The sequence below is a fragment of the Silene latifolia genome, chromosome 2, assembly GCF_048544455.1.
Source record: "Silene latifolia isolate original U9 population chromosome 2, ASM4854445v1, whole genome shotgun sequence".
NCBI classification, from domain to species: Eukaryota; Viridiplantae; Streptophyta; class Magnoliopsida; order Caryophyllales; family Caryophyllaceae; genus Silene; species Silene latifolia.
In genome coordinates, this window is record NC_133527.1 from 2,714,030 (window position 1) to 2,786,118 (window position 72,089).

The 72,089-nt window shown below is 37.6% G+C and overlaps 5 protein-coding genes and 1 long non-coding RNA gene across 10 annotated transcripts; 3 read left to right on the forward strand and 3 right to left on the reverse strand.

Moving 5' to 3' along the window:
- Nucleotides 1-5,493: 5,493 nt before the first annotated feature.
- LOC141642016 (uncharacterized) lies at nucleotides 5,494-8,318 on the forward strand. 2 transcript variants are annotated; one of them, XM_074450674.1, is made up of 3 exons: nucleotides 5,494-5,655; nucleotides 7,752-7,962; nucleotides 8,066-8,318. In XM_074450674.1, the coding sequence occupies exons 2-3, from the start codon at nucleotides 7,768-7,770 to the stop codon at nucleotides 8,156-8,158; spliced, it is 288 nt and encodes a 95-aa protein (XP_074306775.1). In that variant the 5' UTR covers nucleotides 5,494-5,655; nucleotides 7,752-7,767; the 3' UTR covers nucleotides 8,159-8,318. The 2 variants fall into 2 exon arrangements, with proteins under 2 accessions (XP_074306775.1, XP_074306774.1); XM_074450673.1 differs by having other exon boundaries at nucleotides 5,499-5,655; nucleotides 7,744-7,962.
- Nucleotides 8,319-8,694: 376 nt separating this feature from the next.
- Nucleotides 8,695-11,279, forward strand: LOC141642017 (uncharacterized). The gene is made up of 2 exons (XR_012543154.1): nucleotides 8,695-9,020; nucleotides 10,714-11,279. It is a non-coding gene; the product is annotated as an uncharacterized LOC141642017 (long non-coding RNA).
- A 1,399-nt stretch (nucleotides 11,280-12,678) lies between these two features.
- On the forward strand, nucleotides 12,679-14,577 carry LOC141627189 (putative nucleoredoxin 1-2). The gene has a single exon (XM_074440602.1). It carries the CDS (start codon nucleotides 12,679-12,681, stop codon nucleotides 14,575-14,577), a length of 1,899 nt encoding a protein of 632 aa, XP_074296703.1.
- Nucleotides 14,578-14,982: 405 nt separating this feature from the next.
- Nucleotides 14,983-17,407, reverse strand: LOC141642018 (putative nucleoredoxin 1-2). The gene is made up of 2 exons (XM_074450676.1): nucleotides 17,278-17,407; nucleotides 14,983-17,009 (listed from the first exon to the last, which is right to left on the reverse strand). The coding sequence occupies exon 2, from the start codon at nucleotides 17,006-17,008 to the stop codon at nucleotides 15,122-15,124; it is 1,887 nt and encodes a 628-aa protein (XP_074306777.1). The 5' UTR covers nucleotide 17,009; nucleotides 17,278-17,407; the 3' UTR covers nucleotides 14,983-15,121.
- A 1,453-nt stretch (nucleotides 17,408-18,860) lies between these two features.
- On the reverse strand, nucleotides 18,861-21,839 carry LOC141642019 (putative nucleoredoxin 1-2). 4 transcript variants are annotated; one of them, XM_074450680.1, is made up of 3 exons: nucleotides 21,332-21,839; nucleotides 20,633-20,908; nucleotides 18,861-19,999 (listed from the first exon to the last, which is right to left on the reverse strand). In XM_074450680.1, exons 2-3 carry the CDS (start codon nucleotides 20,904-20,906, stop codon nucleotides 19,023-19,025), a joined length of 1,251 nt encoding a protein of 416 aa, XP_074306781.1. In that variant the 5' UTR covers nucleotides 20,907-20,908; nucleotides 21,332-21,839; the 3' UTR covers nucleotides 18,861-19,022. The 4 variants fall into 4 exon arrangements, with proteins under 4 accessions (XP_074306781.1, XP_074306780.1, XP_074306779.1 ...); XM_074450679.1 differs by having other exon boundaries at nucleotides 18,861-20,177; nucleotides 20,616-20,908; XM_074450678.1 differs by having other exon boundaries at nucleotides 18,861-20,899.
- Nucleotides 21,840-57,941: 36,102 nt separating this feature from the next.
- Nucleotides 57,942-59,771, reverse strand: LOC141627864 (mitotic-spindle organizing protein 1A-like). The gene is made up of 2 exons (XM_074441073.1): nucleotides 59,666-59,771; nucleotides 57,942-58,485 (listed from the first exon to the last, which is right to left on the reverse strand). The coding sequence occupies exon 2, from the start codon at nucleotides 58,437-58,439 to the stop codon at nucleotides 58,218-58,220; it is 222 nt and encodes a 73-aa protein (XP_074297174.1). The 5' UTR covers nucleotides 58,440-58,485; nucleotides 59,666-59,771; the 3' UTR covers nucleotides 57,942-58,217.
- Nucleotides 59,772-72,089: the final 12,318 nt, after the last annotated feature.

Here is a 72,089-nt window from a genome sequence, read left to right on the forward strand (position 1 = left end):
GAATAATATGATACTCGTCAGGTTATTATACGGTTCATACCTTTCTTCCAGCAACTCTCCTATAGGACCGTCCTATAACATAGGACTGACCCAAAAGGAGAGAAGCCCAAAAATAACACATCTAAGTTAATTAGTATTCTATTTTTATTTTAACAACACGACATTTTATGATAAAAACTAACATATTTAAATATACAATTTATTAATATAAAATTTTAGGTTATCAAAATAAGATATTTTTTTTACAAGTATACTAAGGACTTTTGGTTATTTGATTAAAAAAAGGAGCTTTAAATAATTGTTTGGGCTTTTAGATTATGGGCTGGTCTTATGCTATAAGACAGTCCCATACAATAATTTGTGCCTTTCTTCACACACTTTTTGTTTCCCCTTAAATTTGCCTTAAAAATTCATCACAAAGCACTCTAACATGGATTAATAGTCCATAAGAAAAAGGCCCGGCCCTACGAAATGAATGGTTTCTAAACATAAAAAGCCCAAAAACAAAAGAAGAAAATCCAATTTAGTGGTTTTGTTAGCCCGTTTAAGATCCCCAATCAACTAATTCTATACTCCCTCAGCCTCCATCCCAGTTATTTATTTAACTTTTTATTCATAGTGATGCCCCATCTAAACCTCCATCACATCCCGTTATTGCCTTCTCCTTGTCCGCCTCAGTTTTGTCATAACAACCACCCCTGCCTAACGGGCCGAGGGTATAACTTCGCCGGTTTCGACCCGCACAGCCAACCACCACCGTCACAGGATCGAAGTGTGTGCTTCTTTGATGTGTGTTTTGCTATTTGGTTAGTATTATTGTTTTTATTTTGTTTGTACGGTTGATCAGTTTGCTTCGACCCTCACCATACCAGTGTTTTACGAGTTTGCTGCGGCGCTCGTGCACCATTTGATTTTTTTATTATTATTATTATATCGTCAGTGTTTCTCGAGTTTGCTTCGGCTCTCGTGCACCTCGACGTTTTAGTATTGTGTCTCACGAGTTGTTTCGACTCTCGTGCACAATTCGTTTTATTAATGTTATTAAGTGTGACTCTTTTAATGGCATGATCAAGACAAGCACAAGGCTTTACATCCGGTTCAAGCGTCGCCAACGATAACTTGGCTCATCTACGTGGCATCATCAACTGCTCGTTTTAGTCCAGTCAAAGTGTTCGTTTACTGCCGCTTTGACTGAAGGGGCGTATTAGAGAATATTATATTAGGAAAAATATATCATCGTTAAGATAATATATTTGTTAGGATATTATCTTGTGGAATATCCTTGGATTGTTCTCTAAGGCATTTTGCTATATATTGTAATCGTCTCAGTCAATAATGATCACATGATTATATTGTCTTACACCGTCTGACAGTAAACAAATGACGTGATGGTGGAAATATCTTTTACTCAATTTTGGGGGGTTTGATATATACAACTCACTTGCATAAAACATTGCAAATCCTTAGTATATTAATGCTAATTTACTTCTCGAAAGGGATCTAGAGTTTGTATTGTAAATAATTAACGAGTTTTTTGATAAATACAACTCAGTGGGTTGTGCACTTGTGCATAAAAAATTGCAAATGCTTAGAATTAATGCTAATTTAATTCTCCAAAGGAATCTAGTGTTTGACAGCCTATTGAATGCTATTAAAACTTACCCCGCCTAACATACATACGTATATATATCAAACCGTAAAAAAAACAAGCAAAATAATTATAAATTGATAACTAGTTATGACTTAACCAGTCTCTGTTAAAAAGACAAAGCTAAAATAAGAAGAAAAAAATACTCCCGTAACATATTTTGACTTCTTTTGTCAAAATTATTGGAATTTGAGATTCTCCTTTTATTTTTGAGATCATAAACTTCTTATATACGGAGTACTTCCTCCATTTAACTCCATTCTACCAATTTCATTTTTGTACAATATTCACAAGTGAGTATTCAATTTCAATTTTCTCTCGATACATAAATGAAAATATATTAAATATCTCAACTTACAAGGTGGAAGGATAAGGTGAGCAATCCTCTAATCCAAGCTTGAATCCCATTGAAAGGTGTTTAGGAGGGTTTTAGAGAGAAGGGAGAAGATTTAGAGTGATAAGAAGAAAGGATGAAATGATTTAGGTTTAGTTAGGATAAGAACACGACTTAGGTTATATCACGTACTGGGAAGCTGTACTCGACCGAGTGTCGGGTCCACTTGACCAAGTGCCTCTGACTTGGTCGAGTACTCGCCGTACTCGACAGAGTGTCAGCCACACGATCCACTGGCACTCCATTCGGTCCATTGCAGTTCCACTAGGTCTAGTTTAGGTCATACTTGGTCTAGTGTATGGCTATCATTTACTCCTGAGTAGTCTCTTGCCAAGTCTGAGGGTTTCGTCACGCATCTCGAGGTTCATTTCCAGGTCCCACAATATCCGGTATTATAGTTTTCCTAATCAGTACAGTTGTTTGATTGATTGTGAGATGAATTGTATCTATGTGATTGTTAACATTGTGGTGATTGATTATTGTCGAATTATTGTTGATGGTGATGGAGTAGTGGTTGAGATTGTGAAGCCATGTCGGGAGATGGACTTCACCCCATGTATCGCCTCTTGTGATTCACGTCAAAAGGGGTGTGTGCACATTACGGATCGGATATGGGTTTGCTCGTTGCGATGAGCGATGATTTTGATGACCCGTGTTGCGGTCTAACATCGATAGGGGTTGGTTACCTGTTGTGATGGCAACCATTGGTGTCTGCGCTGCAGTTTAGACACAAGTTAATATGGAGTACATGGTGATGGAGGATTGTGACGATATTGTGTGTGTATTGTTGTTGTGATTATATCTTGTGTAATCGTGGTTAAATCTCTTCACTGTTACGGACCTTGTGTGATGTTTGTGTTGTTTCTTGTTTTCTCTTACTTGTCTGCGGTGATCCATTTGATATTGCCGGTAAAATGGTGAGCAGTGAGTATTGACAGGTGATCTTGTGGTTACTACGAACTGTTGCTGGGGTTATTGGAGGACGTGTGACATCAATGGGTTTTACTTAGTTCAGATGATAGTTAGTTTGATTAGTTTGTACTCCGCTGCTAGATAGTTGGATTTGTATTGAGTTGTAAACAGTATTTTATAATTGAGTTATTAAAGTTGTTAAATTGTTCTTTTATTGTCTATTTGATATGACTACATCAGGCAAGCGAGATGGTGACGCCCGTGTTTGCTAGGGAAGGCTTGTTAGAGGCTCCTTGGTAAATGAGGGTGTTACATATACGACTTGAAAATACGACACGAACTCTACACAAAGTTAGCGGGCACTGTGACTCATTTAGGTAACTGGGTTAACAAGGACACGACACAAAACTTAAATGGGTCGGGTTATGGTTAAGCTCTTTTGACACGAACCAGACACGAACAACTCATTTATTTAAAAGTGTCATAATATATTTGGGTTGAATCAATATTCCAACCAAACAACTTAAAAATAAGCATATTAAGTCATCCTTTTTGGGATGATAGGGCTATAAAGTTTTGTTTATTTTATAGTATAATGGGTCAAACGGGTTATAGAAAAAATAAATAGGTTAGGTTAGGATTGAGACAAATGACCCGTTTATGTAATTGAGTTGGGTTATAGTTAGGATAGTGGTGACTGGTGACCCATTTAAAGTTGACACGAACACGATACGACCCGATCTGTTTACCATGTCTAAATTCGTAATCAAAAGTAAATAAATGATCGTCTGATGGTGGGAGTATGTTTTACTCAATTTTTTTAACGGTTTTTTCCCATGGTACCCTCGAACTTTGGCAGATTACACATGGTACCCCTCATTTTAAGTTTCTACATATGGTACCCCTGTGTTTACCTTTTTCATTCCCAGAATGCCCTTTACCAAACTTCCGTCATCACTCCGTTAGTCCTTTCACTAACGAGCCTTTATTTTTGTTATTAATACACTAATTAATACATAAAAACCTTATTTTATACAATTAACTAACATTAATATCTAAATATCAAACCACCAATTATCATCACCCATAAATCATCATCTTCTTGGGATGATTTTGAAGATTATTGAAGAAGATGATGATTTATTTTTTACCCTCAAAAATAAATCATCATCTTCTTCAATAATCTTCAAAATCATCCCAAAAAGCCCCCACTTTCACCCACCACCACCATCATCTTCGATCACCACTGGCCACACCAACAACAACCACCAGTCCACCACCAACCGCCAACAGTAACAACATCAACTCAACAACAATAACCACCACCACCACTAAAAAAAATCGATCTGAAAAAAACGCGGCGACATCCCCCTTTCTCCACCAGCCCCACCGTCAACCACCACCTTGACTCCTCCAACCACCAATAATCGTTAGATCAGATCTGTATTTGTTTTAATAAAGGAATGTCAACCGTCGTCGGTGATGGGGTGCCTGTCGACCACAGGTGGGAGAATAAAGAATAAGAGGAAGAAGAAATGTGAAAAGGAGGAGGTTGTGCGGTAGTGCAGTGGTGCGGTGGATGTCGATTTTGGTGGTGGCGACATGATGGTCACGGTGTTGTCGTGTGGAAGGAGTGCGGAATGAGAGAGGAGAGAGAGGTTGCAGTGGTGTGGGTTGTGGATTGGTTTGGCAAAGTCGGTTAGGTGGTGTTGGTGTGGTGGCGTCGGCGTCGGCGTGATGTTGGCATGGTGGAACGAGGGCGGGGGAGGTGGCGGTAGTTAAGAAGGTGATGATGGTGACTCGTATGGTGGTGGGTGAAAAAAAAGTATTTTTGGGGTGATTTTGAAGAAGAAGATGAAGATGGATGGTTTAGGTATTTAAAAGTTGGTTTATTATATAAAATAAGGATTTATGTATTATTAATGTATTAAATAACAAAAATATAGGGTCATTAGTGAGAGGACTAACGGAGTGATGACAGAAGTTTGATTAAGGGCATTTTGGGAAAGAAAAAGGTAAATACAGGGGTACCATATGTAGAAACTTAAAATGAGGGGTACCATGTGTAATCTGCCAAAATTCGAGGGTACCATGGGAAATATCCATTTTTTTAACTACGCCGTCCTAAGTTAAGCCGGCATTCGAGACTGTTTTAAATAAGGTAACTTATGAGTCAAGACGGTTTTAAGTAACATCTATAATTTGTAATTAGTTTTTCAAATTTTTTCATTTTGAGTAAAATGATAACCAAACACCTATGATTTTTTCAATCATTTGTGTAATTTTTTTTTTTTTTTAAGTAAAATAGTAGTCAAACAACAAATATAATTTAAATCACAAAATCACAATATAGACGGCACATATCCGTCTATTACTAAAGACGAGTCAAATACAATACAACATTCCTAATAGGACAAACAATAAACAAGTGGGGTGATGGGGGCAAAAAATATAACCACTTCAAAGCTATTTAACCCGTCTTTAGCTATAGACGGACAAGACTAGCTCAACTTAAATAAGGTAACTTAGAGATCAAGACGGTTTAAATAAGGTAACTTACGGGGCAAGACGGTTTTAAGCAAGTATAAAGCTGCAATATCAACATTCGCGAATATTCACGAATAGAGAGGAAAACCCCAGAAAATTAGAACACCTCAATTGTTAGGAAGTTATCATCATAGTCTAATTTCTTTTAAGCCAGGTAATTCTTTTTTCACAATCATCAGAATTTTAATTAGTTTTTCAATTACTCATAATTTTTCTGTTTTGGGAAACATAATTATTAGCTAATTATGCGATTATGTGGGGTGTTTGATTTTTGAGCTCTTATCCATGAAAGTTTGCATCTTTTTTGTTCTCAGACTGAATTTTGATCATTTGAAGAAATAATCTTTAAATTGTGATTCTGGACTTTGATACTCTTTCTGTTCCGTTTGTTTGTTTACCTTTTTATTTTATGTGAGGCGTATTTTAATTAAAGGTAAACAAATGATTGGGGCGGGGGAGTATTTGATCGGTAGTAATAATATTAATAAAAAAGCGGGTAATTTTGGCGGGAAGGTTGGTTTTGCTGACGATAATTTCATGGTACAAATCAGCCATGTTAGTTCAACTGTTGTTGTACCGAACAACAGGATGCACACCAAGTGTTTGATTAAATGCCTGAGAGAAAAATGAGAGCGAAACAGATGGAGCAATAACAGAGTGTAGGACTAGTTTTAGATAGTGAGGAATGTGGATATCATGACAATGGTGCTGAGGAGACGAATAAGAACCGGAATATGGGTAGCGGTGGGGGGCCGGTGATAGTGGATGGGGAGACGGATATGGAGGCGGAGAGGAGACACTGTTGAAGGTGTTATTGTATATATTGGGAGCAAGTGGGTATAGTATAGTGAAGGGTTACTTTGAGTGAGTAATACATTATCCAACCAACAAGATTGGTTTGTCACCATACCATCCTTTAATCCTAAATTCTCGTCGTACTTTTATCGATCCTCTCCACAATTTCTCAAAGACGCCGTCGCTCTGGCATCCCTTTTCCCAGCGTTTTGCCATTTTCTGCAACTCGGAATGTTGATTTTACTCTCTTACATCCAGGTGTGGTGTCTCGAGTTTAGGGCACTGACTAAAGACTTGAACAATGAAATATCATTGTGTGAAGTGTGGTCATGACTCATGAGGTTGAAAGACCCTACATTCAGTACTTGCCGGGGCACCTCAGTTGGTGATGAGTACACAGAGTGAACTAATGATCCTTCTTATTGATTTGATTTTACATAGGCCCAAACCTTACATACACCTACTCTTCAGCCTTCTTGACCACAAGACGGTGGCAATTAATGCCTTGTTGTTGAAATCATCTCTTATTTCTTCTTACTTATGCTTGCAAGTTATGAATTTGAATGCTAACTCATAAGCATTTTAAATTTAGGGTGTGTTTGGATTGAGTGATTTGGAGGGAAAAGAAAGGGAGTGGAAATAGGGGATTTAAAATCCCTTGTTTGGATAGGAAATGAGGGTGGAGGGAAATGGAGGGGGAGAGATTTGGAGGGATCCAATTTCCCTCCTCCAAGCCTAATCAAAATCTCTCCACAATAGGCAAGATTTGGAAGGAAATTGTATCCAAACACCTACACCCCATTCCCCCTCCCCTTCCATTCTCTCCCTTTCCCTTCCCTCCTTCACCCTCCCCTCCATTTTCCTCCATTTTTGATATCCAAACATACCCTTAATGTTTGGACTTGCGTATTTTTAGCCGTGCCCTTCTTTGGAATTTAGCACGTCTTTCCTGTCCTTTCTTTTATCAACGAAAGTTGGAATTTGTGGAGGGGTTTTCTTCCTACAAAGAGTTTTTACTTACAGAGTTACTGTAATTGTTTTCTGTTACTTAAAAGGTTTATATGCTGGCCAATTGGCCATGTTGGTATGGGACTTCCCTACTTTAGCTGTTTACACTGCGGATTTGTTCGTTATATCATCAAATCCATTTGCTTTAAGGGTTATCATTAAATCATCATTTAGAAGTTGTGTTGGGGTATATATCAGCTGCCACGTTCTCAAATTTTTCGTGTACTGGGTGCTCAGAGGATTGTGATTTCCTTTTCATTCTCCCCCTTCTTCGAGAACAATTATCTACTAGACAGTAGGATGGATCTGTAGGAATAATTAGAGATTCTTGAGTGAACTTTATTTGTTGCATTAAGTTTTATTTTACTATCTTCATCGAAGGTTTTATCTTCCACGTATATAGTATGAGCATCAAACTAACTCACTCCATATCATCAAGCTCTCTAGAAGCAGGTCGCTGACAATGGAATCCAAGAGGGACCAAACAGAAGTTAAACCGGCATCATCAACTGTTACTCCGTCTCCAACGCCAACTTCATGTCGAAAAAAGAAGAAGGATGATGCAACTTTCCTAGAGGATGTAAAGGACCATATCGACGAGTTCATACACGCTTCCATGGATGAACACAAGTCCTGCTTTACTAAGACCATTCAGAAGGTTGATATTCTATGTTTATATACTCCATCTTGCTTATTTCGTTTTCGATGTTCATGTATTTATACATTCTGATCCTTTATTTTCTTTTTATTTTTCTGAGCAGATGTTTAGAATGTCGAAAGTAGTGGAGCAGAGGACTTCTGAGCAGCAGGAAGTAGAGAGTATTCTGCCTCTTCAGACAACAATCTCAAAATAAATCATCTGATCATTTCATGCTATAAGACTAGTAGTGTAATGCATGGTTTCATACAAGACTTACGAGTAGTGATGAGTTTATGACTTGTGAGTTACGAAATATTTGTCGTTGAAGTATCTTGAAAGCGAACATCAAATGGAAAGCAGTGTTATTGATGTCAGTTATGTTTGCCCATAAGGTTTCCCCTATTTGTATTTTATTCCATCATGAACGCGTGATCGAATCACAATGGCCATTAGCTATTTAGCTGATCACACCTTTTCACAGGACAACGTTGAGAAGTTGAGAACGACTACTCGAGGTAGTTTCCCTTTATTTTAGATCCGGCAATTCCCCCAGTTGGTTAAAATCGGGTAACGATGGAATTTATAAAAGCCATATATATGTCGTTGCATCTTTTTATCTTTGATCTCGGATTAAATATAATACATATGAAACAATCTCACATGAAATAGTATTAGATTATATTAAAATGACATTGCTTAATACATAGAATCATATACTCCCTCCATTTTTCTATTTTTACCCCATTTCATTAAAATATACTTCACATATATTTGGGTCGAGTCATATTAATTCCAATCAATGCTAATTAGAAGTCATGCTCAGGTCCTCAATTTAGGTTCGAACCGTATATAAGTTGGGTCATTTGAATTGAGTCAATTTTCCCGGGTCCAAGCCAAATCAATTAGAAATGGCTTCTGATTAATTAATCGTTACAAATTTTTCCCTCTTTCCTCACAGAAAAGATCAAAATCGCAGCAATATTACCAAACCCTAGAAAATCGAAGATCAAAAGCTACAAATTGCGAGAAACAGCAGATTAAATTCCATACTTCTGTAAATCACTTCCTACAACAAGGTCAATAATTTAACATCTTCTCTTTTTCCTTTTTTTTTTTTGGTTTTTTTAAGTAATTTGGGATGTAATTGTATGTTATATGAACAATTGAATTGCATTTGTATTGATTGCGTTAGAAAATGCTTCTGATTTGATCGGTAATGTAGTTCCTTCGTTGTATCGAAAATCGCCATTGTTAATTATACCTATGGAGCTGAAGCTTAATGTAGTTTTGAAAAATAGGCTTTTAGGAAGTAATTGTAACTTACATGAACAATTGAATTGCATTTTAATTGATTGCTTAGAAAATGCTTTTGATTTGATCGTAAATTTAATTCATTTTATTGATTGTATGTAAAATCGCCATAGTTAATTACATTTGTAGAGCTGAAGCTTACTGTAGTTGTAGAAATTGCTCTAAAGTTTTAGAGATTGCGCTGAAATTTATACACATAACGCCACTCCGGAAATGCTTGTGTCACTCTATTATTTCCTCGGAAATTTAAGTTATTTTGATCAGTCACTCACATAGATTCAGTGGCGCGGTTGATTTTAGATTGGTATTGTCGCTCCTTGGAGTTTTAGTTGGTGTTGTAAGACGATTGACATTGGATCCATTATTGCAGTAGAGTGTCACTTAGACGGAATAGTGTAATAACAATAACGATAACTACATTACCTCAATGTATCATGGAGCGAGGTAATGCTACCTACATGTATGGTAGAAAACAGTCTTGTCATCTTCAGTCGTCTTTACACGTTTTATAGGCATGTTATATTGTACAAAAACTTATATTAGACAGTCTTACGAGTGTGAATGACTCGTTAATCCTTTTATTGAATAACTAGGATGCCTGTGTTACCTAGTGAAGCACGTATCTTGCTGTCTTTGCAAAATTAACACGGATTTCCCCCAAAACAATAATAGTGTCATTATTATCATGTCAACTCAGATACAGGGCAACTATTAGTGGTATAATCTCGATGAACAAGCTCACTAATCTCACTGGTGTGAGTGTCGAAGTTATGTTTGTTTGGCTTAATATTGTTGAGAGTAGAAGGAATAATCTTGAGTTTTCTGTTGAGATCAAGGAAGGCTGGTAATTTGGCAAAGACGGGTAAGATATGTGCTTCACTAGGTAACATTAACTCAGTGTGTCAATGGAGCAAGGTAATGCTACACGTATGTTGGAAAACAGTCTTATGGTTTCTGATCTTCATGCTGTCTTTACACGTTTCATAGGCGTATTATACTGTACGAAAATTTATATTAGACAGTCTTACTAGTGTGAATGACTCGTTAATCCTTATATTGAATAAGAATGCACAAGTCTGCTAAATTGGATGCGCTTCATTTTATCGTGAAATAGTAGCATTCAGTGGGCAATTGTCGGTTAAGGTTAAGACTGCATATGTTTGATTCCCTATCCCTACCATTTTCAGGAGCCTTGTTTTGTTGTTATTCACTAGGATACGCTTGAGACGGTCTCTCGCAAGATACTCTGATTTTATCTATATCCAACCAGATGATTCATTTTCCACCTGGCTGCTTGTGATTTTCTATTACCTAGACTCATAGTGACTGGTGTATGTATTTTCAGTTGCATTACATTTATGCACTTGATTTCAAGCCAATTAAATTATTATGCTTCATGGCTTACTTCACTATCATAGTTTCTGTGGCCATGAAATACATTTCGACATTGGTATGCAGAGTTTGGCTGAAAGAGTAGCGAGCAGTTCTATCTGATTGGAGATATGGATTCTGAAGCTGCACGCACGGCTAGGGAGTCTCTGGACTTGGCATTTCGCATATCCAACATACTTGACACGGGATTAGATCGTCACACTCTTTCGGTCCTTGTTGCACTTTGTGACGTTGGCATGGATCCTGAATCACTTGCTGCTCTTGTCAAGGAGCTTCGAGAGAACCCACTTCCTGTTTAACCAAGCCGGCTGATTCCCCCATCTAACTCCTGAATCAACTTGCTCATGATGTGCCCTTTTTTGTTGCATTCAGTTCTAGGGGTTTTTGTTGAGTGATTGTTCAGCTGTTTAATACTCTGCTTGGGTGTTTGATTTCTCAGTAGTGACTACAACAAACTTGGGTGATGTTTTCAAACCTGGAAAAGAAGAGTCATTTGTATTAGGTTTAGGCTGGTTTCAGGTACCTTGGACACGCGCACAGGCCGCACACCCACTCAGTCACTCATTTGTATGCTGATCAGACAAGAAAGCATTTGTAACTTATTGGTTTGCGAGGTGCTGTTATTGACTGAATGTGTTGGCTTCTGCAAGTAAAATGCTTGTTGATCAAACTTGAGAAAAAATGTTGGGATGGACACATAAAAGTAATGCATAGTCTCATCGTGTTACCGATAGAGTAACCGATGGAAGTGGAGGCCATGCTCAAACCCCGAGGCGGGATGTCACAAACACTTGATTTTACATTGTTCCGGATTCATTCAACAAAGTAGGATGAATGCATGGCCGAGGCGGGATTCATTGTTCCGTTAGATGAGAAAGATATTTATTTACATGAGCAGCATGCTGCTGTTGATGAGATGCCGTGGCCAATTATTCCTGTCCAAGCTGTTATTGATGCTTCTGTGTTCGGGGAAGATGGCAAAATGTTATTGCCAAACTATGATGACAGATACGAGTCACACTGTCTACTGATTGTGTTCGGGGAAGATGGCAAAATGATTTCGAAAGAGGCTTACCACAAACTAGAGGAGGAAGGTGTCACTGAATCTCTGTTTGCTGATACTCTTTACCAAGAAGTTGTTAATGACCTAACTCACCTTAACCATCATGATCCCTACTATGATTGAAGCGCGCGTCAGTATTTATCGAAATTTCATAGCAGTATAAGTAAATTTTGTGTGCTTTCAGTTTTCAGAAAATTGCATCGAATGCTACTATTTCACAATAAAACGAAGCTCTTCATATTTAATGAAGTTACGCGTTCTCATCTAATTAAACGATTTATGAGTCTGTCTTCAACATACAATAAATTGTAGCATTACGTCTCTCCATTAATATGCAGTTAATGTATTATAGAACTGGTTGTATATACAATTTATTCAATGTAGTTGAGCTTTGTTATAAAGATATCGAGTTCTACTAACAAAACTATCGAGTTATGATACAAAGTTATTGAACTTAACCGAATAATTAATTATTAAGCTAAATTACTTTGTAAAATAGCTCAATAATTATTAATATGTGGAGTCCAAATTTCTTTGTTTTATTTGAAATATGCTTAATTGTTACGAGTAATTCTTTTTTCGATGAAATTATTGTGTTGATTTCCATTTTCAAACTTCAGTTCTATGCGCATTTTCATTACTTAGATGTTTTTACATCGGAATTTCCGTGTATTAGTTCATCAAAATAAAAGCGATTTAGTGTTTAATTAGATTGATGCGTCTGACTTAAGAACGTAGCAACGAAAGCAATTAATGATTGAAAACTAAACTTAAGGTAAAGTTAATTTATATTGCGAGATATTCGATCTTCAATTTGTTAAGTTTTCTAGTCTATGTCAAGTATCCTAGGGTTTATGTTAAACTAGTTTTTATGGAAATCGTATTAGTATAAATAGCGACCTTGTTAGCAATGAAAGCTAGATTGATTTTTCCGGAAAATATTTTATTTTACGGTAAAATAAAATCCAATGAGTAAGTTTTCCAAATGGTTTCCTTCTCCTTGTGGCATTCTTTTGGAAGCCATAGACGATAAGAAGGAACAATTGAGATTCAAACACGAATCTTCAGACGAGGAATTTTCAGCAGAGGAATCTTCAGACGAGGAATTTTCAGCAGATGAATCTTCAGACGAGGAATTTTCAGCAGACGAGGAATCTTCTTCAGATGAATCGTTGCCACTCATCGAGAATTTAACAGAAATTGATGAATCAGACGACGGAAAACTGAAAGGCACGAATTTAGATGTCGTACCCTTTTTGTCAAATAATGGTAAAACGACTCACTTGGTACGAAATAATGATCAAACTGTTAAAATCGAAGTAGTTCGTGGTAAATACCTACTAATCTGCTGTGTTAACCTTCCTGTCAAGTGTTATTCCAACGATTACGACATTTGTCGTTCCCTGATAGATTCATACCCTAAATTACATGGAAATTTATTCGAGATTGTTTTAGTCGCTAATATGAAACCTAGTTTTAATCTTCGCAAAGACGTTTTTGACGCGTTCTTTTCAGCATTCCAGTGTCTTGCAGTACCCTTCTCTGAATTTGACACTCGTAATTCTATAAGCTCTTTTATCGGCCTCAACCCTGGTCGTGATATTATTGAAACCGTTTTGGTTGATCCCACGGGATGTATTCTGCAGCATCGTAAAGCGTCTGATTATTTTCTTACCTTTGGGTCTGAATGGTATCCCTTTACTGACGATTTTGTGGAGCTCCTCGAAACACAAGACGATATCTTGAGAATGAGGTTGGATCCTTTTTATCAGAAAAGGGAAAGCGTGTCTCCCAAAGCTGAAGCTATTGTGGACTCGTATAATCAACAACCACCGCCTCTGTCCCTCCACGCTGACATTCTTCTGTGCGACTGTTGTCTCGTTCTCCACAGAGTCGATCCTGATGCCGGTCCATCCATGACCGTGTCACAGCTCAGCGAGAAGTACATCGGGTTGTACCTATGCTATGACGGGGAATACATACACACATTAAACAAGGTTCATAAGGAATGCGTCGCATTGAATCAAGAGCTCGAGGTTCTGATAATAGGCCTACCTCTTGACGATGACCCAATATCGTACCATAAAAACCTCCTTGAACTCCTAAAGCTTAACGAAATTACGTCGTGGTTTCTATTTCCCTTGGAAGAAAACAGAATGGTCTACCGCAGACTGTCGCGAGTATTTGGTAGTGAAGAGGAAGATAGGCTAATTATTTTGCCACCTTATAATAGCGGACAGCCTGGTGAGATCGAGGCAAGAGCCTTGATCGCTCAATTTGGAAGGAATACGTATCCTTTCACCGCAACCAAAGTTGTTGAGCAAAGGTACAATGCGCTCAAGTCGCTCAACCCAATTTTGTGGTTTAGAGATAGCAGGAAAAAGAAGCGGACTTGTTTGATCCGCAATGACAGTAACTCTTATGTACGTAAGTCTACGCTTGTTGACAAGAAGTTGCTCCTATACCTCGACTCGCTTCGACTACCTGACGATGGTGAGTTCTGCTATCTGCTAATGAAGAATTACGATGAAATAAAGGCGAGTGGGTGTGAAGTTGTGTTTGTTCCGTTAGATGAGGAAGATGTTTATTTACATGAGCAGAATGATGCTATTCCTGAGATGCCATGGCCGATTATGCCCGTCCAAGCTGCTGTTGATGCTAGTGTGATTAAGCAACTGTTACCGCGAGGCCATGATGACAGGTCAAACCGTCTACTGATTGCGTTTGATGAAGATGGCAAAATTCTTTCGAAACAGGCTTCCTGCAAACTAAAGGAGGAAGGGGTCACTGAATCTCTATTTGCTGATACTCTCTACCAAGAATTAGTTGACGACCTAATTCACCTTCAACCTCATGAATATGAATGATTTCTAACCGTCTTTTGTTAAAAATGTCGCTTCCCAGCTTTAACATGCACTCTACTAAAAACACAACCTGAGTTCTACAAATATTGTTCTACTTATTATTACTGAAATATAAAATGACAACAATTCAATCGTATACAAATATTATCAGTCTCAGTGACAAGAACTGTATCCAAATTCATAAAGTTTGTAATTTCTTGTAATTTAATTTTCAGATCAGATTCGTTTTAAATAATATAATTCGCACGCATTGATAAACTGTAAGGTGTGAAGGAAGATATTGCAATTAAGCGAAACATGAAATTTTTGTGGTCCGGTTTATCTCTCAGCTAAACGATCTACCGCAATACATTCTAATCAAGCTTACAACCCGTAAACCAGGAAACAGTAATATTAAGGATGTTACCATTAGAATCAGTAATAATAATGAATCATCAGAAATTGTCACACAGGATACTAGAATAAGACCGTCTCATATGTAAGACGGTTCTTTTGCGTAATAACTAACATAACTTACCTAAGTTAGTTGATAACGTTAGTAATAAAACTAGCGGTAAACATGAGGGTTAAGGAGGGTTAGGTCGTCAACTACTTCTTGGTAGAGAGTATCAGCAAAAAGAGATTCAGTGACCCCTTCTTCCATTAGTTTGGCGTTAGCCCGTTTCGAAAGAATTTTGCCATCTTCCCCAACCGCAACGAGTCGACTGGTTATACCGTCTCTATCATCGTCGCCTGGCAAGATCAGTTGCGCAACCACACAAGCTTTAACAGCATCTTCGACGGGCATAATCGGCCATGGCATCGCATCAATGCCAGGATGCTGCTCATGTACAGGTATATATTTTGAATTTAACGGAACAAACACAACCTCACAGCCACTAGCCTTAATTTCAGGGTAATGCGCCATGAGCAGCCAGCAGAACTCACCCTTGTCGATATGAAACTGAAGCCAGTCAAGATATAGGAGCAACTTCTTGCCATCAACCTTAGACTTGCGTACATAAGATTCACTGTCATTACGGACCAAACAAGTGCGCTTCTTTTGCCTACAGTCTATAAACCATGAACCTGGGTTGAGTGACCTGAGCGCATTGTACCTTTGCTCAATGATTTTGGTAGCGGTGAAGGGATATGTATTCATTCCAAATTGATCGATAATACCTCTTGCCTCGATCTCACCAGGCTGGCTGATATTACAAGGTGGCAGAATTACTAGCTTATCATGCTGCAGGTACTGGACAAATAATCTCCACAGCCTGCGGCAGACCTTCCTGTTGTCTTCGTAGGGAAAAAGAAACCAAGATGTGATATTGAAAAGCTTCAGGGCTTCAAGGAGGTCTCGACGATACGCTATTGGGTCCTCGAAAATAGGTAGGCATACCAGCACTATCTCCAGCTCTTGCTTCATTGCTAGGCATTGCTTATGGACCTCGTTTAGAATATCCATGAAATCCCCGTCACAACACAGGTACAACCCAATGTGCTTGTTGCATAGCTGTGACACTGTCATGGGTGGACCGGCAGCAGGATCGACTCTTTTCAGAACGAGGGACGGGTCACAGAGAAGAATATCAGCGTAGAGGGATGGAGGCTGCAGCAGTTGATCATGAGACGAGTCTATTATAGACTCAGCTCGGGGAGACACTCTTTCCCTCTTCCCATATAAAGGATCCACCCTAATTCTCAAGATAACATCAGATGTTTCAAGGCTCTCTACACAGGAGTCAGTAAAGGGATACCATCCAGACCCATAGGAATAAAAATGCTTATAAGCGTCGTGATGCTGCAAAATATCCCCTTCTGGACCAACCAAAATGGTCCCAATAGTAGACTTGAAGCCGATAGAGGAGCATATAAAATGACGAGTGTCAAAGTCAGAGAAAGGTACTGCTAGGCACTCGAATGCAGAAAAGAAAGCGTCAAAAACGCCTTCCCTGAGATGAAAATCAGATTCCATATCAGCCACCAAAACAATCTCAAATAAATCTCGACGTAACTCAGTATATGCATCTATCAGAGAACGGCAAAACCAAGAGCCAAAGGAACAATAATTGACAGGCAGCTTAAGACAGCAGATTAGTACGTGTTTATTACGAACAACGTCCAATCCAACAGTTTCGCCATTAGAGCGTACCAAGTGAGTTGTTTTACCATTATTTGACAAAAAGGATACCACATCCAAATGCCCGCCTTTCATAATCTCGACAATTTCACTTTTATCACGTGCTGATATTTCTGTTGACAAATATTTCTGTTTTTTGTATTTTGAGGATTCCTCTGGATTCTGATAAATAGATTGTTTGATTATGATATTCATTTCTTGCTTCTTCTTGAGGATGACATGAGATAGAATGCCAGTTGGGTAAGGAAACCACGGGCAAAACTTCACCCTTGGCTTTCGATTCAAATGTTGAACAATTCTTTTACTTGGCATCCTAAAATATAAATAATCCACATATTATTAATACTACAACAAACAATTGTGATTTCTATATAACTAAATAAATGGGATTAATTGTCATCATTAATTATAAATAATAATTGAAATTAGGGTTTCTTATGAAACCCTAACTCCAATTAACAATTGGGGATTTGAAAATCGTTATTTCAGCTGCTTCAATTTAAATCATAATTTTGAAATGAAAATCAAGTACAGTATTAGATTGTAATTCAAAAACTAGAGTTTAAGATTCAAATCATTACCTGATCAGATCTGGTTACAAATTTCAATTCAATGATCTCTCGGTACAGCGGAGTCGTTCTCGATTTTTGATTATAATCGAAATTATTTCTAGGATTTATTAGATTTTTGATTACGTAAGTCGTAAGTAAAGTAAAGAGGGAAAGAGAGACTGAGAGTGTGCGTGTGTAATTGGATTTGGAGGTAATTTGATAGGAATTTGGGTCGGGTTAGTTCGGTATTGGGTTGTTTAAAGTTTCACCTCATACATGACATGAGTATGTATTTGGGCCGGATCATTTTGTTATGAGGTTATATACTATGTATTGATGCTTAGTTTGAGAAGGGGCAAGGCAGAATGAGGCAATGGGGTCGTAAGGGAAAGAGGCGCAACTCGCGAGTCGCGAGGCGAAGGCAAATGATTTTTAAAACGAACATCCATATTTTATAACCAAATATTGTGTGAGAATAGTCCCGTCCTGTCCCTTCTTGATTTAATAAGTGCTAGCACGTATTTACCAGGTAGCTGAAATTTTGGTCAAATAAGCTACTTTGATAAAAAAAAAAAAAAAATCACCGTTTGGCAAGGCATTTCAAGTACCTGATTTGGTCAAAGTAGCTTATTTGACCAAAATTTTAGGTACCTTATTTTTTTTGTAAGCGTTTGACAAGTAGCTTATTTAACCAAATAAGCTACCTGAAATGGATTTCGGGTACCTGATTTGATTTGATTTTCCGTTTTTACCCTTAAAATCTATCCTATTAAATAATTATCATATCTTTTTAGTCTATTTCAAATAATCCAGCATGGTAACTAGATCTGCCAAATGGGTTATTCAGGTCGCATCATTTTCGAATCAATAACTATCGAGTCATTTATCGAGTTTGGTCATTTTTGGAGGGAGTTACTCTCGGTCGATTCAATTGGGGTCAAGTCATTATAGGTCATTTCGGGTCAGGATTTTGTTTAAAATAAGTCATCTCGGGTCATTTCGGGTCTATATTTCAGATCATTTTCCAATCTCGGGTCAACCATATCGGGTAGGACTATTCGGGTTGGGCAGTAAGTGGATTATACATACGATGTATTACCATCAATTGCTTAGTTTTTGAGCATTACAATAAAGTTTTCGAGTTTTGTTTTAAAGTTTCTGAGTTTTACTATAAAGTTTCTGAGTTCATTCAATTAGACATTAAGCTCAAAAAATTACAATGTAACTCAAAAACATTACATATAAGCTCAGTTAAATTTGAGTTTTGTTGGCAAAAAATTAAAATGTAACTTATAAACTTTAAAAAGCTAAGAAGAGAAACACAAGCTCAAAAACTAATGAAGTTTGAGGTAATACATCCAATGTATGTATGAAGTTCATATTTCTCTTTAATAGACTCGATTCCAGAGCCAATTAGAAACCATCCAAAATAAAGAACTACACACTAGACTAAGACGGTCATGCATGTAAGACAATTCTTTTGCGCAATAACTAACATACAACGTTAGTAATACTACAAGTCTGATAATCTAAATCACATAAAAGCTACTTATACTACATACTCCCTCTGTCCCGGGCATTTATTGTCCTTTTCCATTTTGGGCTGTCTCAGTCATTTGTTGTTCTTTCTATTTTAAGAATGAACTTGATGAGTAATTTGATCATTCTCATTCAATTTGTTTCACTTGTCATTTAGTTATTGGCCTTTTCCTCATTCCTTGGTCTTTGTGCCAAAACGAAAAGACAACAATTAACCGGGACGGAGGGAGTATAAGTTAGCTTTCCCGGTAAGCATGAGGCTTGAGGCAAGTTAGGTCATGAACCACTTCTTGGTACAGAGTATCAGCAAACAGAGATTCAGTGACCCCTTCTTCCATTAGTTTGACGTTAGCCCGTTTCGATAGAATTTTGCCATCTTCCCCAACCGCAATGAGTCGACTGCTTAAACCGTCCTTATCATCGTCACCTCTCAAGATCAGTTGCGCAACCACAGAAGCCTTAACAGCAGTTTGTACAGGCATAATCGGCCATGGCATCTCGGCAATATCAGGATGCTGCTCACGTATAGGTACATATTCCTTATCTAAGGGAACAAACACAACTTCACAGCCACTCGCCTTAATTTCATGGTAATGTTCCATGAGCAGACAACAGAACTCACCATCGTCAACATCAAACTGAAACGAGTCAAGATATAGGAGCAACTTCTTGCCATCAAGCTTAGACGTACATACATAAGCGTCAATATAATTGCTGACCAAACAAGTGCGCTTCTTTTGCCTACTGTCTATAAACCATGAAACTGGGTTGAGTGACTTGAGCGCATTGTACCTTTGCTCAATGAGTTTGCTTGCGGTGAAGGGATATGTATTCATTCCAAAATTATAGATAATACCTCTTGCCTCGATCTCACCAGGCTGGCTACTATTACAAGGTGGCAGAATTACTAGCTTATCATACTCCATGTGCTGACCAAAAACTCGCCACAGCCTGCGGCAGACCATCCTGTTGCCTTCAAAGGGAAAAAGAAACCACGACGTAATATTGAAAAGCTTTAAGGCTTCAAGGAGATTTCGATTAAACGTTATTGGGTCATCGGACATAGGTAGGCTTACTAGCACTATCTCTAGCTCCTGCTTCATTGCTAGGCATTTCTTATGGACCTCGTTTAGTCTCTCCATGAAATCCCCGTCATAGCATAGGTACAACCCAATGTGTTTGTTGCAGAGCTGTGACACTGTCATGGGTGGACCTGCAGCAGGATCGACTCTTTTTAGAACGAGGGATGGCTCACAGAGAAGAATATCAGCGTAGAGGGATGGAGGCTGCGGCAGTTGATCATGAGACGAGTCTATTATAGACTCAGCTTGAGGAGACACTCTATTTCTCTTTCGATACAGAGGATCCAACCTAATTCCCAAGATATCGTCCTGTGTTTTAAGGCGGTTCAGATAAGCATCAGTAAAGGAATACCATTCCGACCCATAGGAATAAAAATAATCACAAGCGTCATGATGCTGCAAAATATTCCCTTCCGGACCAACCAAAATGGCTCCAAGACTGAAATCGAAACCGATAGAGGAGCATATAAAATGACGAGTGTCAAATTCAGAGAAGGGCACTGCCAGACACTTGAATGCAGAAAAGAAAAAATCAAAAACATCTTTACGAAGATGAAAACGAGGTGCCATGTCAGCCACTAAAACAATTTCAAATAAATCTCGACGTAACTCAGAATATGCATCTATCAAGGAACGGCAAACTGAATAGTCATAGGAAGCAAGGTGGACAGGCAGCTTAAGACAGCAGATTAGTACATATTTACCACGAACAACGTCAATTTTAGCAGTTTCGCCATTAGAGCGTACCAAGTGAGTTGTTTTACCATTATTCGACAAAAAGGATACCACATCCAAATGCCCGCCTTTCATAACATCTGTTGTTGATGACAAAGGTTTCTTTTTTTTGAACTTCGGAGGCGATTCTTCCTCTGAACTTTCATCTGAAGAATCATCTAAAGAATCATCTGACAAAGGCTTCTCCATCTCTATGAAATACGTTAGACGGCCAGAAGAAGAAGGAAACCAGTGCGAAAACTTCTTGTTCCTTGGACATGACATCTTTCGATTCGAATGTTCAACAATTCTTGTACCTGACATCCCTAAAATAATACGAGTAAATAATTGATCTATTTAATTATTATTAATACTACAATAAACAATTGAGATATCTAAATAACTAAATAAATGGGATTTGAAAACCATGAAACCTTAATTAGTACTGTAGTTGGTTTTCAGTTAAACATGAAACCCTAATCTAATTAACAATTGGGGATTTGAATATCATCATTACAGCTGCTTCAATTAAAATCATAATTTTGAAATGAAAATCAAGTACAGTATTAGATTGTAATTCAAAACTAGAGTTTCAGATTCAAGGACATTGGTAAAACAATTGGGGATTTATAAATCAACATTTAGAAATTATTAATCATAATTGAAGTTAGGGTTCCATATGAAACCCTAACTCCAATTAACAATTAGATTATAATTCAAAAACTAGAGTTTAAGATTCAAACCATTACCTGATCAGAACTGGCTACAAACTTCAATTCAATGATCTCTCGGTACAGCGGAGTTGTTCTCTGTTTTTTATTATAATCGAAATTATTTCTAGGGTTTATGTGATTTACTGTTGAACATTACGTAAGTCGCAAGTAAAGTAAAGAGGGAAAGAGAGACTGAGAGGGTGTGTAATTGGATTTGGAGGTAATTTGATAGGAATTCGAGTCGAGTTAGATCGGTGTCGGGTTGTTTTAACTCATACATCACATGGGCTAGGTAGCACCAAAACGGACACTGACACGACACGGACACGCAACACGGCACTCCATGAAATTTAGGACACGGGACACGTTATTTAAATTTTAAAAAATATATATTTTATAGTTATTTATGTGTGATTTTATTTTTGAAAAAATATTGAATATTAAATTTAAATAAGTGAAGTTAAAAATTAACGTTATTTATAACACACTCTCTTTTCCAAAACCAAAAACCAGTACTGAAGTCAAAGCCGATAGAGGAGCATATAAAATGACGAGTATCAAAGTCAGAGAAAGGTACAGGCACTGGAATGCAGAAAAGAAAGCGTCAAAAACACCTTCCCTGAGATGAAAATCAGATTCCATATCAGCCAGACAGCCACCAAAACAATCTCAAATAAATCTGGACGTAATTCAGTATATGCATCTATCAGAGAACGGCAAAGCCAAGAGCCAAAGGAACAATATTGGACAGGCAGCTTAAGACAACAGATTAGTAGGTGTTTACCACGAACAACGTCAATTTTAACAGTGTCGCCATTAGAGCGTACCAAGTGAGTTGTTTTACCATTATTTGACAAAAAGGATACCACATCCAAATGCCCGCCTTTCATAATCTCGACTATTTCACTTTTATCACGTGTTGATGGATGGAGACCGACGACACCAAAGTTGGACGAGCCCAAATTACTTAAATCCATTGACAAATATTTCTGTTTTTTGTATTCTGAGGATTCCTCTGGATTCTGATAAGGGTTTTTTGTCAAACACAACCTTTAAAAAACTTTTTTTTCCAAACACCACCTTTAAAAAAAAAGTTTGTCAAACACAACCTTTAATAATTTATTTTTTGTCAAACACGACCTTTTGGTCGGGGGGGTTTATGTGAGATTTTTATTAGGGTTATGATGCTTTATTTGGTCTGAATTTTGGTATGTAGGTAGAGGGGAGTGCAAGGTAGGTCGTAGTTGTGGTGGTTGCGGTGGTTGTTGCTTGCAAGTGGTGGTTCGAGAGGAGTAAATTGACTCACGAATAAGTCATACTTTAACTTTTTTTTATTTGTATTTACCTCCACTTCGCTCCTCCATCCCTACTTTACACACCGATAGACCCCATATAAAGCCACCTATTGCCACCATATTGATAACCCCTGGAAAGCTTACACTCCCACCTTTCCAACGAGTCTAAAAACACCTCAAACCGACCACGTTTGCTATTTCAAACATCGACTGAAAATCACCGCATTACAAGTGATCAAACTTTCACAAAAAGGTTGTGTTTGACAAAAAAAAATTATTAAAGGTTGTGTTTGACAAACTTTTTTTTTAAAGGTGGTGTTTGGAAAAAAAAAAATTTTAAAGGTTGTGTTTGAAAAAAAACTCTTCTGATAAATAGATTGTTTGATTATGATATTCATTCCTCGCTTCTTCTTGAGGATGACATGAGATAGAAAGCCAGTAGGGTAAGGAAACCACGGGCAAAAGTTCACTCTTGGCTTTCGATTCGAATGTTGAACAATTCTTGTAATTGGCATCCTAAAATATAAATAATCCACATATTATTAATACTACAACAAACAATTGTGATTTCTATATAACTAAATAAATGGGATCAATTGTCATCATTAATTTTAAATAATAATTGAAGTTAGGGTTCCACATGAAACCCTAACTCCGATTAACAATTGGGGATTTGAAAATTGTCATTTCAGCTGCTTCAATTTAAATCATAATTTTGAAATGGAAATCAAGTACTGTTAGATTCTAATTCGAAAACTAGTTTAAGATTCAAATCATTACCTGATCAGATCTGGTTACAAATTTCAATTCAATGATCTCTCAGTACAGCGGAGTCGTTCTCGATTTTTGATTATAATCGAAATTATTTATAGGGTTTATGTGATTTACGTCGTTCTCGATTTTTGATTATAATCGAAATTATAAGTCGCAAGTATAGTAAAGAGGGAAAGAGAGACTGAGAGTGTCTAATTGGATTTGGAGGTAAATTGATAGGAATTGGGTCGGGTTAGTTCGGGATCGGGTTGTTTCTACTCATACATGACACTAGTATTGGTATAATGGTATCCGGCTTCGTCCGGGCTACCTCTATTTACTTTTTCTGTGTTAATTAATGGATCACCCACGGAGGAAATTCGGCCATCTAGAGGATTTAGACAGGGGATCCGCTCTTTCCATATTTATTTATTCTTTGTGCGGAAGCTTTGTCTAATTTAATGCGAAGGGCGGTGGAGAGAAATGCTATACATGGTCTTCGTGTGGCTAGTAGTGCGCCCTCTGTTTCTCATTTATTATTCGCGGATGACAGCATTTTCTTTGTCCGGGCAACGTTGGGAAAAGCAGATGTAATTAATGGTATTAAGTTGGAGGTCCAAAAACTAACTAATCAACCCACTTACAACTCCATATATTTTTAGTCCGTCTTGCTTAAGACCGTCACTATCCGTCTTAAGCTTAAGACGGATAGTGGTCTCTCACACAAATGCAAGTGGGAGGTAAGTGGATATATCCATTTCCCACCCACTTGCCTCCCACTTGCATTTGTGTGAGAGGCCACTATCCGTCTTAAGCTTAAGACGGATAGTGACGGTCTGAAACAAGAATTTGTGATATATTTTATATACACAAATTATAGAATAAGACGGTTTTCCAGGTAAGATGGTATTTTCCTCCAAAAAATATGCTTATTAATACTTTGAATAGCCTCAACCCTCATGTGCAATCAGGATGTTGTCACTGATATGACGATCAACAACAAATCCGTTTTGGAAATCACCCACTAAGTACTCCTTAACTCTGGAAAGCATATTAGTGATAGATTTCGTAACAATTTTCATAATAACATAACCTAGACTTATAGGTCGATATTCTTGAGCCTGACTGAATTAGCGCACTTCGGAATTAGGGTAATAAAAGTTCTATTTATTTCCTTAACAACATTACCTTTGTTAAGAATTGTCAATACTCCATTAGTAACATCATTCTTAATCGGAAAATAGCACCGTTAATAGAATAATAATAATCGTATCCAGTGATCTACTAGTTTTAATTAATACATTTCTGCTAAAGAAAATGTAGAGAGTAAACTACTCTCTTAAAAAAAATGGTTGATATACTATTTATTAGACACTATTTTCTTTTTTATCTTAACTAGTTGTTGCTCCGCGCCCTACCGGGCGCGGTGCCCCAATTCGGCCAGTCGTATAAACGATATAGTTATGAAATATCGTAGATGGAATGGAAGACGGGATTAACGTTCACAACTAATAGCGTAGAAAGCGATACACAGTATTTTTGTGCCCCATACAATTTATAAACCGAGGAATAAATAGTCAACTTAATCCGTATAATTCAAAGTTTTTAGCATCACACGTTATTATTGCTTTATTATCAATATTTACAGTCTACAAATTGAACGTATAATTATATGTACACAATTAGCGACAGATGACATAGCCTGTGTATGCAAACCGATCATAGAAATACTTTTACAGCCGTTGGTGTTAACAATTTAACATCTATTCTTGTGTGTAATCGTCATGTCTTACGGTCTCTGATGTCCCTAGTTTTCTGTACATGCCGTAGCATTTGTGTGTCTGATTAAAAGTAGATGCGGCTTTACGATGGCGCGGATAATATGAGAACGTTTATAATTTATCTCCTTCCAGGGCACAAATATCAGTAAACTGATTGATCAGCATATAGCGATGCCCAAAGTTCTGACTGTTCACGTTATCGTTAACGGATAGGAAGGTAAAGTGTACACACCTTCTAACGTCTACCGTAGTTGTTAAACAGCTGATGTCAGAGGTCTTGCCCGACACCATTTTATACACAGCTGCTATTAATGTGTGTTAAACAGCTGCTATTAATATGTTGAAGTACAACGCCTAGATCCGGTCTGTTTAATTTAGTATTGGCAGTAGATTGTATAATATCTGTAATATCTAACTGACAAGACGACGTATCGTACGCTAGCGAGTAGGGCGCAAGGCATAACAATGAGCCTCATTTATCCTTTTTCAATTAGGAGAATTATAAACAACGGAGTTTGATTTAATTTAAAAGCTTGAAAAAATGAATTCGGCTAAGTGTGCCTTTGTCTGAGTAGAGCTTGAGCTCAAATTTCTAAGATGAACTTGAGCTTCATATAAGCTCGACTACACCACTAAAGCACTAATCGATTAAACCTTTCCAAAAGCAGTCGAACAAAATTCCATTCATTATCTAGCTAAAAGAAATAGCTCTTGCACGGATGATCTAACCAAAAGCATTAGCTCCTACCAACCAGATTTGGACACTTTCTCTAATACACTTTCAGAACACCAAATCTCGAGTTAGCACACTTAACTCATATAAGTATGGCGGTACCAACTCCGTACCACTAACTTATATTCCTAAACGAACAGAGAACATTATTCTCAAAATGATTCGACATGGACTAAAATAGATTTTCACCTGACCATCAACAAGAGGTTTAGCAAAATTAACACCTTTCGAAGTCGTAAACGCATCAAAATCACCCTCAAATTTCTGCTTCGACACCTCTACATCAAAATCAAATATCTGCATCACCAAAATCTGCAAATAGCCAAGTAGTGTTATTTTCTAATTGGAATGATTTAAATAAATTAGTTTTTGGGTCATGCTTGGATGTTCAGTTGTTCACTTGGGGCCTGAGATCAGGTTTACCAAGTCTTGCAAAAAACCAAAATATCATTTTCAAAATAACATACTGAAACTTGTTTGTTTTTTTAAGGAATCACACCAGAGACATATGACACCTCAGGCCATACAAAATGTATATTGAAGGCATGGTGTTATATCTGAAAACATTAGCATAACATTTTTTTTTAACAAACAATAGTAATAATGCAAGGAATGTGAAGTGCAATGAGTCAATGAGGAATCATGGTGACATGGAGCAAAGTGAAAGAGCACGTCTCATGAACAGGAGAAGACGCATCATTTTTGCAAACGACACTTTATTTTAAAAATACAGAATACCTTGTTTTAAATTTTAAAGAGTTCTCAGATAAAAGGTATGGATAAAGACATGATAAAGGTATGAGAAGCTCTAAATATGAAATTTGCACAATGGTACCGCCGACGCATTATTCGAAGCTGCCAAGATAAAATAGGCACTCCCTTGCAACGGGGACCGTGGTGATCATTACCTATCAGCGCAGTCCAGGTAAAATTGTCCATTAAGGCTAACTTACGCAAACAATTTACATTAGGTTCGAAAGAAATCACGTGTAAAAGCTTACTATTCAACATTAGCAAATGCATTGGCACCGCGCATTTACGAGCACTACTACAGCAGTAGTTGCCTATCGGTAAAGCAACGTAAACAAATTAATATCAATCAAGAAAGAAAAAAAAAAGACATTTAAGGCTAACTAAACAAGTACCTGGGTTCCGGAACATCTAAATAGCAGTACCACTGGTGTAGAGCGGATTCTGTTACCGCTAGGCGCCTACCCTGATAGTAGTAAACAGTTGACTCCTCTTTGAGTAATCCCAAACCGCAATAGCACCATCCTCGATGCCAACCTAAGAAAGATCAGACATAAACTGTAAGCAAATGAAGCTGTGTGGAAGCACAGGGCACAGATACTGCATTAGGCTGCCAACCAACTTGGGGAGCTCGACCTAGCAACCCGCATACTGACATAAGCACAACAATTATCGCTAGTTAGCGGCGGAACAATGTAAACAGATTAGTAGGCGCAAAACCAGTAATCGCTGCGCGCAGGTTAGCAAAACCAGGTGAGTGCTCTTGTGAGGACGGGACGAGCGCCAAACTTAAATGTGTTGCGAAGATCAAATAGTTCCACCCCAACAGTGTCGTAATTGCACTGATAGCTGTGAATGCATCCCTATAAAGCTAATCTCGAGGTAATTAACAGTAGAACAAAAGGGAGAAAAGTCAATCAATTGAGGCAGAACGCATTATTACCGGTTCACAGTCCTTACCAGCAACAGTTACTTGCCTTAGTACCACGCATGGACAGGGCACGTTCACAGTAAAAAAAATCGCAAGACGTGAAGCTACAAAAGTAGATCATTTTCTATGGTGGGCAGAATCAGAATCTGTCCACCCAAAGAGGCCATTCCCCAAGTGCCGGCACAACCAGTGAGGGTGTCAGCTCTAAACGCGTTGCCAGGATCAAATAGGCACCCCTTCATGCAGCGACGGACCGCGACAATCACCAACTGCAAGCGCAAACCAAGGATACCTATCAAAAAGAGAACATTCACGAACGATTTACATTAGTTAAGCACAAAATCACGTGTTAAAGCTTACCATTCAACAGCAGTAAATGCATCGGCACTACGCATTCATGCGTTACCTCTGCAGCATAATACTTCTGCCATTAGAGGAACGTAAACAGCTTAGAATACACCGAGAAAGATAAACCAGCAGTATTCAGGCTAACTAAACCAGCACTTGAGTTTCAAATACCAGCCACGTTTGCCAATCTAATCTCGTTTCCAAGATAGTGTAGGCTTCCGGCAAATATACCAGGGATGCAACAGCATTCAGCTGAAAACAGACATCTAGATAGCTGAGATATAGGAAATAGACAGTTATACTGTAAGAGGAGACAACAACAAACGAAATCGGTACCCGAGCTATTGCCATCCCTAACCTTGTCGCCGGGATAAAACAAGGAACTAACCCCCAGGAGCGCCAATTCTTCAGTGGCAATTAGCTGTCAACCTACACCTACAAAACTGAGTACAAGGTAATAGACAAGCAAACTAAAGGAAAACATAGAATAATAATCCAACCTAGACGGTCAGCGTTTAGAATACACCACAGGTAAGTCGGCGCTTAGAGTGAATACACCACAAGTACCTGAACGCGCACAAAAAAAAAATATTAGACGAACGCTGAACAACAGGGTAAAACTCTATGATTGCGTTGCGAGGTAAAATGCTCAGTACCATATCAGCTACTCCAAGGGGCAACATTCAATGAATAAACAACGACCAAATATTTGCCCCTGAAATTGCAATCTACGTTAACACGGGGCCAGTTCCATGGCTAAAGCACCAATCCAGCCAATGATAATATAAAGTTACAGTTTCAAAGATATCAAAAACTCCCTTTTGCGTTAGACTTGTAGTAGAATAGTAAGAAGACCATCAAACACCCCCAAAAAGAACAACACAAAGGACTCGATAACACACAACAGCAATTTCACCAATGAAAGTGTGGTAAACGAGGTCCAAAACACTAAAATGAAGCGATACAAACTTAAAGACAACATACCCAAGTAGTAGTCTGTGTGGAGGCAATGACAACACCTACATAGGAAGACGATGATGAAGATTAAAGGAATGATAAGTGAAAGGAATGGAATGACAAGATATACCTTGAAAGACCGGGCGCTCGTAAACCCTAAACGTAAACAATGAAATCGGCAGATTAAGGAACCAGTACAAGGAACAACTATTTTTCAACACAAAAAATCATTAAAATACCCTAACAATAACGAAATCAAACCGAAACCTGACCAAAAATCGAACGCAGAACTCATAAAGGTTAAAGAGTAAATACCTTTGGAGATCTTTGATGATTAGAGTTGTTAGGTTTAGGAAAGGAGGTTGATAGATCGACGATGAGTTATTGAGGAGTGAGATAGAGAGTGGGTGGATGAGAATAGGCAGAGAACGACGTAAAGGTAAGGTTGTGAGTTAAAGGAGAAATGGAGGGAGGGGATCAAAAGAGAAAATCCAACGGCAAGGGAGAGACTTGGCTGTGCACTATTCATTGCTACAGTGCAGCCAAGTTCTCCCTTTTTAAGAAGTAAAGATTTAAGACCGTTGTTACACTTGATTAAAATAAAATTAGAAATAAAAATAAAAAGTTGTGAAATGAGATAATTAACAATTCATGGACTATACAACTAGTTGTAAATGTTGTACGGTGTAGAATCTGAGCTTTGTGATAAAGTATCTGGGCTTTATGTTAAAGAATATGAGCTTTATTAGAAATTATTGCGCTCATCCATTTACACATTAAAAACATGAACTTTGAATTAGCTCAGAAAGAATACATGTAAGCTCGAATTCTTATATCTTGGTTGTACAATGCTTATGGTACAACTGGATGTATAATCCTATTTGTGGATAATTAAGACGGTCGACCCCTAGGTTAGAACTTAGAAGTTAGAAGGCAGAAGCCCCCTCTCCATTTTCTCTCTAATTGACCGTTAAATCGTTTCAGAATCTAATTTAGACCATTGAGAGAGACATAAATAAAATAGAGGGATCTAATAGCATCGTTTTAGTCCATCTACTTTCCTTCGAAATCCAGTCCAAATTATTACAAGCAAGAAAAGTAAAAAACCCTACAAAAAAATCGCAGGTTGCACAACAACAATTCCTCATATCATACCAAGGTATGAGAGATTGTTCTTCAATTTGTTCGATATGATTTAGTGTAGTAGTAGGAACTCGAATTGTTTATTAGAAGTAATTTTTATGGAAAAATGATTTTTTATTGCTTTAATTATGTTAGATTTATATGATTAATTAGTAATTAATTAAGGGAAATGATTAAATAATTTACTAACCACCTCTTTATTTGTTTAGTAAGAATAATAATTGTGAGATTATGTTTCCTTAATTAGCTAAAAATCAAAACTTTTAGTAGAAAAGGTTATTCTGGAATGAATTTTATGAATTTTTTTTATGTTGGGTTAATGGTGACGTTGATTTGTTTAGATGAGGAAAGGCAAGCGGTCAGTAAGAGATGATGCTGTTGTAGCGCTCACATATGAGTCTATTCACTTTCTTCTCAAACGAAAACATGCTGATTTGAGAAGGCTAGTAGGCCCGGGACGGTTGACCCTACACGGGTTATGGGAAATCCTCGAGTTGCCTTCTGATCGTTTCGTGTCATTAACTAAAAAGAAGGTTAAAAAATTTAGGGTAATATTCTTTACCTTAAATGTGGCTTTTGCCTAATTTAGTTTATTTTATTGCCTCTTGAAATTTCTTTTTCTTACTAATAACTAGTTTTATTACCCGTGAAAATCACGGGGCTAGCTATGTTGTCACGGTGGTGGTGTTATACAAGGCCAAATTTGCGATAACACTAGACTCTACAGACAAAACGGACTCGTAAGAAAAAAAATATTAACCAATATGTATATTGTCATAATATATCATCAAAATATATTTATTGTTATGCGTATGGTCACAAGTTACTAAACTTTTGCCACAGTATATTATTATTTTGTCACGAATATTGGTACGTTTGTTAGTGTTTTGCAGCGATTATTGTTATTATTGTTTTCTATTTTTTTCTTTTTTTATTATTATGCTCTTTCCATCCCGGTCATTTTTCTACCTTTTATTGTTATTTCATTAAATACAATCGATCTATGTAATTAATTCAACCTAAAAGAAATATTTCAAAATATAAATTTCTATATTTTTGTTTGCGAACAATAATTCAAGGTAGATTGAATTGTTAACTTTATTTTGAAAGAATATCGTGAGAACTATAAACGCTGGAAAAATAAATGATTATTTTGTTCGAAAAATTTATTATAACAAAAAAATCCCAAAATTTAATTAGTATTCGTTTTGATGTTTAATGATTGTTTAATTTACTTTTAGAATGAAAACCAAATTTTGATGATTGTGTTTAATGCTACAAAATAGTTTAATATCCCGTGAAAATCACAAGAACTCTCTAACTCTTAACTAATAAATGTTTGCTCATATAATTTTTTTTCCTATTTTTTTGTAATAGCTTGAAATTTAATAGTTTAATTTGTTGTTCATATTTCAGGGGATAAGTGGACTAAAGATCATTGTATCCGACCAGTTGAGGGGTTTCAGGGTTGGCACGAGGTGTCCGTGGGAAACCTACTTGAGGCTGCTCGTACCTTCCCGGACCTTCGTGGTGCAGAACTTATGTTTCAGCTTACACGTTCACCTGCACCGATGGACCTGCAAATGGAAGGCTTTTTCTGAAAGAAGTGAGGTTCAACGTAAAAGGTTACATCCTCATATGTGCGGGTGTAAACTAGAAAACTTGAGCTTATAAGAACTTAGGCAATCTGTGTCTTCTTATTGAACTCGAATGTGAGATCAATCTCAACTTATGTACGAAGTACAATTTAAAAACGTGTTAAATGTGAGATCTCAACTTTATACAATTAACCCTTATATTCACACGGAGCTTCTTGTAAAATTTCAATACCATGGAAATTAGGAAATGTACAATTTTGTACATGCTTGAGGCTTGTCGTGACTAAAATGAGAAAACATTGGCCAAATATAATGGTCCATCGGCAGTCGAGCGACGACCCATGACAAGAACGTTAATTTAAGTTTTGAGTAAAGAGTGATGGCGGCATTGCATGCATAGTACGTAGATCCAATTCAATCGGGGCATGGTCCGAAATTTGAATAGTATAACACGAGTCCAACCTTGCACCAAAGACCAAATCACATTTTTTTAATTATTAGTTGTTGCTCCGCGCCCTAGCGGGTGCGGTGCCCCAATTTGGTTAATTATGTAGGTGATCTCATTAGTAAGCATCGTAACGGAAATGGATATTGCAATCTGTGGGGTAATATCCGTATAAGACCCTTTAAATTTAAGGATTATAACGTAAATTTAACATGTGAAAAAAGGTCATAAACGAAATACAATGAAAAACGATTAAGCACAAGAATTAACCTCCGGTCCTAGTGCAATTCGGCAATGAGAGATCAAAGTAGACCTCCTCCTAATTGTTGCACCCAAGATCGTCTGAGAATATGCCCTTGTGCTAGAAATGTGTTCTCTAATTGCCTTGCAATATTGAGAGAACTTGATGTGAGTTTTTCGAGATGTGAGATCTAGGTTTCAGAGAGAAATGATCTCCAAAACCCTAATTTTTGTCAAAAATGAATTAGGTTACAAAAGGAGAGAAGGCTCTCCTTTTGTTGTCTCGGTCCGCGGGTCACTAGAGGAGGGAGTGGGCTTTCCACTTTCTCCTCATTTAACTCGTGATCCGACTGATCCGACTCGTCTTGCTAAAATGTATATGACGCGGTTTTTATTATAAATCGTCATCGGTTATCGGCTATTAAAACATCAACTAATAACACGGGTTAGTTGAAGTATTAATACATGTCCGACAAAGACGATATTGTATAATTTATTCAATATACATTAATTAAATATAATCGTTTATATTTAATTTACAAATTAACTGTTTAATTCGCCTTAGCACATTTTATTTAATCCGTATTAAATATAATATCTCAACATCACATTTTGACTAATTACTAGTCAAATAACTCGGACTAACTGGTTAGTCAAAATTGGCATCAACATGACTGTATTTTCATACTGTCACGTCTCTCAAACGTATCCTATCGGTGTGACTTTTAGGGACCAGTTGATCACCGCCATCTGTATGACAATAACGTCAAACTTATCTAGCAAGCCAACCGTTATTGATAAACGTGGATCAACTGATAATAATACCAAAAGTATGCCCTTTGATCCTTTTAGAGATTTATAAGTCCTTGCACTAACTGTTAAGGACACCAGCCCCAACAAGCTCCCACTTGTCCGTACAAGTGTATGTGCAATGACGTTATCCACACTAACTGGAGGACACAAGCTCCAACAAACTCCCACTTGTCCGTACAAGTGTATGTGCGATAACCGATTCTCATATTCATTAAAAATTTCTCCCACTCAATGTAAAACAATTTGCAGATCCGGATCCGCAAAGGTCGTATTTTACAATCGATCTGTATCAAGAGTGGTTTCCCCGACTAGAGAGTAACTTAACTGATAAAACGAATCCGTATCCGAGCATGGCCATGCATTTCGATTCTGACTCCTCGAGTGGCCCTGAGAAATATCGAGTACCCGATAAAGGCTGAATATTTCCTTCAACTCGACTCCTTCCGATCTAAGCACGATGAAATGACCCGAGAAAAAAATCTACTTGCCCCCTGTTACGGATGACCGTGAGAAAGAAACCAAAGTCACCCAAAATCTGCCTTAGTCTCAAGAGACAGTCGATAGTCAAAAGAATCGACTCTTAGGATCACCATGGAGGTCCTATCCACGACCGGGCACCGAATGTTATAAAACATTTAGGACTCCACGTCGATGTCACAATTGTGTCCTACGAGATATCCGTATAACTCGCCTCTGTGATTGGTCAGTCAACCGTTTGACTTATGGCTCGTTGAACCCACCATCAACCAACGTCACAAAATAATTGCCAGAGTTATCAGCTCATGTGGGCAATTAAGGACTAAAAATATAATGTTTGTTCAGTTCACTTTGTGGTGTTCAAAATTGTCGTACAATTCCACATGAAAAACAAAATATATAAATATCAAAACGATGATGTCGTATAGAGTACAAACGAGAATGAATCTAATCCATAAAAAAAGTACTACAACTCAGGAACATGTTTAATTCCCATGGAATTAACATGCCCTTCATGCTTATCTTGTCGTAATGGTTTAGTGAGAGGATCTGCTATGTTATCATCGGTAGCAATCTTTTCTATCACTACTTCCTTTTGCTCCACGTAATCTCGGATTAGATGAGCTTTCCGTTGTACATGTCTAGATTTGTTGCTAGACCTAGGCTCCTTAGCTTGGAAGATGGCACCGCTATTGTCACAATAGATGGTGATTGGGTCATTCGAATTAGGCACTACAGATAGTCCTTGTAAGAATTGACGCATCCATATCGCTTCCTTTGCAGCTTCAGACGCGGCATAGTACTCGGACTCAGTCGTAGAATCTGTTGTAACAGTTTGTTTGGAACTCTTCCAAATGATCATGCAGCGCCATTAAGAGTAAAAACGAATCCAGGACCGAGATTTCGAGTCATCACGATCCGTTTGGAAGCTAGCATCTGCGAAACCGGTTGCGCATAGCTTTTGTTCGCCTCCATAAGTCAATGCCCAATCTTTAGTCCTCCGTAGGTACTTAAGAATGTTCTTGACAGCCATCCAGTGTGAATCACCTGGATGCTGTTGGAATCGACTTGTCATACTCAATGCATATGCCACGTCTGGACGTGTGCATATCATGGCATACATGATTGATCCTATAGCCGAGGCATAAGGGATCCGTGCCATGCGCTCTTTCTCTTCCGGTGTCTCTGGTGCCTGAGACTTGCTCAAATGCACCCCTGGAGCCATAGGAAGAAACCCCTTTTTGGAGTTAGTCATGCTGAATCTCTCTAGGACTTTGTCTATGTAAGACTCCTGACTGAGAGATAACATCCGACGTGATCTATCTCGATAGATACGGATGCCCAAAATTCTTTGTGCCTCACCCAGATCTTTCATCTGGAAATGGTTCTTCAACCATACTTTCACCGAAGTTAAGAGAGGTATGTCATTCCCAATCAGGAGTATGTCGTCAACATACAATATTAGGAAGACAATCTTGCTCCCACTCGACTTGATATAAAGACATGGTTCCTCGACCGATCGAGTAAATCCATTTTCTTTTATCACTTGGTCGAAGCGATGATTCCAACTCCTTGATGCTTGCTTAAGTCCATAAATGGAACGCTTAAGCTTGCACACTTTCTTAGGATGTTCTGGATCGATGAAACCTTCGGGTTGTACCATGTACAACTCTTCCTCCAAAAAGCCGTTTAAGAAGGCGGTTTTCACGTCCATTTGCCAAATTTCATAGTCATGAAAAGCGGCAATCGCTAAGATAATCCGAATGGAACGCAGCATGACTACGGGTGCAAAGATCTCATCATAGTGCAAACCTGGCACTTGGGTGAAACCTTTAGCAACTAGTCGTGCTTTATAGATATCTTGTTGACCTTCCACAGAATGCTTTATCTTGTAAAGCCATTTGCATTGAAGGGGACGAACCTTAGCAGGTAAGTCAACAAGATCCCATACGTTGTTCTCATACATGGAGTCCATCTCGGATTGCATGGCCTCAAGCCATAGCTTTGAGTCAGAACTAGTCATGGCACCTTTATAGGTTGCGGGTTCACTACTCGTTAAGAGTAGAATGTCATCTATGTCATGTTCCTCGACCATACCAATGTATCTGTCTGGAGGAATAGAGACTCTTCCCGACCTCCTTGGTTCCTCAGGAATATTAACCGCAGCCGGGATTGAAGGAATAGGTTCCTCCAATGGTTGCTCGGTACTTGGTTCTGGAATCTCCGACAGTTCGAAGGTTCTATCACTCTTTGCATTCTCGAGAAATTCCTTCTCTAAGAATGTCGCACTAGCCGCAACAAAAACACGTTGTTCGGTTGGCGAATAAAAGTAATGACCAAGCGTTCCTTTAGGATAACCTATAAAGTATGTCTTGACCGATCGCGGGCCGAGCTTATCCTCGTGTCTCCACTTGACATAAGCCTCGCAGCCCCAAACCCGTATAAAGGACAAGTTAGGGACCGTTCCCTTCCATAGTTCATATGGAGTCTTGTCAACAGCTTTAGACGGACTTCGGTTAAGTATTAGAGCGGCTGACAAAAGAGCATAACCCCATAATGAGTCAGGCAACACGGTGTGACTCATCATGGATCGAACCATATCAAGTAGTGTTCGATTTCTCCGTTCGGACACACCATTCAACTGAGGTGTTCCAGGTGGAGTTAACTGTAAGGCAATCTCACAGTCCTTAAGGTGTTGATCAAACTCGTGAGAAAGATACTCGCCACCACGATCTGAACGTAGTGTTTTAATCTTTCTACCCAGTAGGTTCTGTACCCTATTCTGGTATTCCTTGAATTTGTCGAAGGATTCACTTTTGTGCTTCATTAAGTAGACATATCCATATCTACTTAAATCGTCCGTGAAAGTGATGAAATACCTATAGCCTTCTCGTGCGGTGATTGACATAGGTCCACATACATCCGTGTGTATGAGTCCTAATAGGTCAGCAGCGCGCATTCCAACACCCTTGAAGGAAATCCGAGTCATCTTACCGATGAGACATGATTCACACGTGCCAAATGATTGAAAATCAAAGGCCGAGATAGCTCCATTCTTTATGAGCTGTTTTACGCGTTTCTCATTAATGTGTCCCATGCGGCAGTGCCATAGATACGTTTGATCTTTGTCACCAACCTTTAACTTTTTATTCATTACGTGTAATATTTCGCTGGTCTGATCTAAAACATAAATTCCATTCATGGAGACTGCCTTGCCATAAATCATATTGTGTAATGAGAAAATGCAAGAATTATTCTCTATTACAATTGAAAATCCAAGTTTGTCAAGTGCAGAAACAGAAATAATGTTTTTAGAAAGACTGGGTACATAATAGCAGTTATATAAAAATAACTCAAATCCGCTAGGAAGCTGGATCACATATGTTCCCCTCGAGACGGCAGCCACTCGTGCTCCATTCCCGACACGCAGGTCTACCTCACCCTTTACGAGGGGTTCGATGTTTCGGAGCCCCTGCACATGATTACACAGATGAGAACCACAACCAGTATCTAGTACCCAAGTTCCGTAACTTGCGTGGTTAATCTCAATCATATGAATAAAAGTAGAAGAGGAAGAAAACATACCAACAGGTTTAACGCGACCTGCCTTTATGTCCTCATGGTATACGGGACATGTACGCCTCCAATGCCCAGTCTTGTGGCAATGGTGACACTCCATGTTACCATCCTTGCTCTTTGTCGCGTCTGATGAGTTGCTCGACTCACCAGGACCACTCTTACCTGAACCCGACTTCTTGAACTTCGCCTTACCTACTGCTAGGTCTGCTTTAGCTTTGCCCTTACCCTTGCCTTTGTTTGACACAACGAGAACATCCTGTTTCATGCTCCCACTGAACTTCATGTCCTTCTCGGTCTGTACGAGAAGGGAGTGCAGTTCATGGGGATTTTTCTTCAAATCATTCATATAGTAATTCGCTCTAAAGAGCGCAAAACCATCGTGGAGTGAATGAAGCATGCGATCGATGACGATGTTCTCGCTGATCTTACAATCAAGCGTCTCCAGCTTCTCGACATTCTCAATCATGCTGAGAATGTGTGGGCTAACTGGTTGGCCCTTCTGGAGTCTCGCATCAAAGAAACGAGTGGTATGCTCATAGGTCACGATTCTCGGTGCTTTCGAGAATTCCTTAGTGAGCGTGGTGAAAATCTTGTTTGCACCATGGGCTATGAAGCGTTTCTGCAAATTGGGTTCCATTGCAAAAATGAGTACGTTCTTTACCGCACCCGCTTCCATGGCGAAATCGCTATACTTGTCGATTTCGTTTATTCCAGCCGTGGGGCCTGTGTTTGGCGGGATGGGCTCTATTAGATATTTGAGCTTCCCGTCAGCCACGGCAGCATTCCGTAATGCCGCCTCCCAGTCCGCGAAGTTTGATCCATCATTCTTCAGTCGAGTAGACTGATTCATCTGATTCATGAAGATCCGAAGCCAGGACTCATGGTCCAATGTGGCACTTGGCATTGGGTCGTCAGTAAGACCAGCCATTTCGTTATAGCAGTTTTAAAAATTCGTGTTCTACACTGAAAAAGAAAGAAAAACAAAAACGAAATAAGCAACTCATCGAGGTGATTTAAGTCTATTTAAAATGTATTTTAACGTGTAGACTCAAGCACTTGCATAATTGATCTTCCTCAAGAATGATACAAGTGATCCCAAGACTCAATTTCCGTAAATTGATAAGCCAACTGTTTAGCTAGTCCTTCCGTAAGAACTCTTGGTCGATAGATTTCTGTAAATCCTATCTATAGTCCACCATGATCACAGGATCGTACGAGTGACCATAGTGTTGAGATAAAATAGGTCAATCGGTTCCAACTTACCCGACGTAGAAGGGGTCATATTATGCCTACCGACGAAGAAGGGACTCATTGGAGTTTGACCTATAAAGACCATTCTCAATTTTGGTTTATACGAGGAAGATCCCATCAACTCATTTTTAATTCATTTTAAGTGAACGAATAACTAGCGTCTGCGTGAACGAATTAATTTAGGTGATGGCTTAAAATCATGTGACATAAGAATGTCAAAGAAAACTAACTCGTGACCTCTATATGTGTCAGTTTTCATGCAATAATTAGGTGGTTTACTTTTAGGCGGAATATGATGCATATTAACGTTACGAAAAATAAATAAAAGAATGCAATACGTAAATAAAATTCCTAGTGTGGCCTATCCTAGTAAAAAGAACATAATACAACTTTGGAATCCACCGTTGGACCCGAAAAGCTTGTCTTGATGTTCCATCTTTATCCTTGCAGCGGGAGTGAGCATCTGGTTCTCCATCTTTGGTCTTCTCAAAAAATTACAATTTAAAATTTACAAATATAAACCTATTTACATTCTAAATACGAAAACTGTAATTACAATTGAAAAAATCCAAAACGGAGATACGAGATCTCAAAATACAACCAAGACCGTGTTCCATCATTACGGTAACACGTTCTACTAAGGCCACACTAAGTTACAACCGTTTGTAAAATAAATAAATACGTAATAAAAGGCATTCAAGGCATTCAAATTAACGATAAAAGAAAATGCATCAACTAAAACAAATTTAATCGTGACATAATTCCGTAATTATGTTAAATTTATCCAAACCACCTTTTAACGATTAAAATTTATGTGATAAAACTGTTTCTATCAATTTAATTTTAATCTTTTACAATCCGTTACTTTAAATACGCTTTAAAATAACTCATTGGTACGTGTGTGAACCGTTTCACAATCATAGCGAGTGTACAATATCCGTATAAAGTACATATTAAGGCCAAAAGAAAATTTAAAACAAAAGAATAAATTTTCAAAGCTGCCAGAACAAAAATCCCTCGATCCAGGGACAAAAGTGCTCGATCGAGGAACAAAAGGGCTCGATCGACTGAACTGCTAGTCGATCGAGAGGTATGCTAATCAGACAGTACTTGATCGACAGTACTGGAGGTCGATCGAGGGCTTTTATCAGCAAATCTGCTCGATCGAGTACGAGGACATCTCGATCGAGCAGTGGGGTTTTGAAAGTGGTCGATCGAGTACAACAAGGACTCGATCGAGTAAAAACAAGACAGAAAAACCTCTCGATCGATTAAAAACATGCTCGATCGAGAACAAAAGTTTCTGGAAAAACAAAAACCCTCGTGAAAACTGATTTGTCGAAACAAAACAAACGCAATTTTGATCAAAACCGCATCAAAACAATTTTACAATCTGACAAAACGTGACATATTGTTATAATCTCCGTATAAAACAACAATATGCAAAATAACAAAACGAAAATAAGATGATCTCAACCGTGTAAAACATGTCACGGTTTCAAAAAAAACTTCAGCCGTGTATACAAGGCACGGTTTTCGAGATAAAAACAATCGTTTCAAAATCGTTTTATGAAAAATCACAATGAAAATTTACGTGGCCTCGCTCTGATACCACTTGTGGGGTAATATCCGTATAAGACCCTTTAAATTTAAGGATTATAACGTAAATTTAACATGTGAAAAAAGGTCATAAACGAAATACAATGAAAAACGATTAAGCACAAGAATTAACCTCCGGTCCTAGTGCAATTCGGCAATGAGAGATCAAAGTAGACGTCCTCCTAATTGTTGCACCCAAGATCGTCTGAGAATATGCCCTTGTGCTAGAAATGTGTTCTCTAATTGCCTTGCAATATTGAGAGAACTTGATGTGAGTTTTTCGAGATGTGAGATCTAGGTTTCAGAGAGAAATGATCTCCAAAACCCTAATTTTTGTCAAAAATGAATTAGGTTACAAAAGGAGAGAAGGCTCTCCTTTTGTTGTCTCGGTCCGCGGGTCGCTAGAGGAGGGAGTGGGCTTTCCACTTTCTCCTCATTTAACTCGTGATCCGACTGATCCGACTCGTCTTGCTAAAATGTATATGACGCGGTTTTTATTATAAATCGTCATCGGTTATCGGCTATTAAAACATCAACTAATAACACGGGTTAGTTGAAGTATTAATACATGTCCGACAAAGACGATATTGTATAATTTATTCAATATACATTAATTAAATATAATCGTTTATATTTAATTTACAAATTAACTGTTTAATTCGCCTTAGCACATTTTATTTAATCCGTATTAAATATAATATCTCAACATCACATTTTGACTAATTACTAGTCAAATAACTCGGACTAACTGGTTAGTCAAAATTGGCATCAACATGACTGTATTTTCATATTGTCACGTCTCTCAAACGTATCCTATAGGTGTGACTTTTAGGGACCAGTTGATCACCGCCATCTGTATGACAATAACGTCAAACTTATCTAGCAAGCCAACCGTTATTGATAAACGTGGATCAACTGATAATAATACCAAAAGTATGCCCTTTGATCCTTTTAGAGATTTATAAGTCCTTGCACTAACTGTTAAGGACACCAGCCCCAACACAATCACGTTCCCCAAAATCTATATAGAAGATAGTTTATTCAAACAAGAACTCCTGGTGCAAACAAAAGAATAACAGAAAATTCACGTGGTACCTTTGAACTTTGTCATTTTGCATGTGGTATCCAACTTTTAAAGTTTGTGTACATGATACCCTCCATGTTTGATTTTCATGCACAACATGCCCTTTTTGTCGCTATAAAAAAACTCAATTGCGCATAATTCATAGAACGAAATTCAGAATTGGCCAATTTTTTTTTCCTAAAATGATTTTCTCGTCATAATCTACGATTTGAAAAAAAGAAATTGTCAATTGGCATTTTATAGGTTTTTTTAACGAAAATCTCAAATCAACCATATCTTCGATCTTAAATTTCCGAATGACCATTTTTGTTTTATCAATTTATAGATCTCAAAGAGGTAATCAATTTGAAAAAAAAAATTAGCCTATTCCGATTTCTGGTCTATGATTTATACTCAATTGAAAATTTTAATAACGATAGAAAGGACACGTTGTACGTGAAAATCAAATCTCAAGGATATTTTGTGCACAAACTTAAAAAGTTGGATATCACGTGCAAAATGACAAAGTTCGAGGGTAACACGTGAATTTTCCGAAGGAATAAATAGTACCGTACAAAACCTACAATACAACATAGTTTAGCAAAACACTTGAGGGGAATTGTCGTATGAATGGACGCGACTCATCAACCGGACATATACGTACCCGAAACACAGTTAACACTACAACTTAGCTTACGTATTTGGAGTAAGAGAGTTGGTAATGCAAATATATCCCTTCCGTCGTAGTTATTTATTTTCTCAATTATTTATTTCTTTTGATTAAAATAATATTGGTAACAAATCTAAAAGATAAACTAATAGCTGAGACCAACCGAGTATTTGTTTCGGCTAATAGTTAAACTTATTCATGAGTTAACTTAATCTATCATGATCGAGTAAAAAGCATGCATTTCTTTATTATATAAAAAATTGGAAGAGACGATCTTATGAATGTTATTTGGCTTGGTCCTCCATAACATAGGAGGCAAACTATATATATGAGAAAATATATCAGTTACAAGACTCTTGAGTACCCTTGGGTTACATTATTCCAAGACCCTGGGGATACATTACATTATTATACCCCCTCAATCTGTGCGGGGGGGAACAACGCGGAGATTGGAACGTAGAAATTCAAAACGTTGACAACTAAGACACTTAGTAAACAAATCGGCTAACTGATATTGAGTAGGTACATAACGAACTATCAAGTCACCATGTGTAACCCTTTCACGAACAAAATGATAATCAATGTCGATGTGCTTGCTGCGATCATGTTGAATTGGATTCACGGCAAGATAAGAAGCAGAGACATTATCGCAAAATAGGGTGACAGGACGAGGAAGAAGAATACCCAACTCAGCAAGTATAGACCGAAGCCAGATAGTTTCTGTGGGGTAATATCCGTATAAAACCCTTAAATTATAGGATTATAACGCAAATTTAATACGTGATATATAGTCATAAACGAAAAACAATGAACAATGATAAAGCACAAGAATTAACCTTCGGTCCTAGTGCAAATTGGCAATGAGAGATCAAAGTAGATCTCCTCCTAAATGATGCACCCAGGATCGTCTGAGAAATGCCCTCGTGCTAGAATGAATCCTCTAATTGGCTTGCAATATTGAGAGGATTATTTTGTGAGTTTTCTTTTAGATGTGAGATCTAAAGTTTTGAGAGGAAAAATGTCTCTCAAAACCCTAAAATTTTTGTCAAAATGAATTCGGTTTCAAAAGAGAGAAAATCCTCTCTTTTGTCCTCACTTGGCCGGCCAGACCGTGGGCTCTCTTGGGAAGTGGGCTTCCACTTCCTTTTAGTTTTAGCTCATGGTCCGGTTCGTAGATTGCTAAAATGTATATGACGCGGTTTAGTTATAAATTGTCATCGGTTATCGGTTATTAAAGCATCAACTAATAACACGGATTAGTTGAATTATTAATACATGTCCGACAAAGACAATATCGTATAATTAATTCATTCAATATACATTAATCAAATATAAATCGCTTTATATTTAATTTACGAATTAACCGCTTAATTCGTCTTAGCCATTTTTATTTAATCCGTATTAAATAAAATATCTCAACATCACATTTTGACTAATTATTAGTCAAATAACTCGGACTAACTGGTTAGTCAAAATTGGCATCAACATGACTGTATTTTCATACTGTCACGTCTCTCAAACGTATCCTATAGGTGTGACTTTTAGGGACCAGTTGATCACCGCCATCTGTATGACAATAACGTCAAACTTATCTAGCAAGCCAACCGTTATTGATAAACGTGGATCAACTGATAATAATACCAAAAGTATGCCCTTTGATCCTTTTAGAGATTTATAAGTCCTTGCACTAACTGTAAAGGACACCAGCCCCAACAGTTTCTTGAACCATGTTCCTCGACCATACCAATGTATCTGTCCGGAGGAATAGAGACTCTACCCGACCTCCTAGGTTCCTCAGGAATGTTAACCGCAGCCGGGATTGAAGGAATTGGTTCCTCCAATGGTTGCTCGGTATTTGGTTCTGGAATCTCCGACAGGTCGAAGGTTCTATCACTCTTTGCATTCTCGAGAAATTCCTTCTCTAAGAATGTCGCAATAGCCGCAACAAAAACACGTTGTTCGGTTGGCGAATAGAAGTAATGACCAAGTGTTCCTTTAGGATAACCTATAAAGTATGTCTTGACCGATCGCGGGCCGAGCTTATCCTCGTGTCTCCACTTGACATAAGCCTCGCAGCCCCAAACCCGTATAAAGGACAAGTTAGGGACCGTTCCCTTCCATAGTTCATATGGAGTCTTGTCAACAGCTTTAGACGGACTTCGGTTAAGTATTAGAGCAGCTGACAGAAGAGCATAACCCCACAATGAGTCAGGCAACACGGTGTGACTCATCATGGATCGAACCATATCAAGTTGTGTTCGATTTCTCCGTTCGGACACACAATTCAATTGAGGTGTTCCAGGTGGAGTTAACTGTAAGGCAATCCCACAGTCTTTAAGGTGTTGATCAAACTCGTGAGAAAGATACTCGCCACCACGATCTGAACGTAGTGTTTTAATCTTTCTACCCAATAGGTTCTGTACCCTATTCTGGTATTCTTTGAATTTCTCAAAGGATTCACTTTTGTGCTTCATTAAGTATACATAGCCATATCTACTTAAATCGTCTGTGAAAGTGATGAAATATCTGTAGCCTTCTCGTGCGGTGATTGACATAGGTCCACATACATCCGTGTGTATGAGTCCTAATAGGTCAGCAGCGCGCATTCCAACACCTTTGAAGGAAATACGAGTCATCTTACCGATGAGACATGATTCACACGTGCCAAATGATTGAAAATCAAAGGCCGAGATAGCTCCATTCTTGATGAGCTGTTTTACGCGTTTCTCATTAATGTGTCCCATACGGCAGTGCCATAGATACGTTTGATCTTTGTCACCAACCTTTAACCTTTTATTCATTACGTGTAATATTTCGGTGGTCTGATCTAAAAAATAAATTCCGTTCATGGAGACTGCCTTGCCATAAATCATATCGTGTAATGAGAAAATGCAAGTATTATTCTCTATTACAAATGAAAAACCAAGTTTGTCAAGTGCGAAACTGAAATAATGTTTTTGGAAAGACTGGGTACATAATAGCGATTATATAAAAATAACTCAAATCCGCTAGGAAGTGGATCACATATGTTCCCCTCGAGACGGCAGCCACTCGTGCTCCATTCCCGACACGCAGTCCACCTCACCCTTTACGAGGGGTTCGATGTTTCGAGCCCCGCACATGATTACACAGATGAGAACCACAACCAGTATCAAGTACCCAAGTTACGTAACTTGCATGGTTAATCTCAATCATATGAATAAAAGTAGAAGATGATGAAGACATACCAACAGGTTTAAAGCGACCTGCCTTTAAGTCCTCATGATAAACAGGACATGTACGCCTTCAATGCCCAGTCTTGTGGCAATGATGGCATTCCATGTTTTCATTCTTGCTCTTTGTCGCGCCTGATGAGGTGCTCGACTCACCAGGCCCACTCTTACCCGAACCCGACTTCTTGAACTTCGGTTTACCTACGCTAGGTTTGCACGAGCTTTGCCCTTACCTTTCCCCTTGTTTGTCACAACGAGAACATCCTGTTTCAAGCTCCCACTGAACTTCATGTCCTTCTCGGTCTGTACGAGAAGAGAGTGCAGTTCATGGGGACTTTTCTTCAAATCATTCATATAGTAATTCGCTCTAAAGAGCGCAAAACCATCGTGGAGTGAATGAAGCATGCGGTCAATCACGATGTTCTCGCTGATTTTACAATCAAGCGTCTCCGAGTCTCGACATTCTCAATCATGCTGAGAATGTGTGGGCTAACCGGTTGGCCCTTCTCGAGTCTCGCATCAAAGAAGCGAGTGGTATGCTCATAGGTCACGATTCTCGGTGCTTTCGAGAATTCCTTGGTGAGCGTGGTGAAAATCTTGTTTGCACCTTGGGCTATGAAGCGTTTCTGCAAATTGGATTCCATTGCAAAAATGAGTACTTTTTTAATCGCACCCGCTTCCATGACGAAATCGTTAAACTTGGCGATTTCATTAGCTCTAGCCGTGGGACCTGGGTTTGCCGGGATGGGCTCTAATAGATATTTGAGCTTCCGTCGCCAGCGGCAAGATTCCGTAATGCCGCCTCCCAGTCCGCGAAGTTTGATCCATCATTCTTAAGTCGAGTAGACTGATTCATCTGATTCATGAAGATCCGAAGACAGGACTCACGGTCCAATGTGGCACTTGGCATTGGGTCGTTAGTAGAACCAGCCATTTGTTATTAGCAGTTTAAAACTTCGTGATCTACACTGAAAAAGAAAGAAAAACAAAAACGAAATAAGAAACTCATCGAGGTGATTTAAGTCTATTTAAAAATTCATTTTAACGTGTAGACTCTCGCACTTGCATAATTTACCTCCCTCAAGAATGATACAAGTGATCCCAAGACTCAATTTCTGTAAATTGATAAGCCAACTGTTTAGCTAATTCTTCCGTAAGAACTCTTGGTCGATAGATTTCCGTAAATCCTATCTATAGTCCACCATAATCACAGGATCGTACGAGTGACCATAGTGTTGAGATAAAATAGGTCAATCAGTTCCAACTTACCCGACGTATAAGGGGTCATATTATGCCTACCGACGAAGAAGGGACTCATTGGAGTTTGACCTATAAAGACTATTCTCAATTTTTGTTTATACGAGGAAGATCCCATCAACTAAATTATAATTCATATTAAGTGAACGAATAGCTAGCGTCTGCGTGAATGAATTAATTTGGGTGATGGCTTAAAATCATGTGACATAAGAATGTCAAAGAAAACTAACTCGTGACCTCTATATGTGTCAGTTTTCATGCAATAATTAGGTGGTTTGGTTTTTAGGCGGAATATGATGCATATTATCGTTATGAAAAATAAATAAAAGAATGTAATACGTAAATAAAAATTCCTAGTGTGGCCTATCCTAATAAAAAGAACATAAAACAACTTTGGAATCCACCGTTGGACCCGAGAAGCTTGTCTTGATGTTCCATCTTGATCCATGTAGCGGGAGTGAGCATCCGGTCTCCACCTTTGGTCTTCTCAAAAATTACAATTTAAAATTTACAAATATAAATCTATTTACATTCTAAATACAAAAACTGTAATTACAAGTGAAAAATCTAAAACGGAGATACGAGATCTCAAAATACAACCAAGACCGTGTTCCATCATTACGGTAACACGTTCTACTAAGGCCACACTAAGTTACAACCGTTTGCAAAAATAAATAAATACGTAATTAAAAGCATTCAAAATAATCAAAAACGATAAATAAAATGCATCAACTAAATTAAATTTATTCGTGACATAATTCCGTAATTATGTTAAATTATCCAAACCACCTTTTAACAATTAAAATTTTGTGACAAGACCGCTTCATCAACTTAATTTTAATACATGATAATCCGTTACTTTAAATCGTTTTAAAGTAACTAAATTGTTCGTGGGTGAACCGTTTCACTATCAAGCGAGTGCATAAATCCGTATTATGCAAAAATTGGCCGAGAAAAAAAAAACAATAAAATTTTTTTTTTTTTTTTTCACGGCTGGGCGTGAACAGTACCCAAAAAAATTTTTTTTTTTATAAAGTTGCTGAAAACCGAGAGCAACAACAAAAAAACAAAAAAAACAAAACGGCTCAAAACGTGAGCAAGAAAGATCATAACAAAACGATTTGTTAAAAACCAATTGCAATTTTAATCTAATCCGTATAGAATTGAAACTACAAATGATGCATCTTTAACATATTGCAACAATTATCGATTAAAATTACAATATGCAAAGAACGATTGAAAACAAAACATCGTTTAAACTAGCAATAACGTGTGGTACGCAAATCAAGGCAAAAAAACAGAAAAACAGGCCAAGAGGCCGCACGGTTTTCCCAAAAAAAAAAATTTGGCCGAGACAAAAAAAATTTGTGCCACACGAAATTTTATGTAAACATTTTGATACATCTTTAACATATTGCAATGAATATCGATTACAAAACAATATGCAAAGATCAAAATGAAAAACAAAACAAACGACAACCTACACCGTGTAAACATGTCACGGTTCCCAAAAAAAAAAAAAAAAAAACGCAGCAATAAAAAAAATTGCCGAGGGAAAAAATAGGCAGCCGCATGAAATTTAATCAAAAATTCATCGATTCAAAATTCGTTTGATGAAAATCACATAGAAAAATTTACGTGGCCTCGCTCTGATACCACTTGTGGGGTAATATCCGTATAAAACCCTTAAATTATAGGATTATAACGCAAATTTAATACGTGATATATAGTCATAAACGAAAAACAATGAACAATGATAAAGCACAAGAATTAACCTTCGGTCCTAGTGCAAATTGGCAATGAGAGATCAAAGTAGATCTCCTCCTAAATGATGCACCCAAGATCGTCTGAGAAATGCCCTCGTGCTAGAATGAATCCTCTAATTGGCTTGCAATATTGAGAGGATTATTTTGTGAGTTTTCTTTTAGATGTGAGATCTAAAGTTTTGAGAGGAAAAATGTCTCTCAAAACCCTAAAAATTTTGTCAAAATGAATTCGGTTTCAAAAGAGAGAAAATCCTCTCTTTTGTCCTCACTTGGCCGGCCAGACCGTGGGCTCTCTTGGGAAGTGGGCTTCCACTTCCTTTTAGTTTTAGCTCATGGTCCGGTTCGTAGATTGCTAAAATGTATATGACGCGGTTTAGTTATAAATTGTCATCGGTTATCGGTTATTAAAGCATCAACTAATAACACGGATTAGTTGAATTATTAATACATGTCCGACAAAGACAATATCGTATAATTAATTCATTCAATATACATTAATCAAATATAAATCGCTTTATATTTAATTTACGAATTAACCGCTTAATTCGTCTTAGCCATTTTTATTTAATCCGTATTAAATAAAATATCTCAACATCACATTTTGACTAATTATTAGTCAAATAACTCGACTAACCGGTTAGTCAAAATTGGCATCAACATGACCGTATTTTCATACTCATCACGTCTCTCAAAAGTATCCTATAGGTGTGACTTTTAGGGACCAGTTGATCACCGCCATCTGTATGACAATAACGTCAAACTTATCTAGCAAGCCAACCGTTATTGATAAACGTGGATCAACTGATAATAATACCAAAAGTATGCCCTTTGATCCTTTTAGAGATTTATAAGTCCTTGCACTAACTGTAAAGGACACCAGCCCCAACAGTTTCTTGAACCATGTAAGCAAAAGCTCGATACTTGGCTTCAGTCGAGGATTTGGAGACAGTCGGCTGCTTTTTGGAGCGCCAGGAAATGAGATTGTCCCCAAAAAATACAAAGTAAACTCGTGGTCGAACGGAGTCGTCGGGACGACGCCCAATCTGCATCAGAGTAAGCAACAATAGAGAATCGGCGGGAGGGTCGAAGTTGTAACCCATGAGTGCACGTTCCCAGCAAGTACCTGTAGATACGCTTGACAACCAACAAGTGAGATGTTCGAGGAGCATGCATAAACTGAGACACCAAATGCAATATCAGGACGTGTCATAGTCAAGTATTGAAGAGCACCAACCATACTGCGGTACTCAGAGGGATCTGCCAACAAGTCACCATCAGTGTGAGAGAGGGTAGTCCGAGAAGGAAGAGGAGTGCGTACGGGTTTAGAGGTATGAAGATGAAATTTATAATAATCGCACCTATATATGTTAGCTGTCTTAGTCATGCACGATTATAATTCGTACCTGTTTTATTACAGATGATACTATTCGCAAGAGATTTACTGTTCTTTTGTTATGCCATCCTTGACTAAAGCTACTTCCTATTGCTTTAATGATATGATCGATAAACCGTCCATCAATGGAAATTTTATGTCCAAGATAAATTCTTATAAGATTAGTAAATAAATTTCACCTGGAAATTATCCTTATTTTAGCTACATTAACTTGGTGAGATATAGTATGAGTTCGTTATATAGTGCGATCAAGTAAAAGGTGATCACTTTATTATATTAAAAACTAGTTTAATACCCGTGCAAAGTTGCACGGGTATGTATAAAAATATACTTAAATAATCTTATAAAATTATATAGTTACAAAATTATATTAGTATAAATGTATGACATGTTACGTAAGTGGTCTATAGTACAGAAAAAGAATATATTTGTTCGAAAATCAACATAGAAGAATTATAGACAAATACAACACGGTTGGTAATAGTGTTTATCGCGTAACGATCGTGACAAAGTTAGGTTATTACCGAATAATGACATTTACGATTTGGACCTATGAAGCTAACATAAATTGTAGAGAGTACAACCTTTAAATATGCATTTCTAGAACACAAATAAAAAATTTTAAGATTCTTGGCCCATGTGTTAAGCGAAAATTTTGAAAAGTGAATCACCATGTATTTGAACCTATCTACAGTGACAATATTATAGCCAATGTGTAACCATAATTTCAAGTATTGGTCTAAGCTCAGGACTATGAATGTGCTCTAAACTATGGGTGTGCCCACAAGCATGGAAAACAAAAGATGTAGCCGTATAAAGCTACAAAATGAAAAAAATAGGATTTCTCTACATTAGCCTGTTATGTTTCTATCTTAGAGAAAGAGAAATCAATTTGGCAACAATGTAGCTCACAGGACTATATTCTTGTTTTTTCAAAAATTCGCATTCTACATTACACACACAAAGAGAAAATATTGTTTCTCTTAACAACATAATCTGAAACGCTCCCTCTTACGTAATTCAATTATCACCATAAAGAATCATGGTCACCCTTATTCTTCTTAACAACAAATTAACAGAAAAATCTGAGTAGTAAACGTTTCCTCTTAATGAAGAGCCATTTGGTGAGCCATTATTAAGTCAAATGTAACCGCCTTAGCCTCCATTATGTCCGTTTCCTACTAAATTCTCACATGTTGACTGCAGCTCTTTCAACATTTTCCAGATGGTTATGAATAACACCACCTAGCATGCTGAATTGCTGACCCATCCCTTGAAAACCACAACATCAGCATCGACTTTCGATACGCCTTATAAGGAAGTCATTTGATAATTCTAAACAATATTCAAGGCTCTTCATTCTTTTCTTCCTAAATGAAAGAGGATGTTTCGATCATTCCGGCTCTTTCTCAAATTTGCTGCAAAAAAAGTAATACAAATATGAGAGCATGGGACCAGTCTCCATCTCTACATGATACATACATAATGTTGGGTCAATGACCAGTACTCTCTTTTGAGTCAAATAATACATGCATATCTATATCATACCATATTGTGATATAATTAAAAAATTTAACCACAAAAAAGCTCAAACCATACTGGAATGTCATAAATTGAATAAAACAGTACATAAATACCATAGGTGGATACTCATATTGGTGATTTAAAATTAGAAAGAAGCACAAAGCCACAAACTTTGGGAGTTAGAGTGTCTTGGAGAATTTAAACAAACGTATATAAAAACCCATATTTTACATCAAGTTAAAATAATCCAAATCTGAAGTGAGGGTAAACTAAGGTTTAGTCATCATATTTGAAAATCACCGAAAGAATTGTTGAAAAATCGTCAAAGATTGTAAACGGACTGTAAGTAATAGGTAAATAACTAAAGAAAAAACAATAGATTAATACCACATTTAAGTACTATAGTTAAATAACTCATGTGAATGTATTAGACATTACCAGGATAATGATTGACGAAACTTTCTAGTTTCTTCTACAATATATAATCAGGGTGTCGAAACTTTCTTTTCTACAATATATAACCTTCCTGCAAACAATAGATTGAGCAACCGTTAAAACTCTGCTCATCAAGACTTTAAAACCATGTCTAGGTTTAACAATTATGCGGTGTATGGTAGTGGAGCATTACCTTGTATGACAGAAATGGTTAAATGAGGGGGAAAATAAAAAATCCAGTAGAAAAATGCATGAATTAGAGGGAGGGAATCATGGTATGAATGCATAATGTAGACTAAATAATTGAAAAGAATGCGATGTAGACTAAATAATCGAAAAGATCAGTACTCACAAGTCACAACTACCAGAGTACAGTTTAATACATGTAAAAAAAATAATCTTAACATTCAAAATATAGGCATAGACCCAAGAAAATGCATAGAAGATTTCAACATTTTAATTTAGAGTTATAGTAGTTAACAATCTAATAGCGCTTCATACTATTCCGTAGTTGTGAGTCATGTTTGAATCAATTAGAACCATGAAGATTATGACATATACATAGCAAATATGATGAGTGGTACAACCACAAAACCATAACATTTCAAATTTGGCAAATTACTTTTTAATCGGATGTAAAGCTGAAGACGGATCAAATCGTATGAATAAGGTAAAAGCAGAATGCATAGCCGCCGCATAGGGAAATACATATTTGACCCGTTTTAATGATAAGGGGATACCTCTGCTTGTTTTAAGAAAGTTTAATTAAAATTTGTGTCAGATATCAATAAAAATGGGGTTCCGAAATATAAAAATTGAGTATATACATATGTATCCGTATGAGACTTTAAAGTAAAGAGTTCTCAGTTCTCATTTGCCTTCAATATTTTTATCAAATGTTTTTATTACTCCAATGAAACTTCTAATCCGTAATATCATTATGAATTGATTGGAAAATAAAAGTATGAACAACTTTGTCAATGGTGAAAATTCAATTATTTTTCCTGATTATCAAAATTATAAGAGCAATGCTCTACTTTAATTACTTGTAGATTAAAGGATGCATAAAAAACAATTCAAAGAAAAGTGAGATAATGAAATTCACGATGTTCTAATAAAGCAACTTACAGAATTACAGGTAATATGATTACTCCGAAGAGGTTAGAAGCAAGACGTCTTCTTCGCAAACGATATGTCACTTGTGGAGATCTTTCATAAGATCAGAGAAAATTGTCAGCCCATCATGAGAATTAATCTTTTTAAAAAGACGGAGGAGATAGGATAAAAATTGATTGATAGTTCTTGTGTGAATTTTTAATGGCTACCGAATGAAAAATGGTAGAGAAACATCGACTTTGACCGTGATAATGAATTTCGTCATGGAAAGAGCACGGAGAATAGGATATACAGTGGGATAGTAGAGAAAGAGATGTACAGGAAGGATGACGGCCCCGTAACATAAAACTGCTCGGGGAATCATTTAGGGTTAGATGCTTTAGTTGGGCGGGAAAATAATCGCTGAGAGCATGACATGTGTATAGGGTGACGTGTCCTGGTTTTTGTTTTATAGTTTTATATAGATAGATGATAACTTTTATAATATTGTCATTTTTTAATAAGAAATAGTCTTTTTTATCTATTGCAATATACGAAGTTGCACATGATAAATTGGTAACTACTCGACTAACTTTGGTGACTAATCCCCTTTTTTTATCTCAAAGCAAAATACAATGACGAGGAATATGAATAATTCGTGAGATACCACTATTATATAAGTATTTTATTAGAAATAAAAAAAACTCCATATACCGTGCATTTATTACACTTGGTCTAAACTAGTTATAGTCATTAATACCACTAGGGACTTAAAAGTTACACTAAAATAATACTTTTTCGTCTCATTTATTTGTTTAGTTATTTTTTTTTATTATTTATTTAGAAGTATTTTAATCAAAGGTAAATAGAGATGATTGAAACGAATGGAGGAGTATTATATCAGTTTTTTAAACATGTGCCTTAAATTGGACCACACATTAAGAAGCTCCTTATAGAAACATTTACAAAGTTATTTCATTTTTTATTTACAGTAAATATTAATTTGTACTTTACATCAATTTATGATAATATATTTTTAAGAATCTTTCTCTAGTTAGCTTCTTATCGTGTGCCTTAGAATACACAATAGAAAAAACTATTGTGACATAATGATCTTGTAACTTTACACCTTAGTTTTTGGAATTGTGACAAAATGATCTTGTAACTTTACACCTTAAAATTATCATCTTTGTGTTAAACATTCCTTAATTAGGATGCTTATTGCTTAATTAAAGTAATACTTGTTGGGTTAAAACCAATCATCCAACTCAATAAGGTTTTAATTGGCTAATAGTTACATGTATGCATTGATAATATACATGTTACTTTTAGTGATGTTAAATGAATGTCAAAAGATTTGTTTAACATTACGTGTGAAAAAAGTGAAAACATATGAATTGGTTTAATTTATGTGTTTGTAACGTGAAGTGATTTATGATTTAAAATCTAACGTCACTTTCACGTGGTTATATAAAGGATGATAAATCCTTTGGAAATAGTATGTCACAACAAATATCAAACAAGGTGACTTAGCTTGGTAATTAGCAAGTTGGGGTTTGAGGGTGAGGTGGAGTACAACGGGTATTTTTATACAATAATTTAGGAGGTTACTCTAGGGGTGATATTAGTGGCATTGACTAATATTACTGGAGGGCTAGAGGTTGTTATCTTATATTATTGTGGGTTTCGAATCTATATATATATATATATAAGAGAGTTTTTTCGAGCGATTCTAGGCTGTCCACATCATCACAAATTAATTTAGGAAAGTTTTATAAATAATATTTTTGATGTAAAAAATAAAGTGGTAAATCTTTTAATTACTATAATAATATATATTTCCTATTTTATAGTCAAGCGATGTTTCTAATTTTTATATGAAAACTTTTACATTTCATTTGGCAAAATAATGTCGCTAAAAAAATTATGAAAATAATATAATTAGATTCGTGGTAAGAAATTCTATCATTAGAGTATAGATTTCATATAATTTGCACATATTTAAGATGATGTACTTCTTAATATGTTATATGTTCTACATTGAACTTATAAATATTAGAATTCTCCCACATCGAAAGATTAACATAAGGTGAGCTGATCCTATGATTATAAATAGAAGACATCCTTGGAACTCAGATATCAACCCAAAATCTTTTGAGTCTCTCAAGTATTGTCTTAGAGAGTTCTTAAGAGTTAAGAGTTTGTAGCATTATCTCCATAATATGATATAAAAAATAATGTGGAGGATGTTTTAATTATTATAATATATATTTTCTATATTATATTCAGTGATGTTTATAGTTTTTATATAAAAACCTTTACATTTCATTCGCAAAAGTATCGTTAAAAAATTATGAAAATTATATAATTAGATTCGTGATAAAAAAAATTCTATAATTAGAGTATAGATTTCTTATCATTTGCACATATTTTAATTATGATAAAACAAAAGAAAAAACATACTCCCTCCTATTCTACATAACTCTCCCCTTTCATGGAGGGCACGGGAATTAAGAGAGGGGAGTATTATATGATAAAGTATTGGAGTGGGGTAGGAGATTGGAGAGAGGAAAGGTATTGTGTGATTAAAATAAGTATTGTTGTGGGGTAAGGTGATTAAAATAAGGATTGTTGTGGGGTAAAGTGATTAAAATAAGATAAAGTATGAGTATTGTGGGGTATTGTTGTGGGGTGAGGTGATTAAAATAAATATAAAAGTTTGTCAAATATGGAAATAGGGAGAGTATTGTGAATAGACGAAAAAGGAAATAGGGAGAGTTATTTAGAATAGGAGGGAGTAGTATAGTACGGAGTATTAATCGGGTTGGATGTCGAAATTAGGTGCGAAAAAAGATGGTGTACTTTGTACTTCTTAGTATGTTTTTTGTCCCACATTAATAATTTAGGCCCTGTTCTTTTGGACTGAAACTTATCTGATCTGAATCAATCGAATCAACTTATAGGATCGATCTCGATCAACTTATTGGATCTCGAATCAATCAACTTATTGGATCTCGAATCGAATCAACTTATAGGATCTCGAATCGAACTTATAGGATCTCAAGTTAACTTAAATTAAGTGAGGTATAGGATCTCGAATCAACTTATAGGATTCGAATCAATCGAATCGAATCAACTTATAGGATCTCGAATCGAACTTATAAGATCTCGAATCAATCAACTTATAGGATCTCGAATCGAATCAACTTATTGGATCTCGAATCGAACTTATAGGATCTCGAATCAATCGAATCGAACTTATAGGATCTGAAGTGAACTTAAATTAAGTGACTTGAAGTCCAAAAGAACAGGGCCTTAGTGGTGTTAATATATAATGTATAAATAGTAAAAATGTCCCGCATTGGAAATTTACCATAAAATGGGTGATCCTATGATATGGTTATAAAAATTATGAAAATAATATAATTAGATTCATGGTAAAAAAAATGTTATTATTTGCATATATTAAAGATGATATACTTCTTAAGGGTCGTTTGGTTCGAGATGAAGGAATGGAACGGTGTATGATATCATAGATGTATGAGATTCCAACACCATTCCATCTCACAGTTGTTTGGTTTAATCTAAATAAGTAAGGGGAAGGAATGAAGTTTCTTGAAGGGGAGAAGGTGGGTGTGAGTTTCCAAGGGGTTGAGATGGAGTTAAAATCTATTGAGCATCTAACTCCTCCAAAATCACCCAACCAAACACTTGAATAGATTCAATCCATTCCATGTTATTCCAAACTAGCCAACCAGACACTCATTAGTATATTATATGTCCCACATTGAACATATAAATAATAGAATTGTCTCATATCGAAACCATTAGTATGTTATATGTCCTACATTGAACATATAAATAATAGAATTGTCCCATATCGAAAGATTAGCAAAAGTGGAGTAAACATATGATTGTCCCACATTGAACATATTAATTATTATAATAAATTATAATTATAATAATTAAAAGATTCTACACTTTATTTTTTGCATCCAAAAATATTATTTACAATACTTTCCTAAATTAATTTTTAGGAAACTCCACCTTTATAATTAGACCTGGCAAATCGGGTTAACGGGTCGGGTTCGGGTTAGGCCATTTCGGGTCGGGCCATTTCAGGTTTCTCAAATTTTCGGGTTAGCTCGGGTCGGGCCGGGTCATTTCGGATTCCGGGTCTGTTTCGGGTTTGTTTGTCGGGTCTATTTCGGGTCAAGCGGGTCGGGTTATTTTGGGCCAGGTCATTTTCGGGTCAATAATTAAGAGAGAAAAAGACATTTCAAGTCTTTTGGGGTCAATTAGAGTTATATTTTATCGGGTCATATTCGGGTTGAGTGGTTGCGGGTCGGGCATTTCGGGTCGGGTCTGTTACGGGTCCATGAAAGCTCGGGTCATTTTCGGGTCGGGTCGGGTCAATTCGGACTTTGGGTGTCATTCGGGTGCGGCAGTTCGGGTCGATTTCGGGTCTCGGGTCAACCTTTTCGGGTCGGGTCAATCGGGCCGGGTTGATTTTGCCAGGTCTATTTATAATCATCTAATGTGAACAATTCAACTATTTATATGTATTATATTTATCACACCTACATTATTTTTCAATGTGGGACAAATAATATACTTAGAAAAATATCATATCATATATATAAGAATTGAAAAAGCGTACGAACATAGTATAGTATCTTCTCATTATTAATCGTGTCGGATGTCGAACTGGGTGCGAAAAAGATAGTGTATTTCTGACAATGGTATTTGTTCCATATTGAAAAATAATGTAGGTGTTGTTAATATATAATGTATAAATAGTCGAATTGTCCCACATCGAAAAATTACTATAAGGTGGGGTGAACCTATGATTATAAATAGGAGTCATCTTTGTAACTTAATATCAGCCAAATTTTTTTAGAGTTTTTTAAGTATTGTCTTATTAGAGTTTCTATTATTATCTCTTTAATAGCAAAATTTATTTATTATTTATTTTTCTCGCATAATCAATAAACGATAGACGTGTATGTATTTATCAATTATTTTCTTTGAAAGAGATATTTTTATCATATGTAAACAAATGATTAGATGTAAATATTAATGTTTTATAACATTTTTTTCATTATAATCAAGTTAATTAACCCGTTGCAACGCACGGGCTTTCAACCTAGTTGGTATTAATTCGGGACGGTTACGTTGTACTGGTACTATATTATTATAGTGGATTCTAGTCTATTTGGCTAGTGGGTTTTACTTCCGGTTTGTAAGGTTTTGCCCAGGGTTTGACCCCAAAATATTGTCTCATCTTATTATTGCTTACATTTATTTACTTTTACGGTTTACTTGTCAATTGGTTGCTTCCGTTGCGCGTGGGATAATTGGGTGGCACCCAACATTACTCCGTATTAATTATTATCTACTACTCGTATGTATTATGCAATGGTGTGATACACCCAGTTATATATGTTTGGAATTGAAAGAAATTCTGAGGTTAGAAAAACCGTTATGACATAAACCTCAGGCAACGGAAAAAAAGAAAGAAAGAAGAAACTAGAAACAGAAGGGAAGGCAAGTGCAAACCAAAACATTAATTGTCTGATCAACATAGAGGATTTTGTACACTGCTTTACCAGACCTGAAATGACCTGATGCGCCCAATATACTTGAGATTAGCCAACCTGAACTTGATACAAAGACTCGTTTTCCAGGTTTGAGCACATCACCCAAGAGAGTGGTCACAACAGAGAAATCAAACACCCAAGCATGGTTGAAACAATTGAACAATTACAAAGGAAACATCTGCAGCAAAAGGCAGCACATTATAAGCCAGTTGATTCAAGAGTTAGATGGGGCGTCAGCTGGCTTGGTTATACAAGAACTGGGTTCTCTTCGAAGTTCTTTGACAAGGGCAGCAAGTGATTCTGGATTCATGCCGACATCACAGAGCGCAATGAGGACAGAAAGAGTGTGACGGTCTAATCCTGTGTCGAGTATGTTTGACATGTGAAATGCCAAGTCTAGAGACTCCCTAGCCGTACGTGCCGCTTCTGAATCCATGGTCTCCAACCAGATAGGGCTGAGTTCTACTCGTTCCAGCCAAATTCTGCATACAATGAAGAAATGTGTTATCCCACCGAAGCTATGATAGTGCTGCCTGCCATGGAACATAACGTTATTTCATAGGAATCAAAAGCATAAATTGAATGCAGCCAAAAATACACAGTCCTGGAGTCTAGGACCTACAACTACGACTCTACGAGTGATCCTAATCACGTTCACTTAGTCAGGAGAAAGTTAAACATCTTGTTGGATATAAATAACATCAACGTGACACCAACCCAAATCCTTGTGTAACAACAACAGTACCTTAGTCACTGAAGGGTGACACATCAATCCCTTAAGGGGGCTCCTGAAAATGGTGGGGAGAGGGAATTGAAATATTGAATGTACGCAGTCTTACCCGTGTGTAAAAAAACACAATGACAATTGCATTGATTATATCATTGAATGCTACTGCTAGTCGAATAACATCCTAAAATCAGCATCAGTGATGCAATGCTACTCACAAGTTTTGGACTAAAAGAAGCATTTAGATGCACTATCGTGTCTGGAGGTCAGACTGTCCGTCACAAGAGAGAAAGCCAAAATGAAGTGTCAAAGAAACGTAGCTCAAAAGTCACAAATATATAGAAAACAGAAGACATGACTGTCAACTGCACAACGGCTAATACAGCAATGCCGAACCTCAATGATTTCAAACATCTACTCTATGACACTATCTAATTCAACTGATTCTTTACGTTCTCTATTCTTTTGTGACGAGTATTTCAACCGAAACAAAGAAACTAGAGATCTAAATTGCAAACTTGACGTTACATCAATTAGCTGCTACAACTTTTAAGTTTTTAAGCTAATTTAATACAACAAATTTACGAAATGCATCGAAACTAAATTACGAAAAACAATCGATTAAATGAAAAATCAAACAACAGCGAAATTCAAAAAAAAGAGCAACAAATTAAACTGAAACATCAGCGTAACTATTACAATGAACAAATAGCAAACTCCTGAACATTAATATCGTTAATTTTACTTTTTTTTGCGTCGATTGAATCAATTTAAAAGACAAAACCCTAGATTCGACAACAAAATACTAAAAACCTCAAATTCTAAAACAAATGCTAAACAAAATTCGAAAAACAATTAAAACAAACTAATTCAAAATTGCGAAAGATCTAAAAGAGCAAATTCAACGATGAAGAGATAGAAGAAATTGAAGTTACCTTCAGTGAAGAGATGATCGACAAATTACGAACTTAACTAGAGTGAGGGGGAATTGGAGAGTGTACAGTTGAAGACTTGAAGGTCGATTGAGAAGTGTAAATGAGGGGAAAACAACGTTGGTAGAGTCCAATTTAAACGGGTCAACTGAGTCGGGTATGATTTACGAGTCAATTTTATTTCAAGTTTATGTGTGTGTATTTGGATGGATTAGTTTAAGTTCGAATAAAAAGGGGTTTAGCGGGTGAGAGATAAGAGTATGAACTGAGTTCGATTCTTTTTATACTCCTCCATTATTTATAATGTTCATCTTTCCGAAACGGATTATTCAAGATTTTGGCCTGTTTTTTCTTAAGACCATTCTTTTGATCCGAAATAAGACGCAGTAACATGTCATCATTTTACAATAAAATGTTGTTATTTTCTGATAACATGTTACCATTATTGTTCACATCATTTTCAGGGTAAAAAATAACACCTCTAGTCATAACATTTTGTGAATTAATTGGTTACATTTTCTTAAAAAATGGCAATATTTTATCCGTCTGACAAATAAGACGAAAAATGTCCGTCTGAAACAAGAATTTGTGATTCAAGTAATGTTCCCCTTTCCTTTTTGGTAACTATTACTCTTATTTTATTCATCCCTCTCTCCTATCACCAAACCCCACACAACTCTTTTACTCTTATTTTATTATTTTCCTTAATATTTTTGGCCCCACAACTCCTTATTTAACTCCTAATAATTCATTCATCTCTTCTATCACCAACCCCACAAATGTCCTTTATTTATTTTTAATAATATTCCTTAAGTATCGTGGCAAAGACAAAGGGGAACATTATAGCGAATAGGAGGGAGTATTAGTTTGCTTAGGTGAGTTAAATTGAGTTAAATCGGGTCAATTTGACAAGTTTTGGCAAGTCTAATCGAGAACCAACGATGTGTATATTGTTGACAAGCAGTTTGATGAATATAAAGGTTATAATGAAATATACGGCGATATATGAATAAAATCTTAAAACAAATCACTTTCTAATAGTTGAAAAAATAACAATTTACAAGAGCGTCAGCTTAGAGTGTTTTTATTGTAAAACTGTTTAGCAGAAAATCTGTAAATTGTAAAGTAACGCTCGTGTAAATTGCTACATTGTAAAAAAATTGTATTAATTGTAATTTTTTTCAATTTATATCAGTCTAGTACTTTAGACCGCCCTATCGATTATACAATGCTTTTTTAGTCTTTTCTTATTTTTATTTTTATTATGTCATTTAGGATAAATATTTAAAAAGTTGGATAAAGATTGGCCAGCATGGTAACTAGACCTGGCAAATGGTCACTCGGGTCAGATCATTTTTGGATCAATAACTATTGAGTCTGGTCTTTTTTTGGTTGAGTTAACTCTGGGTAGGTTCATTTTGAGTAGAGTCATTCTAGATCGTTTGGTCATTTCGGGTCAGGATTTGCTTAAAATAAGTCATCTGGATCATTTCGGATCACTTCCAAGTCGGGTAATTTCGGGTCACTTTTCGGTCTCCGGTAAGCCTTATCGGCCTATTAGGTCGGACCAACCATTTTGAATCAGTTTTGTCAAGTCTAATGGTAACTCACTTGATACAGTCCGTATGAGCATATTGGACCATGCCAAATATCATGTGAGTCGGCCCAGGTGATATTTTTTAAACTTTCCAAGGGTTTAACGTGAGCTTTAGCCCACACAAACTCAAACATCAATATGAACAAAAGGCCTTTTAGAATCATACTACAACGTTAAGTTAGATCCGGCTCGACAACATTTCTATGGGATTGTCATATAGTGTGAGACGAGATATAAGTGACCTTTGTGTTTGTTTATTTGTTTTCCCCATTTGAGTTAACAAACGAGTTTTTAAATAAGTTTATTTTACGATAAGACGGATTATAGAAAAGTTGTTAGTCTCATCATACATTGCAATGAGTTTGTCGTGCCCAACATTGTAAGTTGTTTTAAATATATTTTGAGAGTTTTTTTTTAAAAAAAAAAATTGGCGTCAACTACAAATGTGTCTTTAATTTATCGTCAGTTGACGATCTTAGACTTTACCACATGACACCCGTAATTCCGTAAATAAATACAGATTAAGAAATTTGGGTTAACTGGTCATTTAATTAGGTATACAACGACCTTAAAATGTAACACATCTCAAACACGAGCACACAATGGGTAGGGTTTGGTCTTAGATATTCAAAATATCTCAAATATAATGCGTGGAATAGTTGAAATTAAAAGACCTTACCCATGTGATCGGGGTTATCCTCAAGCTTTTGACAATCGTATACATGGTTTTCTTTTCTGTGGCCTTTTCTCTCTATGCCCTATTGCATAACAATCCGTCTCATTGTAAACGGACACTATCCGTTTAAAGTTGTAGATGAATAGTGGGTCTCTCACAAAATGCAAGTGGGAGGACAAGTGGAGATATTCATTTCTCACCCACTTACACTACTCACTCTCATTTTGTGAGAGGGACACTATCCGTCTACAGCTTTAGACGGATAATGTCCGTCTAAAGTGAGAATTTGTGTTTGCATAATTGCATTATCATTATCTATGCAACGACGAATCAACAATATGCCTCTTAAAGTCTTAAGTAAGGTGTCTTTAGCTAAGCACGCACTCGTGTCCTTTATATTTTAGTTCATTTCGAGTCAAGCCTGTAGGCGGTATCACTATTACGAAAACAATGAACGGTAAAACTTACAGAACCAGCAGAGGTAGAAGTCGTGGCGTGACAAGAATCACTGCCCTAAAGTTGAATTTGCCCCGCTCAATACACACGGCCTCTTGGCAACCAACCCCCAGGGTTACACGACTTCCGAGCCTAAGGTGTACGACAAAGACTCGGATTGAGGAGTAGTAACAGAACGTTGCCCAAAATCAGCTATGGAATTATAGAGTAGAGAGACAGATAGAGAGAAGAGAGATTTTGTTGTGTGTTCTGAAAAGGTAGAGAATGGTAGTATATATAGGAGGTGTAGGAAGGATCCAGAAACCATCATAAATTGTCTCGTAAATAGTTTTTAGAAGACTGTAAAATCAGTTTTGTAAAACACAAACTCAGTATAGAAGATTGCACTTTCAGTCTACGGAAAACGCAACATTTCTCTAAAAGACTGAGTAATCAGTTTCGGAAATTGTGCAAAAATATTATAGAGTATAAGTGATCGTATTTCCAAAAACGGCCTACGGCTCGCACCGTAGGTGCTCTACCAGAGCCCGAGCCCGAGCCCGAGCCCGAGCCCGAGCCCGTGCCCGTGCCCGAGACCGTGCCCGTGCCCGTGCCCGTGCCCGTGCCCGAGCCCGAGCCCGAGCCCGGCCCGGCGTGGCGCGTGCGCGCGCGCGCGTGTGTGGCTGTACGGGCCCTTTACCACTACATATCTAGTAGTCCAATACAAAAGATCACTTATAAACTATAACACTCCAACATATTTTATCAATGTGGGATTCTTTTGAAGCAGAACTAAGTAATATTTCCAACAATCCCCCACATGATTCAAAAGAAGAAGAAGAGAAATAGCTGATTAGGGCAACGGAACGTAAGTCTTAAGATGACAATGTTCCTGAGGAATTGAATTGTCACCCAGTGCATACAATTACCTGCTACAGCCGTATTGAGTTGCTCTCGGCATTGGACTCTCTACGGTGGTTTGTAACGGATAACTGCGCACAAACCTGCATTCAAATCTGTGTTCGTCCTCGCGAAATGTCATAAAAAGGTGCCCCTCACATGCCTGGGTTCTCGTGAACGCTCTAGAAGTCTTAAAGCCTAAAGACCTCATAGGGGGTAGGGCATTTCCCCCACATTCACATAGGTAAGTCCATCAGGTTTGACTGTCACAAACCATCCTTAAGCAAGGACTATGGACTTATTAAGAGCTTAGCTCAACCTTCCTCACTTGACAGAAATAACACAATATAAAAGAATACTACATCACTTTTATTAAAATAGGAATGGTAGTAGTATTACAACATGAGATCCTCGTGACTTCGTTTGACCCATTGAACTTGGTAAACCCAAGTGGGGGAGCCCCGTCACGATTCACTCCCAATAGGCTTTAAACCCATTCCTCGTGGCCGACTCCAAAGACTAATTTTCTCGCAGAGGCCTTTCGTGAGAGGATCCGCAATATTCCTCTCTGATTTTACATAATCCAGTGATATCACATTATTTCTGATCAGATTCCTCACTATAGCATGTCTCAAGCGTATATGCCTCCTTTTTCCGTTGTAAGCTTGATTGCCTGCCACACCAATGGCTGCTTGAGAATCGCAATGCATTGAAACTGATGGAGCCGGTCTCCCCCACAATGGAATGTCTGCTAGTAGGTTCCTTAGCCACTCGCTTCCGACCGCCAATTCTAAAGCAATAAACTCAGATTCCATTGTTGATTTTGCAATACAACTCTGTTTAGAAGATTTCCAAGAGATAGCACCACTAGCCAAAGTAAACACATATCCACTAGTAGAATGAATCTCATCATTATCAGATACCCAATTAGCATCACAATATCCTTCTAAAACACATGGTGATTTGGAATAGTGCAAACCCCAATCCATTGTTCCCCTAAGATATTTTAGAAGTCGATATAAAGCATTCCAGTGTGACTGATTTGGACTATGTGTATACCTGCTAAGACGACTTACCGTATAAGCAATGTCTGGTCTTGTATAATTCATTAAAAACATGACACTGCCAATTATCTTAGCATATTCTTCTTGGTTCACACTAACACCCTCATTCTTTTTTAGGTGTATACTAGGATCATATGGGGTTTTGACTGGTGCACAATCAAAACAGTCAAATCTTTTAAGATTTTTCTCAACATAATGTGACTGATCCAGACTCAAACCCCATTCGGTCCTAGAAATTTTTATACCAAGAATAACATTGGCTTCACCTAGGTCTTTCATGTCAAAACGAGAACTTAAGAAGGCTTTGGTGTCATTGATAACTTTCATATTAGTCCCAAAAATGAGCATGTCGTCAACATACAGACACACAATGACACAACCATCTTTGTCACTTTTAGCATATACGCAGGCATCCGAATCATTTACATGAAAACCATAAGATGTAATAGTTTGATGAAATTTGTCATACCATTGCTTCGGAGCTTGCTTTAGACCATATAATGATCTAACCAGTTTACATACCTTGTCTTCTTGTCCTGAAATTACACAACCCTCTGGTTGCTTCATGTATATTTCTTCGTTCAAGTCTCCGTTCAAAAAAGCTGTCTTAACGTCCATTTGATGCACAAATAGATCATGTATAGAAGCTAGTGCAATTAAAGCCCTAATAGTAGCAACTTTAGTAACAGGAGAGTAAGTGTCAAAGAAATCCAAACCTTTGGTTTGTCGATTACCACATACGACCAATCTAGCTTTATATTTGTCGATAGATCCATCGGGATTGAGTTTCTTCTTGAACACCCATTTGTTGCTTAGAGGTTTACACCCTCTAGGCAGATCTGTGAGAATCCAAGTGTTATTACCTTTGATGGAATCTATCTCACTGTTGATAGCCTCTAGCCAGAAAGTAGAATCGATGGAGTTCATGGCCTCCTTGTAAGTTCTCGGATCATTTTCTAGAACATAGGCACGAATGTCCTCCTCATCAAGAAATTCTTTTTCTGCCAAACTTGTCTCAAAGTCTGGGCCAAAATCTTTTGCTATTCTAGCCCTCTTGCTTCTTCTAGGTTCAGTCACTGCATCTGCATTAGTTACTGTACTAGTAGAAGCATTACCAACACTATTGGAAACAAGTGGTAAACGAAGTTCAAGGTTAGTTTTCATTGGAAAAATATTCTCAAAAAATACAACATCTCTAGATTCTTTAATAGGACCAAAACCTGAACCATCCTTTAGAATAAACCTGTAGGCCGCGCTATTAGAAGCATAACCAATGAATATACCGTCGATTGTTTTTGGTCCAATTTTGCTTCTTTGGCATGCAGGTATTCCAATTTTTCCCAAGCACCCCCACACTTTGAGGTAGTTAAGATTAGGCTTGTGGCCTTTCCAGAGCTCATAAGGAGTAGCTTCCAATTTTTTGTGTGGAACTCTGTTAAGTACAAAACAAGCAGAAAGAATGGCCTCGCCCCACATGTTAGTAGGCATACCAGAACTAATAAGCATAGCATTCATCATGTCTTTCAAAGATCGATTTTTCCTTTCGGCTATTCCGTTTTGTTGAGGTGTGAATGGGGCGGTGATCTCATGGATAATGCCATTTTCTTCACAATATTTTTTAAGTGGATAACCCTCATATTCACCGCCCCTATCAGACCTAACACGTTTGATTTTAAGGTCTAATTGATTCTCAACTTCAGCTTTATAGATCATGAATTTTTGCTCTGCTTCATCTTTTGTACTTAACAAATACACTTTTGTATATCTAGAAAAATCATCTACAAAGGTGATATAGTAACGCTTACCTCCTCGGCTTATTGTGTTTCTGAAATCCCCCAAGTCCGAATGGATTAATTCAAGAAGAGTCGAGGCACGATGGACTTGTTTATTAAACGGTGTCCTGGAATGTTTAGCCTCTACACATATCTCACATTTGTCAAAAGTCGTATTACTAAAGCCATGTATAAGGTCAAGATGTTTCAATTTTTTAACATAATCAACATTTATATGACCTAATCTAGCATGCCATAAAGTAATAGACTCAGTAAGATAAACAGAAGTGGTGGAGTTTTTATTAATAGTCACCACATCGAGCACAAAAAGCCCGCCATTACAAAAACCTTTTCCAACAAAATTATTGTTTCTAGTGAGTACAAGTTTGTCGGATTCAAAAGTGAGTTTTATACCGGCCTTGTTAAGTAAAGATCCTGAAATAAGGTTCCTACGAATTTCTGGAACGTGAAGAACATTATTAAGTTCAAGAATTTTACCTAAGTTAGCTTCGATTGTACCTTTCCCTTACCAATAACGCGTGTAGTGCTAGAATTGCCCATGAACACGCATTGTCCGTTAGTTTACGCACATATTCTTTGAACGCTTCTTTGTCACAACATATGTGACTCGTAGCTCCGTGTCCAAAACCCATTCTGTGATGTTGCTTACCGTTTACCTCGGATACAACGGCAGCAATGACTTCATCTGTTTCGGTGAGATGAGCTTGATGCTTGTGTTTTGACTTTCCTTGGGATCCTTGCGGACAGAATTTTGCGGAATGACCCGTTTCACCACAAGTGAAGCATTCTCCTTTGAACGGCCTTTTGGGTTTGAAATCTGTTTGCTTTTTCACTCCGTGGATCTGGTTTGGTCCCTTGTTGTTGTGGTTGTTGTTGTTATTACGTCTAGGACCCTTGTTGCGATTTTTTGTCTCAACAAGATTGGCATTGGAAGAGGAATGATCAACTTGTTTACCTCTTAACTGGATTCGATTTTGCTCTTCAATCTTGATGTGTGACACTAACTCAAGAAGAGTGAAATCCTTTTGTTTGTGTTTCATAGAGTGCACATAATTCTGCCAAGACAAAGGAAGTTTCTCGAGTAGACAATTAGCTTGAAAAGTTTCACATATTTTCATACCCTCCGCGATAATATCAAGCATAAAGTCTCATACTCATGAACTTGATCTAACACAGGTTTATCATCAGTTATACGGAAATTTAACCATCTATTGCAAGCGTATTTTTTAGTGCCAAAATCATCTGTTCCATATTTTGTTTTAAGAGCGTCCCAGATGTCTTTAGCGGTTTCAAGCTTGCTATATATTAAAAATAAAGGTTCCGTCATATAGTGCAGTAAAATACCACGACAAGTTTTACCATCTGCAGGAAAATCCCGTTCAACATTTTTACGGTGCTTGATTCCTAAGTTAAAGTATAATCTATCTTTAATCGGCTTAAAAGAAAATCAAGTTTTTCTGACCAAATCCTATAGTTTTTACCATCAAGTAAATCCAATTTTGACATATCAGGGATAAAAACTGTAGGCATAAGAGTCGGATTAAAAGAAGCAGCAGAAATTGGCATAGCCATATCGCCTACGATAAAAATTTTAACGAGCAAGTAAAAAAAATTTTTAAATTCAACTTTAGACTGTAGGCGGTATCACTATTACGAAAACAATGAACGGTAAAACTTATAGAACGTTGCCCAAAATCAGCTATGGAATTATAGAGTAGAGAGACAGATAGAGAGAAGAGAGATTTTGTTGTGTGTTCTGAAAAGGTAGAGAATGGTAGTATATATAGGAGGTGTAGGAAGGATCCAGAAACCATCATAAATTGTCTCGTAAATAGTTTTTAGAAGATCAAAATCGCTTTTGTAAAACACAAACTCAGTATAGAAGACTGCACTTTCAGTCTACGGAAAACGCAACATTTCTCTAAAAGACTGAGTAATCAGTTTCGGAAATTGTGCAAAAATATTATAGAGTATAAGTGATCGTATTTCCAAAAACGGCCTACGGCTCGCACCACAGGTGCTCTACCAGAGCCCGGGCCCAGGCCCGGCGTGGCGCGCGCGCGCGTGTGTGGCTGTACGGGCCCTTTACCACTACATATCTAGTAGTCCAATACAAAAGATCACTTATAAACTATAACACTCCAACATATTTTATCAATGTGAGATTCTTTTGAAGCAGAACTAAGTAATATTTCCAACAAAGCCAACATTTACGATTGAATAGGAACAACATACTCTCGATCGAGAGACCATTTTCAAAATTGGACAACAAAAAGGTTGGATCAAAGGAAAATCTCTCTAACATCATACTCTCTAACATCATACATGCATTCATACTCTTTTAGTTTTAGTAACCTATATTTTGAAAATACCTATTCTTAAAAAGTTAAAATATACGAGTAAAATGTTGTACGTTGTTAAAGTAAAAATAAAATAAAAAGTATAGGAATATTTTAACGGTGATGAGTAGGACATCAAACCCTAGGACATTGGTCCTGCAATGCAATAACAATGATTCGTTTAGTGGTACTAACAATTTCAGTAATTGAGTACGTACGTAGCCAGACAACGCATGAGGATTTAAGTACAAATACCTAGATATTAATCTCATAGAGTAGTGTATCTTACGCCGCCTCATTGATCAGGTTGAATGCTTGAGACAATATGACAACAATTCATATCGCAATATTCTAGCTTTTGTTTGTGGGTTAGATACTCCTTTCGTTTCAATTATTTATTTACATTTAATTAAAATAATATTAATAATAAATATAACTGATAAACTAATACGAAGTGGTTAAGACGGAAAAAAGTACGGAATATCTATTTAGTTAATAGTTAAACTTATTCATGAGTTAACTTTATTTTATCATGACTAACAAGCATGCATTTCAATATTATACTCCCTCTGTCCCGGTCATTTGTTGTCTTTTTCCATTTTGGAGTGTCTCAGTCATTTGTTGCCATTTCTATTTTAAGAATGAATTTAATGAGTAATTTGATCATTTACACTCAATTTATTCCACTTGTCATTTAGTAATTGGCCCCCTCCCCTTTCCTTGGTCTTTGTGCCAAAACTAAAGGACAACAAATGACCGGGATGGGGAGTAAGAACTTAAGAAAGACGATATCTCATTATGAGTATTGAGCAACAGTTTTTCTATTGTAAATTCTAAGGGCACACGATAAGAAACTAACTAGAGAAATATTCTTAAGAATATATTATCAGAAATTGATGTACAAAATACAAACTACATATTTATCGTAAAAATTGTAAATGTTTTTTGTTCCGGGTGTAATTCCAGAGCAGATATTTTTCACCACTCGTAGCTTGTAGAATGACGTCTTTGCTTGAATCCTCCTCTCGGTCTCCTGAAACGATAAACAAACTGAGGGCTCGGCTTTGGACCGAGCGAACTCACTCCGACGCTCAAGTCAGTTAACTTAGAGAGATAAGTTGTGATTACTTGGCGAAGTATATATTGTAGAGAGATAAGGAAGATATTACCAGATGAATAGTGATTCTTAGGTTAAAATGTGGATCCTTTCCTCAATGAGGGTTGAGGAGTATTTATAGACTTTCACCTTTTGTCACGTAGTGGCCAAGTGGCTAGCAGGCGGAAAGACCGTTATACCCTCGGCCGATGGACTTATGGCAGGCCGACCGAGGGGTCTTGGATATGAGTACGCTATATGTGCCCGGTTGTGAGTTGCTGGCCGAGAGACCAGTGACAGTAGATGGACATCGGCTAGGTCATCTAAGTCGTTGACTTGCTGTGGATATCTTTGACCTTGCTCAATATGTTGACTTGGTCAGCGGTGCAGAATATGCCCCATCAATTTGCCCCCAGCGTAGTCTATGCCGTGGTATGGGCTCCGATGTATGTTGAGCGTGTATTCTGCGTAAGTAAAAAATTTGTCTACCCTGGCTTCTTCTATCTCGGCGGCTCCTTCTATCTCGGCTTGGTTCTGCTTAGGCCGTACCATATCCCTCCTCCACATGGATGTGTAAAGGACATCCGATGTGGAAAAAGAAAGTAACGCTGGCCGAGACCGGGGTTGAGAGTACCGGTTGATTTTGATTGCCCCCGGCCGGTGCTACCTAGCTTGGTCGATCGCGTGGCCGGCGGAGAACAGATACTTAGGAATTTGCTGAGGAAGACGAATTGGCAGAGAGACATGAAGGGGCGTGTTGAAGACGCTTGGTCACTGTTGCGTTGATTGACGTTTAACTGTTGCAACGATTGACATTCCGTGGTTGCATGTCTGACACGTGTCTGTCCGCTGATTGGCTGACGTTTCATGGGCTGCGCCCTGATTGGTCCTTCTTCATGGGCTTTCCCCTATAAATAGGGCAGTTAGCCCCTGAAATTGGCCACCAATTTCATTTCCTCTAAAATTTTCTTCTCTCTAAACTTTCCAAGGCTTCTTTCTCTTCAAATCTTCAGAATTGTCTCTTCGGCTTCGCACTTTTCTTCGAGGTAAACAAACAAATTTTTCTCAACTTTTTAACTTGTTAATTGTTGCTACCATGTCTTCTGCTGACGCCGGACCCAGTAGCCCTGCGCCGGGGGGTTCCCCGTTGCGTTTTGATGAAGAGGGGGTACTAGACGCCATCCCGTTAAGGTCTGGGGGTCCTAAGTCTCCTTCTCCCGAAGTTAATCCACAAATTTTGGAGGAATGGAAGGATGAGGATGATGATGCTGATGATGATGGTGATGAGAGGACTCCTTCTGATGGGGAGAGGCCGCATCTCCTGGATCACGGCGAGTCCTGTTCGACTAGTATTGACCGTGCTTGGTTCGATAAATTCGCCCGTTGTTCCGGTGACACTCTTTTCGAGGGTCATTTCTCCTTCGGTGATGGGTACAAAATTGTTATTCCCGAGGAGGGTCAGGCGGTCTGTTGCCCTCCCCCGGGCCATATCGGCGTATATATCAGGCACCTGGAGTATGGGCTCCGTTTCCCTTTGAATGAACACGTTTCGGCCATCGTCAAAGCTATGAACGTCGCTGTGTCTCAACTGCATCCGTTGGCCATTAGGACGATATTCGGCTTTGTGTGGCTCTGTCTCTTTAGGGGGGAGACCCCAACAGTTAACTTATTCCGCCGACTTCATCATCTTCGGCCGTCAATCTCCGGTAAAGTGGGGTGGTACAGCGTGCAGACGGAGCCAGGCTACGTCTCCGTGTCCAAGCTTACTTCTTGCAAGGACTGGAAACGGCGGTGGGTGTACGTCCAGGTGCCGGAGGACTACCCATTGCCTCGGTCTTTCCAGAGCCTTGTTCACTTGCGTTGTGAGAACCGGGGAGAATATGAGAAATGTATCTCCCGGGGTAAGGTTAAGATGGACGCTCTGAAGGTCTGTCTTACTGCGGATGAGGAGCGGGCGATGCAGCTGTTTGATGCTGAGAAGGGATGGGTGCCCCCGACTCAGATTATTCTTCAGGATGAGCTGCTTTGCCGCATCGGCCTCATACCGGCCCTCAACCAGGGTGAGTAGGGTCGGTGTGAGGCCCCTCTTTGCCTTTTGTGCTCCTGTTTTTAGAGCTCGTTTTTACTTCTCTTATTTAACTCTTGTCTGGTTTCTTGCAGACCGGTTCGGCCAGGACTTGTCTGAGAAAGCTTTGAAGAGGTTGGGGCTTGACAAGGACGGGAAGGTCGTTCAGCGGCGTCCTATTGTTGACTTCCGTGATCGTAGACTGGCTCCCAACGAACTCATGGACCAGCAACTGAAGGCATTGGATCCGGCGGTGGCTCAAGCACGGGTTCTCGGAGGCATGCCGAAGAGAAAAGCAAAGGCAACGTCCAGATCTACGGCGGCGTCAATCCCAACTCCCTCTTCAACCCCAGCGGTCCAGAAGGATCATGTGGAGGTCGTCGATATTACCGAGGATGCGGTGACCGTTGCGAAGGGCCCTCCTCCTCCAAAGAAGAGAAAGGAGCCACCGTCTGCTTCCAC

What these genes read in the sequence shown, in the direction of transcription:
- LOC141642016 (XM_074450674.1), top strand. Translation starts at nt 7,768, where the DNA reads ATGGAATCCAAGAGGGACCAAACAGAAGTTAAACCGGCATCATCAACT. An exon ending in TTACTAAGACCATTCAGAAG is followed by an intron (nt 7,963 to 8,065) that starts GTTGATATTCTA and finishes TTTTCTGAGCAG; the next exon opens with ATGTTTAGAATGTCGAAAGT.
- LOC141627189 (XM_074440602.1), top strand. Translation starts at nt 12,679, where the DNA reads ATGAGTAAGTTTTCCAAATGGTTTCCTTCTCCTTGTGGCATTCTTTTG.
- LOC141642018 (XM_074450676.1), bottom strand. Translation starts at nt 17,008, where the DNA reads ATGCCAAGTAAAAGAATTGTTCAACATTTGAATCGAAAGCCAAGGGTG.
- LOC141642019 (XM_074450677.1), bottom strand. Translation starts at nt 20,906, where the DNA reads ATGTCAGGTACAAGAATTGTTGAACATTCGAATCGAAAGATGTCATGT.
- LOC141627864 (XM_074441073.1), bottom strand. Translation starts at nt 58,439, where the DNA reads ATGGATTCAGAAGCGGCACGTACGGCTAGGGAGTCTCTAGACTTGGCA.